General features: G+C 31.2%; 7 protein-coding genes across 16 annotated transcripts in view; 3 read left to right on the top strand and 4 right to left on the bottom strand.

The window, feature by feature from the left end:
- LOC111020845 (protein SUPPRESSOR OF MAX2 1) overlaps positions 1-1,100 on the top strand; it is a 4,981-nt gene extending 3,881 nt beyond the window's left edge. Inside the window, exon 3 of the mRNA XM_022297629.2 lies at positions 1-1,100. This exon is cut by the window's left edge and continues 985 nt beyond it. Coding sequence (XP_022153321.2) covers positions 1-674 — 674 coding nt within the window. The 3' untranslated portion in view covers positions 675-1,100.
- Positions 1,101-15,643: 14,543 nt separating this feature from the next.
- LOC111020859 (uncharacterized) lies at positions 15,644-25,969 on the bottom strand. Of its 4 annotated transcripts, XR_015792849.1 has the most exons (6): positions 24,922-25,938; positions 17,859-17,943; positions 17,287-17,400; positions 17,040-17,141; positions 16,836-16,943; positions 15,644-16,042 (listed from the first exon to the last, which is right to left on the bottom strand). XR_015792849.1 is itself a non-coding variant. In XM_088127615.1 (5 exons), the coding sequence occupies exons 1-5, from the start codon at positions 25,761-25,763 to the stop codon at positions 15,998-16,000; spliced, it is 1,188 nt and encodes a 395-aa protein (XP_087983741.1). In that variant the 5' UTR covers positions 25,764-25,925; the 3' UTR covers positions 15,644-15,997. The 4 variants fall into 4 exon arrangements, 2 of the variants coding, with proteins under 2 accessions (XP_087983741.1, XP_022153344.1); XM_088127615.1 differs by lacking the exon at positions 16,836-16,943 and having other exon boundaries at positions 24,922-25,925; XM_022297652.2 differs by lacking the exons at positions 16,836-16,943; positions 24,922-25,938 and adding an exon at positions 22,390-22,644.
- A 3,184-nt stretch (positions 25,970-29,153) lies between these two features.
- On the top strand, positions 29,154-37,052 carry LOC111020893 (SET domain-containing protein). 4 transcript variants are annotated; one of them, XM_022297695.2, is made up of 13 exons: positions 29,154-29,326; positions 30,141-30,230; positions 30,944-31,072; positions 31,359-31,656; positions 31,823-31,941; positions 32,608-32,740; positions 34,286-34,362; positions 34,712-34,909; positions 35,284-35,473; positions 35,579-35,745; positions 35,884-35,981; positions 36,407-36,572; positions 36,666-37,052. In XM_022297695.2, exons 1-12 carry the CDS (start codon positions 29,309-29,311, stop codon positions 36,555-36,557), a joined length of 1,668 nt encoding a protein of 555 aa, XP_022153387.1. In that variant the 5' UTR covers positions 29,154-29,308; the 3' UTR covers positions 36,558-36,572; positions 36,666-37,052. The 4 variants fall into 4 exon arrangements, with proteins under 4 accessions (XP_022153387.1, XP_022153388.1, XP_022153386.1 ...); XM_088127568.1 differs by adding an exon at positions 29,828-30,042 and having other exon boundaries at positions 29,160-29,326; positions 36,407-37,052; XM_022297696.2 differs by having other exon boundaries at positions 35,890-35,981; positions 36,407-37,052.
- A 2,225-nt stretch (positions 37,053-39,277) lies between these two features.
- On the top strand, positions 39,278-45,383 carry LOC111020877 (uncharacterized). Of its 4 annotated transcripts, none has more exons than XR_002602755.2 (7): positions 39,278-39,581; positions 40,081-40,195; positions 40,370-41,008; positions 41,364-41,472; positions 43,564-43,637; positions 44,608-44,692; positions 45,122-45,383. XR_002602755.2 is itself a non-coding variant. In XM_022297670.2 (6 exons), exons 1-5 carry the CDS (start codon positions 39,499-39,501, stop codon positions 43,587-43,589), a joined length of 972 nt encoding a protein of 323 aa, XP_022153362.2. In that variant the 5' UTR covers positions 39,278-39,498; the 3' UTR covers positions 43,590-43,637; positions 44,608-44,856. The 4 variants fall into 4 exon arrangements, 2 of the variants coding, with proteins under 2 accessions (XP_022153362.2, XP_022153363.2); XR_015792831.1 differs by having other exon boundaries at positions 44,596-44,692; XM_022297670.2 differs by lacking the exon at positions 45,122-45,383 and having other exon boundaries at positions 44,608-44,856.
- A 609-nt stretch (positions 45,384-45,992) lies between these two features.
- XRCC3 (homolog of X-ray repair cross complementing 3 (XRCC3)) lies at positions 45,993-47,182 on the bottom strand. The gene has a single exon (XM_022297661.2). The coding sequence runs from the start codon at positions 47,081-47,083 to the stop codon at positions 46,196-46,198; it is 888 nt and encodes a 295-aa protein (XP_022153353.2). The 5' UTR covers positions 47,084-47,182; the 3' UTR covers positions 45,993-46,195.
- A 7,378-nt stretch (positions 47,183-54,560) lies between these two features.
- Positions 54,561-56,689, bottom strand: IAA33 (indole-3-acetic acid inducible 33). The gene is made up of 2 exons (XM_022297664.2): positions 56,134-56,689; positions 54,561-54,820 (listed from the first exon to the last, which is right to left on the bottom strand). Exons 1-2 carry the CDS (start codon positions 56,493-56,495, stop codon positions 54,736-54,738), a joined length of 447 nt encoding a protein of 148 aa, XP_022153356.1. The 5' UTR covers positions 56,496-56,689; the 3' UTR covers positions 54,561-54,735.
- A 7,872-nt stretch (positions 56,690-64,561) lies between these two features.
- On the bottom strand, positions 64,562-70,853 carry LOC111020839 (NADPH--cytochrome P450 reductase 1). The gene is made up of 18 exons (XM_022297624.2): positions 70,241-70,853; positions 70,065-70,124; positions 69,883-69,959; positions 69,714-69,771; positions 69,514-69,597; positions 69,388-69,424; positions 68,320-68,389; positions 68,013-68,207; positions 67,840-67,932; positions 67,432-67,657; positions 67,266-67,349; positions 67,031-67,182; positions 66,297-66,393; positions 66,030-66,179; positions 65,852-65,929; positions 65,617-65,739; positions 65,399-65,512; positions 64,562-65,037 (listed from the first exon to the last, which is right to left on the bottom strand). Exons 1-18 carry the CDS (start codon positions 70,586-70,588, stop codon positions 64,957-64,959), a joined length of 2,127 nt encoding a protein of 708 aa, XP_022153316.1. The 5' UTR covers positions 70,589-70,853; the 3' UTR covers positions 64,562-64,956.
- Positions 70,854-71,298: the final 445 nt, after the last annotated feature.

Here is a 71,298-nt window from a genome sequence, read left to right as displayed (position 1 = left end):
TCGAGGAAGAGAAGCTTGCTAGTTTAGCAAGAACTACTTGGCAGTTGAAACTATCCCTCAGCGAGAAGACAGTTAAACGTCAAGCTGAATGGGTGCACGGTGAAGAGCGGTGTTCGAAGCCCAGAGTGGAGACTACTGGTTCAGCCATAGCATTTGATCTCAATGAAGCTGCAGATGCAGAGGACGAGAAGACAGACGGGTCACTGAATTCAAGTGACGTAACAACCGATCACGAAACCGAGCACGGCCATGGCCACAGCCTCAACCCTCGACAGTTATCGTTCACAACTCCATCGGCATCACGAGAGATGTTCAATTCAGTCGATGATGCAGTCGTCTTCAAACCGGTGGACTTCGCCCCAATCAAGTATAACATCACGAGCTCCATCAACAAGAAATTTTCATCCATTGTTGGAGAAAAGATCTCACTTGAACTACAGGAGAATGCTCTTGAGAAGATCACAAGCGGGGTATGGCTCGGGAACACGAATGTCGAAGAATGGACCGATAAAATTCTCATACCGAGCTTGAAAGAGCTCAAGGCTTGTCTTCCGAGTGCGGCCACCTTCGAGTCCATGGCAGTCAGACTCGAGTCCGATGACGACTCGGGTTGCTGGGGCTCGGAGAATCAGCTGCCTTGTAGCATCAAGGTGGTTGTGGGGGAAAAACTGTGAAATTGCAGAGGGTGATTGCAGTTGGAATTTTGTAACTTCGGTTGGATAGAGATGTAAATACGCTTGAATGGAAGGGTAAAACAGTAAAAAGAGAGAGAAACATATTAAAAAAAAAAAAGGTTAAAAGGGATATGGGAGGGAGGCTGAGACGGCTCAGGCTATGTTTACTTTTTTTTTCTCCACTATTTTTTTTTAATTATTTGATTTCTTTATGTTTTACCTCTAAATTTATAGCAATGAAGAATTATAGATATTATTTTAGTGAAATTAGGGTGATGGTTATTAGTTTTCGATATAGCTTAATTTTTATTTTTTTGGCTTGGTTACAAAGGAAGGGTAAAGTTGTCATTTTGCTTCCAAATCCGATCGAGGAAACCATTGATTTGATGGTTAATAATAAAATGCCCAATTTTACTTGTGCATCAATTATTAAATCATTATATTTATTTTCCAATTCAAAATATTAGAAATTTTTTTTAAGTATAAAATGTTGGTGGGGTCGAATTCACAACTTTTTTATTAAAGATATATGTCAATGTCAATTACCACTTAACTAGTCAAAATATTAGATTTAGCATGTAATATTAAAAAGTTTTAGTCGAATCTTTGGATATGTTTTTAGTTAGATGTTGTTTTTATATGACAATATATTCATTAAATTAATTTTAGTTAAATCGGTGTGATGCAACATGTTTATTAAATTAAATAAATCGTGCGTAATATGTCTATTAAATTAAATAAATAGTGTGATGTTACATGTTATAAAAATTAAATAAATTAAATTTTTTAAACCTAACTTTTAAATTGATTAAAGTATTTAAAAGTTGTGTTGGTTGAGAAGGATGCTAATTATTGAAAGATAAGATTGATTTCTAAAGTGGTTAGTGGTGCTAAGTCAACTAAATTGAAAAGGGATGATATCTCTAATTAAATTGTATTTTTGCTTTTAGTTATCATATGAAGACCAAATATTTAAGATAAAAAAAAAGTACTTTAGAAGCAAACATAGGAAGTGTATTTGTCAAACCAAATGATATTGATTGTAAGTTAAAAAGGCATATAAACAATAAAAGATAGTTAGAAAATTTGTTTCACACGTGTAAATCTTTTACGTGCAAAGAAAAAAAAATCGTCACACCTGTTAATTCCTTTTTAATCCTTATTTATGTATGATTAAAGAGCGGGCGATTTGTTGGTAGGAAATTTAGATACCTAGTATCTTTATGTTGAGATAGTGAAAACTTAATCATCAAATAGGTTCGGTTCAAGCTCTAACTTAAACTCCATCAGAAGGCTGATGGAGCCTATAAGTGACGGAAGAATTTGAAACAATTAAATTCTACGTTAAGTTACGTCATTATAATTTTAAGATTATATATATAATTTTTCTTCGAAAATTGTGTAAAAAAAAATTCTTTGAAGAATGTAGTTGAGTTTACCTTATTAAAACAAAAAAAAAAGAAAAAAAAATCTAAATTAGGGTAAAGTTATGTTGGACTATAAAAGTCTACTCTTAAGATTAATTAGGTCACAATGAAATGACGTGTTTTTGGACAATTTTAAAAGTCTCCTGATGAATATTGGGATTCTTTGGCGATGTTTTCATTGCCGTTTAATTTGACTTGCGAATTTTGAACTAATTTAATAACTTAAATTTAAGTTATAGTAAATGATTTTAATATGAATAGTTAATTTAAAAGACATAAAGACCCCATATATATATACATAGAATAAAGAAATATATGAAAATAACGATATTATCTCTATTTTCATGTTGTTTTTATTTTTAACATCCTTCTCTTGCCACGTCAAATAAATTTATTGTGTTTTATATATACAATTAGATTTGAATCTCATTTGCTAATCTAAACATAATTCAATTGGTTAAGATAATCATGTGTAACTAAAAAGTTGAATATCATCTAAATCTTATTATTTAGTTATTTTATTTTGACAGTTGAAATTTCCTTATTTCGTTTTGATTTTTAAACTTTTTAAGTGTCTTACTTTTATTAAACAGTCCTTCAACCTTTAAATATATTGTCTGGATTTTGAAATATAGATGAAATGCAAAGAACATACCAAAAAAATTGCATTCTCCTAGAACCTCCTACGAATCATAGTCCCGCCTAGTTAGACTCTCAATATAATAATAGCTTGATGAAACTTAAGGTGTCACTGTCCGAACGACAGTTTCAAATCATAAAAAGAAAGACTCTCAGGCTTTAAATATAAAACAAACTTAATTTTTAAAAAATAGAAAACTAAAAATGAAATTGTTATAATTATCGTGATCCGGCTAAACCCTATTGAATGGATTAACTTTTTCATTTAAAAAGGAAGAAAAAAAAACAAACAAACATATGCAATCTAATCCCCATGCATGGTATGTGGAAGGCCAACAAGATCTTCAGCCATAATTTTGAACACAAAACAAACCCATAAATGAAAATGCATGTTCACCACCCACTTTATTAGACCATTGAAAAAGAAGAAGAAAAAAAAGGGTTATTTCTCATGTTTTTCAAGTGAATATTGACAAAATGCAGTTTTTGCATTATCAATTACATACATTTCTAGATTTTTGATTTGACCCTCATTGATTGACATGCATGTGTTTTCATTTAATAGGTACACTTTGCCTTATTTTCTTTTTTCATTTTTGTTTTTGGGAAGATTGGTCATTTTTTCCATCTTTATCCCTTCATTTCAGCTTCTCACCAACCATAATTGAGGAGCTTAATCAATTTCATATTTTAAATGTTTTTCTTGTTAGGGAAATTATTCAAAACCCTATTTGATTTGATGGCTTTTTTTTTCCTTTTAGTATGTTGAATCATTTCTTTTCCATCTTGTGAGAAACAAAAGATTATATTTTAAGTTAAAATTACAAGTTGATCTGTGAATTTGAAAAAAAAAAAAAAAAAAAGTCTAGTTAATTTGAAATTTTCATTTTTTTTTTTTGTCTAATGCATCTTTGACTTTTCAATTTGATATATGATAAATTTCTGAAGTTAAAGTGTTCAATAAATTTCTGAATTAAATAAAAACATATAGAAAGTCCCTAAAATTCAAACAATGTATTAAATATATGATTGAACTTCTAATATAACTTAGAATTTTACAAATCACCAAACAAAACACATGAAACCAAATAAAGTGCTTTTTTCCCTTTTTTGAGTTCGGACAGATAAATTTTCAATAAAAAAAATTATATTTATATATATATATATGCATACATGTGTGTGTTTTTAATACAATATATGATAAAAAGAATTGAAACCCACGATCTTTTGATTAAAATAAATGTCTTAACTAATTGAGTTATACTTAGATCGGTAATTATATTAATTTTTTAAAATATATAATTATTTTAAAACATCACTTCGAACCGCCCATAGTTTTTCAATATGGTAATAATTATTAACTACAAATTTATCTTTAAATCCACAATAAAATCAAAAGAGTGCAGGGATCTATGAAAATAAAAAATTTAAGCAAAGCTAAGGATTATCTAAAACAAATTAAAAATTGTAATATGATATTATATTTTAAATTAAAAAAAATATTGGAAAAGGAAAAGGTGAAAACTAAAGGAGGCTGATCAGTTTGACTTAGAAACTCAACTTTTCCTTTAAAAAAATAATAATAAATAAAAAGTTACCTTTTTTATCATTTAAAGATGGTTTACCTTTGCGTGTTTTTGAATGTTTACTAACCTCTAATTAAAGCCAAAGCAAGTTTAAAAGCTAATTGCATTTTTCTACTTTCTTTTTGGGAAGAAAAGGCAATCCTAAAAGGTGCTTTAGTGTTTTAATTATTTAATTAATCTTTCCAATTTTGTATCATTTTCTTAAACTATGGGTTAAGGTTTTTTTTCTTTTTATTTTTCGAAATCAAAGTCGTGTGGCTTATGTTAATGGATCCTTATAATCGGGGTTCGTTGTCTGGGTTGAGCAATATAGTAACTAGCATAGGACTCGAACACACCTTATGGTAGGTGCTATCAACAAGATTCCCATATCTTTGTCACTATATCATTATTCAGGAGACAACTATAGATTTAGATCTTTACAACAGATAATTTTTGTGAGTTGAGTTAGGTCTATAGAATAAAATTAAAATTCTAACCTAATAATAAATGTTCTATAAAAAAAAAAGTATTTTCAAATTCAGAATAATTATTAAAATATCTATCCGACCGCTCAATATTTTCATAAATCAAATGGTTGGATATTGATATAGAGGTATATTGATATATGTTTAAAATAGAGAAAATATTAATGGGATATATATATATATATATATATATATATATATATATATATATATAATTGCCAACAAAAGTATCAGTAATTATATGAATTTAAGTACTAATTAAAAAAAAAGCTTATAATACTTATTTAAGAGGTGTAAAATAATTATTTATTAATCAAAATTACTTATATAATATTTTTTAAATTTTCATAATTTTAATTAAAAAGAGATGGTTTAATTTTTACCCAAGCAAATAACTTGTTGACATATTTATAGACAATGGGATCACCTCTTTCATCATCCTTACACAAAGAAAAAATAGGTGATAAAAATGAGTAAATAAACAAAATAAATTTAAAATATAATTAATAAAGCTCTATTGTGGTGTTAACAATATGAGACTCTATTTAACAATATAATATTTAATAAAGCTAAACATTGTCATATTCCTTAAAATATTCACAACATTTTTAAAGAATTAGAAAAAAAAATGTATGATTTAACTTTATTCCAAAGTTTTGATGATGGAAATGAAAGAGCAATGTATATCTCCAAACACCCATTATCATATTGTAGCCAAAAAGTTTCAATCATTTCATTAAAGAAATAAATGTGCACAAGTCCCCATTCAACCCAACCATGCATGTGTTCTTCTTCCTTATTAGATTTCTCTCTAATAAGTGATGGACCCACTTCATTATGATCCATTAATCATTTAATTCTTTTTATACAAAAAGCAACTTTAGACATACCAATTCAAATTCTTTAGAAAACATTTGGTTGATTCAATTGAAATGGATAAATCAAGCTGAACTAATGTCTAAACTAACGAAAATTTGTCAATAAAGTTATTCTTAGAGAATAATTTACACATTACTTTAGTTTTTCTTATGACATGAAATGGGTCTTATTTATTTAAAATCATGGAAATATTCTATCAACATATGTGTTAAAAATCGAGAAAAGAATTTTTAAAAATTGGTCATAAAATTAAAAAAAAACAATATTCTTTGTTATTTTATAAAGACCAACTACAATAAAATACCATTGAAAAAACTACAATAAAAGAAAAGCAAAAAATACCATTAAAAAAGGGTAAGATTAAAAGCCATTTACTTGTAATAGTTTTATTTTTTTTCAAAAACAAATAACTAATTAGTAGTTCAACTGAATTACAAAGATGCCAATTTTTTTCAATAAATACAATGCTATATATAAAGGACACAACATTTAATTATTACACTAAGTTGCCAAAGTTTATGCAAAATATAATATTACATATATGAAATCAAAAAAAAAAATTTAATGACATTCTAACCACAAAGCAATAGTTTTTATTTTGAAAACTTATATATACAAAATAAACAAAAAAATTTAGAGAGAGAGAGAGGGGGGGAGATTATTATTATTTTATGTTTGATTTAGTTGTATGGATGTGATGTGACCAGAAGTTCTTTGTTGTTATCCATTTATTATTAGAAAAAGAAAAAAAAAAGCAATAATAATAGAGATGTGACTTAAAAGTTAAAAAACCTTTTTTGTGATTGATAGATATTGTCTTATTTTAAAAATTTTGGTATCTCTAATTTCAAATGAGTTATCAAGTAATAATATATCGTTTTAATTCTTATTTTATCACAGATATTTTTTATCTTAGTTTATGATCTTTTAGAATATCTATCCAAACTTTTAAAAATAACTATTTTAAACTTTGTTATTATTATCTACTAATTATGTAACAGATGAATAAAGAGACTTTCAACGTGTGTATTAATATGTTAAAGTAGGGTATTAGGTAAGCATATGTTCCAATGACGAAATAACAGCAAAGGTTTTTTTTTTTTTAATTCAGAGATTAAAATATACATTTAGAAAGCTTATTGATAAAAAAGAATGTATTCTTTATCGTTAAAAGAGATTAAAATTGACATTTTGAAACTTTCAAAATCAAAATAAAACAAACTTTAACATGCGATGATAGAAAAATTCAAACCTCCGTTAGTCACTTATTCATTCAAATAATTTTTATGAATTTCTTAATTTCCATGATTTTGTTTAAAGATATCTATCTATCGTTGAAAATTTTTCGACATTCCTATAAAATTAAAGCCTCAACTGGTTAAGCACATATCTCAACCAAAACGTCGTGCGTTCGAATTCTCACATCCACATGTTGTATTAAAAAAATTTTGAATTATCAATTAACACACTAATTACCTAGTACCTATTGTCTGCATAAATAGAAAACATATCAAGTATTTAATATGACAACGTCGTGTACCCGCAAGATAAATTGTAAGATTTAACCAAATCATAAAGATCCAACTGAAACTTGTAGAATTATAAAGACAAGACAGGAAACTAAACCAAGATCATAGGGATTATCAAATTGAAACTTTTGAAGTCAATTCAAGCATTACTAAATAGATAAGACACTTAGAGTCCTTTTGGTAACGTTTCTATTTCCTCATTTTTTAATAAAGAAGAATAGAATTGCATGATTCCAACACCCATAAGTTCAATAATATAATGATAAAACTGTAATTGGATTTATACTTCCTCTCTCGCACTCCATAGTGTTCTTTTTTTCTATTGAGTTCCTTTTATCACCTTTCAAAGACAAGATGCCAACTATACTATTACGAAACTTATTTTTTGCTATTTCCAAAATTTCTCTATAATTTTTAAAATATTAAAAAAACGAGAAACAAAAAATATAAATAGTTATCCAATATTTAGGTAATTTCTTAATAAGATTGAGAACGAAAAATAAGAAACAATAATGCTACCAAACTAGTTCTTATTACTTTCCACACGACTAAATTCAAAAAAAGATTAAATTAGATTCATACCCGTAAGAATCAAATTTATAATTTTTAAAATTATAAAGACAAAACTAGGCAGGCCTACTATGAGTCAGATAGAGGGAGGAGAATAATGGTTGGAAGAGAGAAAAAAAGGTTGAGTTAGATTTGTCAAGATGCAGAAAAAATGTGTGGAGTGTGAGAAATGGAAATAAAAAAAAAAAGGGCAAAATGGCATTTTCCCATTTCCAACCCAAACAAATTCACACTCTCAACTTTACACCCTTTTACATTACATAATATAACATATTCTTATGCTTTTCCCACACCACATTCATCCAATCTCCCTAATAAATGGATCTATGCTCTCTCTCCCCCTCTCTATTGAGTTCCTTTTATCACCTTCCAAACACAAGCTGCCAACCACATGTGTCCAATTTGGTCTTTTTGCTCAATCATTGTGTTAACGTTTGGCTTTCTGTTTTTTCATCTAACCCAGATGTTAAGTGCTCGTTTCTTATTTTTTGGTTTTTGTTTCTTATTTTTTGTTCCTTTTTTTAATAAATAGAAACAAATTTACAATTACTAAGGAATTTATTAGAAGTTCGTTTAGGAATGATTTATGAGGCTTAATCAAGACCTAAATAGTTAGTTGTTATTGTACTTAAATAAAGAATAAGAAAAGTAAAAAGCTAATTTTAAGTAAAAAAGTTGCCTAAAAAAAGGTAAAAAAGTTGAGTTTGGCCCACTTCTTTTTAAAATTTACATTTTGTTTTCTTCAAAAAAAAAAAAAGTATACATGAATTTATTCCAAATATTTATTTTGTTCCATAAATCTAGATGCCAATTTGAAAACAATTCAACTAGTTAAGCAATAAATTATTAACCACCAAAAAGTCAAAGATTCGAATCTCCATCTCACATATTTTTTTGTCTTTTTTAGAACAATAAATACATTGCTCTTCTAGTATTACTCCATCACGTGAGGTTTTACCTATTCTTATTTTTATTGTACTAAAAAAGAGAAATTTAAAAATTTAAAACGCACATTTCTAAGTTCATTTTGATGTAAATTCTTCTCTTATAAATTTCTTGAATTTGTCACTATTATTCATTTTAAATATTCCATAATATGTGCCACTAGTTGTGGTTAATGAAAATTTGGGCCTAGCTAGTTGAAAATTATTTTTGTGATGTTAATTCTTTTATTGCTCGAATTAAACTTTGACCCTTTTAAATTAGAATTTGAGTTTTTTATTGCTTTGTCATTGTTGTGGTTGAATTTATCAAACATGCATCAGTCCTAATAAGTAAGACTCACTTCGAGTGTGGATCGGAGAAGACCCTAACTAAAACAAGTCCAATTGAGATAAAATTTCAAATTGAGAAGCTTATAGGTGTGCAGACACCTCTATCCCATATTGGACGGCTTATAGGTGTGCAACCATCTCCACCCCATATTGGGTGGTTTATAGGTGTACAGCCACCTTCGCGCCATATTGGACGTCTTATAAGTCGACCTCACTTCAACTGCCATTATGGGTTAGTTATAGTTCGGTCTATGTTGGCGTCACACCATAGTGCAGGTTATAGCGCGAACCATAGGTATGCTGCCACCATGCGTTCACACTACCACATCTCCTATAAATAGAAAGGACCTCTAACCTTTCAAGATATGTCATTTTATTTTAAGCCACTATTTACTACTCTCGTCTGAATATACTGATTTAAGCATCGGAGTGTGGTTGGCAGATACCATGCTGGCATCCACTCACCTTCTTTTTTTGCTCGCTTCAACTTCTAAAGTTAAGATCTCGTGAAGACTATCAACTCTCTCAATCTTCCAAACAACAAGATATTGTAATTCCCTTGTTCACATCGGCACTCGGCTTCTCCTAGCTAGACCCAACCTCTCCTTGATCCCTTGGCAGTCGACCCGATCACCGACTCCCAGTTCAACCAGCATCCCAAAAATTGCTTCAACAGTTATATATATATATATATATATATATATATATATATATATATATATTTTCATTTTTACAAATTTAATTCTATGTCTAGGGTTATAAATATTTATACTTAGACTGGCACATTTCTAGAACTGAATTTTGTGTCACTTATTCGTTGGTTAATGAACTAATTTTATTTTTAAGAAATATGGATTTAATCACTTGTACACCTTTGAGATTCCATGAGACAAAATTAACAGTTTAAGGTTCTGATTAAGAAGGATGATAAAAAAAATTAAAAACTTTCATTAAACATAAAGTTTGATAGCGTAGTTTAATAACTTTTTGTTTTAGTTTAACATGTGATGAAAGTGGGGAGTCAAGCCTACGACCTTAAATTATATACTCAAGTGATTAGATTCTCGGGAACATAAAACAAAAACTTTATTTTTATTGTTTTCAAAATTTTTATACAATTTTTAGAGTATTTTTAAACAATGAGAAATAAGAAATATAAATAGTTGTCAAATACTTAAATTTATTAATAAAATTGAAAACGAGAAATAAGAAATGAGAACGTTATCAAATAGGTTCCTAAATTACCCTTTTTTTTAAATAGAAAATATTTATTCATTGTTCGACACACCAAAAGATTCTTGTACATCTCCCACATTTTGTAAAGATACTAACTTTTTAACTTTTTATTGATATAATCAACCTATGACAACTCTTCAAAATTATATTAAATATTGATTTGTGAAACAACATCCTAATATATATGTCCTATTATATCTTACCATTAAAATAATAATAATAATATCTTCAAAATTTCACCCACCACACTCCCCAATCTTGCATCATCCCCTTTTTATAAAGCCTGACAAAAGCTTTACCACCCAATAAAATTATTTTATTATATAGTTTGTTTGAAATATACCATCTTTTGCAAAGGCCTATAATTAAAATTAAAATCTTCAAATCCCTCATCCAATCATCTTTTTAGATAATCTAACAATATCTCCTTATGCTAGTTAATAAATTTTTTTTCCTTCCAGACATATCATGATCATGAATTACTTCCCAAAAAAGCATCACATCTTAATTTATGATTAATCTAAAAAAAAAAACTTTATATGATTCATTTTCAATAGTTTATTGACCATATTATCCCGTGGGAGTCTTAGCTAATTAATATTTTTTGAGTCTAACTTTTATTTTGATCCCTACTTTAGGTTGTTTTTTTTTTATACATCCAAATATTTTGATTTGATTCTTATACTTCATAACATTTTTTTAAAAAATATTAGAGTATTTATCGTTTTTTTTTTAATTTTTTTTAGTACAATAAGTTGGGGTAGGAGATTCGAACTCATATCTCTTGGTCATAGATAAGTGTCAATTACTGCAAGCTAATTTTATATTGACATTGATTTTTTTAATTATTAAATCAACATGTATTTTATCCATTTATTTAATGATTATATCTCCATTGGGAAAATTGCTTAAAGCCACATCCAATAAGGCATATCAAAATAATTAAATTTTTTTATTCAATAATTAATGAAAACATCAATGAACTTGTTAATGACCTCTTTAGGTAAAATTTAGAAACTAAAGCAAAGCATTCTAAAGTTAAAAAGGGAATAAAATAAAATATTTGAACGTTTTTAGAAATCAAGATAGAATAATTTAAACTTAATTATTATTATTTTAATTAAGGACATGATAAATCACAATTCCATCCGTCTCAATTAACAATATATATGATTTTGTTAAATTTATAGAATAATAATCCGATTCCAATTGATTTTTATTCTGATTCTTAATCATTATGATTGAGTAAACGAACCTAAATGATATAAAATAATTTTCAATTATATTTTCTTCATGATCTTTTTGCATTGACCAAAATTGATTTATCACACAAATGCAAAAGATGATAATAAATAAGGTGCCATGTGGATGACTTAAAAAGTAGTACCATAGATACATTAATTTAAAAGTAAAATTGATATATTACTTAAACAAAATGGGGAGAAGATGGGAAAAAATTAAAAAAAAAATTAAAAAAAAAATTCCCATAAAGTCAATGTGAGACAAAGGGGGATTGCACACTTTTAGTTAAGAATGCTTTTAACCTACTCCTAATTGGTTTCCCTTTTGTATTCTTTTGAAAAAAAAAAAAACAAACAAACAAATCTCTCTCTCTCTCATGAATGCCAAACTCTTAGTTCACCTAAAACCCTAAAAAGAAAAAGATTGTCTTGTAAGCAAAAAGCTTTGCCTTTCTTTTTCATCTATTGAAAAGTAGATGTGGACCTCCAAAAAGGTTCTTACTCACTCCTATTCTTTTTTCAATAAGTAAAAATATTTTAAAAAAAATTAATTCTACTTTTTATTTTTTTATTATTTATTTTTGTACTTTATTATATGTTCTTTTCTGGCGGTTTAGTTCCCATTTCTTGGGCTTGCAATGAGAATACAAACAAAATATTACATGAACTAGGGAAGAGCATGATTCATGGTATATAAAATAGGAAAATTATCTCGATTGGTATGAGACATTTTGAGTGAAACCAAAAGTAAAGCCTTGAGGACTATGTCTAAAGCAGACAATATCATACCATTGTGGATATATTTTGGTATCGTTGTCCTTAACGTCATTTTTAATCGAGGTTTTATTTCATTTTGGCCCTAAATTTTTAGGTTTATTATTACATGTTGATTCGAAATATTCAAAATGTCTATTTTAGTTCATTGACTTTAGAATAAACAAAAATGGTTTTGATTCTTTTCCTACCATAGCCAACTTATGTAGCTCTAATATGTGTAAGTTAATATGTATGCTTGAAATCACACTTTTCATTTATCGAATAATTAATGAAATATTAAAACAATAAGTCGAAACCAAAATGGTTGTTTTTTGGACTAAAAATTAACATTTTAAAAATTTACCGACCAAAATAGAATAAACCTAAAAATTTATAGATCACAAGATTAAACATTTTTAAACTTCAGGTACAAAAATGAAACAACCTGAAAAGTTCCAATTTTATTTTTCCTTTTTGCTGAAATAAGACCAAAAAAAAATCTAAACCATCAATAAAGATAAACTTTACTCTTTTTCTCTCTTTAGAATAGAAATGTGAGCATTAACCTAAGATAGGGGAACATAACATGCATATGATAAACTATAACATATCTCCTTTATTTTCTCTCTCTCTTTATTTATTTCTCTCACTATTTTTTTTTTTTTTTTTTGGTCATCTTTTTGCAGATTTGCAGGCTTTTAATGGAACCATGCTTACCTGTCCCCTCTCCCATCACTACATGATTCAATTAATAATTCCCACAACTTTATTCCCATTTAATAATTCCAACTAACTTAATAATTTTTCTCTCACCTTTTTCTCAACACTTACATTAATTGCATTAAATAATGTCATCACACTTTTCCCAATTAAGACCCCTATCATTTCATAAATGTTCTTCACTATCTTCCAAATAAATAGAATTACAACCAAGCAATATGATCATCAATTAACTACTTTTTTTTCAAACACAGAAACACAGTATTTTTGTTATTCAATTATTGTTTTCATGTGTGATAGTAATAATATAAATTAGGTTTAAATACTATTTTGGTCTTATGTATTTTTTGTTTCGGTTCATTTTCATCTTTATATTAATTTTACAGGTCCATCTACTTTTAAAAAGAGACCAGTTTGGTCCCAATTTTCAAACTTTTACACAAAAAATTTCTACACGTAACGGAAATCATTTAATATAAAGTCATGGTTACATTTCAATAAATATATTGAGTGTATTATCGTGTTGAAATTGTAATAGAGAAAATGAGATTTAAAATAAAATTAAGGGACCAAAATGGTCACTTTTAAAAGTATATGGAAAAAACGAATTTTGAAAGTACAACTAAAATGGACCAAAGTTGAAAGTACGGCAATCAAAACCAATATTTTAAAAGTTAATAATAAAATAGTATTTTAACCTATAAATTATTTTACCAACCTAGCTTAACTGGTTAAGGCATATATCTCCAACCAAAAAGTCTGTGTTTGAACTCCTACCCACACGTTATTATACTAAAAATAAATAATAATATAAACTATTTTAATAAAAAATAAAAGAACATATTTTCTGTGTCACTTTATTTTGTTTATCCATCCCATAAACATGTCACATTGTGATTTAGCAAACAATATAAATGATAAAAGATAACCTAGGATTACAATTCAAAACTTTGAGAGGTAATTGGAATTTTTTAAAAGTTAAGAACTCAGTTTATGGATTAATAATATTGTTTCTATCAAACGATCTCGAGAAGAAAAGAAAAGTTAAAATCCAAAGGCGTGAGCATGATAACAAGATGTCAGCCATGGCCCATTTTAAAGTTGGATCCAGAAGTCAAAGCCCAATTAGTAGCCCATATATAACTTGGATAGGATTAGTACTGGTCATGTAACCTCGGCCCAGCCCAACACATGATTGAACTCTAACTTAGTGGGCTTGGGCCGCTCACCATTGAGGGCATGTACCTCCAATATATTAAATTGGATAATTTAGGTGAGGAGCCAGAATTGAACCCGTTTTAATAAATTGCCAAATAACATCATAATAAGAGAATTTAAACTATGGTGATTTCCATCTTTATCCTTATTCTATTTTTAAACCTCACCTACAAAATTTAATTCGAGATTAAACTTATCTCTCCCAGGTTTTACGATAGATTTCATTTTAAATGTAAATTATTTAATCAATTTTAGGAATCAGTTAATTTTGGATTCATTTACAAAATGATTGATTTCACTGTTAAATTGATTTTAAAACCAGATTTAGTGTTAAATTAATTTTGGATTCTTCTAGATTTTTTTTTTTACCAATATGTATATATGACTAGCTACGATATTTTCATCTACAATGTGCAAACTCTAAACTTCTATGCTTAGGTTAGGATCTTAAATTTCTCACTTTACCTAGGAATAATCATATTTCAGAGTATACAGAATTTTTAAATTATATTTAAGTTATTTATATTTGATTAGATACAGTTCGATTATCGATTAAATCAAATATATTTGTCTAAAAAATTATTCAGAAAAATATATCTAATATGTTTGACGATTTTTTAAAATGCATAATTTATTTTGGTCAGCATTTACCCCTATTAAATTTTAAATTTTATATAATAACAGTTGCTTTTTTTTTTTTACTTTCGCAAATACAACACTGATTATTATAATGTATTGTCAAATACGTAGTGAGATTAACGGTAGCATTTTCTCTATATTATTATAATATATTTTCTTAATTGATTTTTAATATGTTATTAAGACGTGGAAAAAATTCAAAGCGAGAATAGCTAACTAACATATATGTACCACCAACAGGTGCATTAGACCAAAGAAAATTTAGTTTTAAATTTTTTATTTAAATATCATTAAGATTCTAGTACTCTTTTATTTTGACTCAGTATATCCATAGATTTTCAAAACGTCTAATTATCCTTATATTTTCAATTTTTGTTCATTTTAATCACTGGATCTATTTTAATTCTTATACTTTTAAAAACTAACCAATTTCAGCCTCCATTTTTTTATCTCATTTATCTCTATGCTATTTTTAGCATAACACTTCATTAACTTAATTTCTTAAAATGTAACTATAGATTTATATTAAAATATTTTGTATTTTATATAAAATTTGTGTTAAAATTTTACAATTATATACCAAATTGATCACTTTTAAAAATTACACAGACCAAAATAGAAATTTTGAGAATACAAAATTAAACGAATAAAGGTTGAAAGTACAAGAACCAACATGCACTAAAATCAAAAATAGATTGACCAAAATAATATTTAAAATATATATATCATACTTTTAAGAGGGATAATCAAATGAGAAAAAATAGAACCAGCCTCTAGAAAAAGAAAAGTGTAGAGAATGAGATATTGACTGTATTATCAATAAAATCTTCCAAAACAGAACCATATATATCCACTGCTTCATAGTTCATATCCCAATGGCTTCACAATTAAATGTCAATTTTGTATATGAAATGTGCAGAAAAATCAAACTTGAGAAAAGGAATCAATACAGAGTCCTCAACACCAGTTTGATTCTTGAGGTTCTTAGGATGGAAAGATCTCCTCTTTTTTTTTTTCCATACAAATGTATAAAACGATGTGCGATAAGACCTGCTCAGAAATATTTAATGTACTAAACTTTCAATGGTTGATACGAGAATAGTTCCTCATTCGAAGACTTCAATCTTTGCCTTCGAAGTTGTCTATCGTACAAAGACATGGACAACGGTGTTGAAGTAATCGGTCAACTAGAAAATAATGAAGAAAAAACATGTTAGAGATTGAAATTTGAAACAAGAAAAGTTTCAATTTAGTGTTGGGAGAAAATATTGTTACTGAGAAGCTGTTTTGTTTAATGTCTATTTTGCAATTAAGGCCTGTGCTAATGTTGGCTGATTCTAAGACATTAAGTTGTCAAGAAATTATAAGTATTTTAATATCTTAGGCACGTAGGGCTTAGGAGTTTGAACTCATTCCTCCAAAGTCCATTCAACCTAGATTAAAGCTTGTACAATTTGTTTATGAAAAATCACACATTCATTGAGAAAAATGAAATAAAATGAGTTATTGACCATTCGATTGTTCCTCCACAAGAAAGCTTACATCGAACTCGAACCCAAAGAATTTCTTTTTCCGAGTTTGAAGGGATGACCTTCCAGCATGATTTTGAAAAAAGGATATTCTTTTCATGTCCAGATGAACCCAAAGGATCTCTTGGCGAAATTTGAAAATTCTTTTAAGTTCTTAAATTTTCTCTAGGATTTCAGAACATTTTCAATAAAGAAGATCAGAGACAAAGAAGTTGTAAGCAAAATGGCTTAGTTTTTAGATATAAAAATCTTTGAAAAAAAATATTTATCAAACAGGAGGGGAAGAAAAAGAAGTTTGATAATATTTGGTTCTAAATAGTCTTAGAGAGATTGAACACAAAGACATACAGGTTAGAATTCCAAGCTTTAGAAATTAGGCACCTGTTGTCCAACCCAACACTTTCACCTCCATGTTTACTCAAATGAAGAAAAATGATGACTATCATCGAACCTTGTAACGTTCGAGTGAAAATAACGTATCTAAATGAAGCAGTCGATGCCATAAATTCTTGTCGTATTTAAGGACCTTTTTAACCGCTCCGCACAACCATTGGGGTTACTGTAGAAAAGGTTTTAAGCTACCATTTCTGAGTATGTCCTAAACCAATATTAATTTCTAATAATGTTAGAACGTAAGAAAACTATAACTTTTCACCTGCGCTAGAATGCCTTTTCCAGTTTGACCTTCGATGACGAGCCCTGCAGTGAGACCAATCATTGCCCATGCTCCATTAATCGCTTCTATTTGACGTCTTCGCTGCGTTCACATTTCACAACATACATTATTTCCAGCACATCTTAAATTTGTATAGCCATTATTCTCTCCTTCAAGAAAGAACTTAGGAAAACTATCCATACTGTTTATAAACAAGTTTTGCACCATAGACAATAACTTTCTTTACCTTCAATTTCTCTTTTGCTTTTATCTTTTCCATTTGTTTCGCAGCCATTCGTTTGGCTTCCAAAGGATCTACCATGATCACCTCTTTAACAAAGCCATCTTTCCCAGGAGAGACCTAAACAATTGACATAATATATGTTTGTTGCAGAACAGAAGCCCATAATCAACTTACAAAATGACTTTATTGCGAGATTGCAGCTTGATGAAAACAAATCCAAAAGGAAGAAAATGCATTGAATCACAGATTCTCCAAGGTTGATAGAAATCCTAAGATCTAATAACAAGCATAGGATAAACAAGTAACCGAACAACGGTATATCAACTGTCACAGCACTTCAAATCCAAGGAATCAGACAGCCAACTATGTCAAATTTCAAGCATAAGAGATGCTGAAAGATTGATTCTATTCAAATTCAAGGCCAGGTGGGGGAGAATTCTCCAAATATATCTAGGCAGTTTGTTATCATAAGCATTCACTAATCAATTACTAATGACATACCTACAAAATCTTTGACCATATTCAAACCAAATATATTGCCATTAAACATGTAGAAGCCTTGAGTCAAAGCGTACATTAGGGTTGGCCAAGATTCGAAACGCTTGACCCCTTGTTCTATGGGTAATTTTGCCTCCACCTTGATCCCTGTTCCAACCCCACCTGGAAAGGAAAGGAACATCAAGAATGATGCAGCAATTAGCAAGGATGAAATACTGTTTCATGATCAGAAAATAATGCCCATGGATCAACAGATAATATCAGTTAAACAAATTCATTCAATATTGTTTTAGTTCCTTTCTTATAACACTTCAAATTAGAGTTGTAACATTTCCCATGACCGAAATAATGGCTACAATATCAGCACCATTTAATGTGTGGAAACTTGTATCCAACTATTTAAGTGCTTTTGCTGGTCATCAACTAACAGGGAAGAGCGAAAATCTACGAATTCAGTTTCAACACCATAATTTGGAACATCTAGTTAAGAATGATTGGGCACATTTTTTGAGACATAGCTCAAAAGTAAATGAGACGACATTTTAGCGCTCATTTCAATGCCTATATACGTCTTAGGAAATTGGAGCATTTTAAGGGAAGTTCCTCATTCTGAATTTTTCCAATTCTAGGGAACGAATGGAATCCCTTCACTGAGGGAATATACAGAGCACAAAGAGAGGAGTAAATAATGAGTGAATAATGATGAACTACCATGGATTGACCTAGTGATCATTGGATTCAATAAAAACGTAAAGTGCTAAGAGGAAATGAGTTGAAACCGTGATGGCCACCTACTTGGGATAATATCATATGAATTTTCTTAGTAACTATAGTTATGGTCATAAAACTTGATATTGAAAAAGCATTTGACAAAGTGGACTGGGATTTTCTAAATGATATTCTGGAAGCAAAAGGTTTTGGACTTATATGGAGGAGATGGATTAGGGGATTCAAATCATCTACAAATTTCTCTATTTTCATAAACGGGAGACCTAGAGTAACGTTCTTGGCAACAAGAGGCCTTGGACAAGGTGACCCACTCACACCCATCCTCTTCATTCTAATAGTGGACTGCCTCAGTAGATTGATAACTCAAGCTGCTGATTCCATCTGATTAAGAGCTGTTCGGTGGGGAAAATCTCTTTTCAAGTCCATCGCCTATAATTTGCAGACGACGCTATTCTTTTCTCTTCAACAGACAACGATCACCTCTCCAAAATTTTCAACACCATCAGAATCTTTGAAGAAACATCTAGTCTAAACATCAACCTTCAAAAATCTGAAATGATGGGTATTAATATGGAGGATACTGAAATTGAGCTGTTGGCAGCTTGGTTTGTGTGTAAAAATGGTATCTGGCATACTTACTTAGGTCTTCCCCTAAATGGTAAGTACAATACCTCCTCTTTTTGGGATCCTATGCTGGAAAAGGTTAGAAAAAAGCTCAGCACTTGGGAGCCCTCTTCATATCTATTAGAGTATAGATATTAGTATATTTTATATTCTTATATTAATATTAATTTGTCTTTTACCTTCTCCTTATAGGATTAGGTCAACCTTGTATATTTGTCTATATATATAGACTTTAATAATGAGAATATAGAATGTTGAATTCTCTCCAACTTTAGTCTCTACATGGTATCAGAGCTCTAAGTTTCTTGCGCCCATTAGGGTTTTGATGCCCATTAGGGTTTTGCGCCCATTAGGGTTTTGTGCCCATTAGGGTTTTGTGCCTTAGGGTTTTGTTCATTGCTATCCAACACAACTCACCACCGCCCGCCGCCGACCACCACCGCTGCCGCCGGTCGCCGGTCGCCGCCGTTTGCTGATTCGCCAACGCTGCTGTTTTCCAATTGCTATTCGTGGGTTTCGTCTCGCCGTTCTTCGCACCTTCGTCGCCGCTAGTTGCCGTGCGCTTCCATCACCGCCAATCGCCTTTGCCCCTCTGGTTGTCGTGGGGTAGCACTTAGGGTTTCTGGTTCTAGAAAATACCTAATCCGGTTCAAGTGGTCCAGTTCAACCGGTTTGGTTTCAAGTGGTTTGGTTCATCAAGTTCAAGTTCGGTTCGATCTGATTTGGTTTTGTTTGGTTCTGTCGTTTTATTCAAATAAGTTAGTTTGTTTGTTATGGCTGAGAAGAAATCAATCGTGACTTCTGAGGTGATCCCAATGATATCAAAAATCACAGAACACAAGTTGAATGGAGCACGAATAGATTATTTGTCTAACAAGTTGGGCATGATTAACATATATGCACCAACTTGAGGGGGAGTGTTAGAGTATAGATATTAGTATATTTTATATTCTTATATTAATATTAATTTGTCCTTTACCTTCTCCTTATAGGATTAGGTCAACCTTGTATATTTGTCTATATATATATAGACTTTAATAATGAGAATATAGAACGTTGAATTCTCTCCAACTTTAGTCTCTACAATATCTAAAGGTGGAAGACTTACACTTATACAAGCCACTCTCTCAAACCTCCCTCTTTATTATTTTTCCTTCTTTTCTAGCCAAACAAAGAGCGCTAAAGATTTAGAGAGAAATAGAATCATCTGAAAGTCCCTTTGGAAGGGCTACAAAGACAAAGAAGGGCAGGGCATGGTCTATTGGGACAAAGTCAGTGGGCCTTTGGAAGAAGGTGGACTCGGCATTTGCAATATCAAATCAAAGAACAAGGCTCTTCTTTCCAAATGGATTTGGTGTTATTTGTTGGAAGAAAATGCCCTTTGGCGAAACTCTAAAGGTGATAGATGAGAAATATGGGCCCACTGTTCGCCACCACCATCAGAGAGCTTCCACAAACAGCAATGGTGCATGGACCATGGAAAGAGACTCTAAAGGTATAGGCCCTGATCTTCAGCGGAATTTCCATCAAGGTGGTTGGTGGTAAATTCCCAGCTTTTTGGAAGGACTCATGGTTGACTAAGGACCACCTTTACAGCACGTACTCCCTTCTTTTTGCATTGACATCTGACAAGCTGATTACAATACAATAGATGAAATGTGGTATAACCGTCTAAGGAAGTGGCTCCTTGGGACTTTAGATTTCGAAGAAATTTAAAAGAAGCAGAAATTACAGAAATGACATCCCTCCTACAGATTTTGGCCAAAAAACATCATTCTATGGACAAGGATATATACTTATGGAGTTTGGAACCAAATGGCCTCTTCTCTATCAACTCTCTTAATCGGGATTTATCAAATATTAAGAACCCCCATCTTTTACAAGTCCATATGGAGTGATTATTACCATAAAAAGATAAAGTTTGTTCTATTCTATGGGAGGTTAGTTCTGAAAGCTATTAACACTCGCGACAAATTGCAGTGGAGAATGCCTTATATGCAACTATCCCCTCATTGGTCGTCCTCTGTGAAGAAAAGTCTGAATTACAGGTCCCTTATTTGTCACTTGCATCTTCTCAACAAAATATTGGAACAAAATCCTCACTACTTTTTAGATGGCACACTCCCTTACCATCTGAAGCTATATTGGTTTACCTACTCACAGGTCACCCCTTCACTAAGGAGAAAAAGCTTCTATGGATGCATTTTGTCCGAGCTGGGTTTTGGGCTATATGGATGGAAAGAAATCATCCAATTTTTCAAGAAAATAGCTCCCCTTTGAACACTTCTTTGATTCCATTGTCTTTTTTGTTGTTTCTTGGCGTAAATGTTCTCCTCGTTTCCATCATTATAATTTATAGTTTATAGCCTTGATATCCAATTGGAGATGTTTTTTGTAACTCCCATAGACAGGGGAAAAAAAAAAGACTAAATAACTGTCACGTGAGATTAGTCGAAATGTGTGCAAGTTAGCTCAGACAAGTAGAATTTGTAAGGTAACTGGTGAAGAAGGCCCAGAATATTAGAGGATCAAGGTAGCTGCAATGGCTCTTCACACTCGTTTAGTTCCTTTATTTCGGCTTCTTGGTGACTAAAAGTAAAATACTAATGAGACCACATTCTTTCCTGTAAAAGTAAAATAACGTAGGTCTTAGTTTCTTAGTGCCCAACTCATGAAAGCAAGCACCACACTTCTAAAAGCATGACGAACTAAATCAAATTGGGGGAAATCTAAACGGCCTACACCAATAATCATACCCTGGAATACAAAATTCTTGGACATCTCAGAGCAGTTCAAACTCTAATCGATCAAAAGGATGGGAACAAAAAGCTTCTTCTTAGTTCAGCAATTTATCTTGTAATAGGTCCCTTATCCACTAAGCTATGCACGAATTCAATACATAAAGCTTCTACTATTCGGCATTCTCTTTAGCTTGCGATGTTTTTCAGAACCCATAAACGCTACTTTCAACATGAACTATGATCACAGACAAAGTTAAATGAAGAAAAAAAACAAGGAGAGAAATGGGTAAGAGGCACAGAACAAATCACTCAGCTGCCAGAAAAGAAAACAGTTAATTTCATCGTTCCCTCTACCGACCTATGAACATCCGATGCTACAAAAAACAGAGAAATCGATGCCAGATAATTTTCTCGATCCGATAGAATCACACGAGATGAAAAAGGGGAAACTAAATAAAACCCACCAATTTGATGGAGAGGAGAAATGGGTATTTGAGGAAGAAGCCGAGATTACCTGGAGAAAGTTGCAGGAGGATGGGCATGGCGGAAAGAGAGGTATTGGGAAGACAAGGCAGTGGAAGCCATCTCCAAACTATACCGCTTCCTTTACATGAATTCTTATCCATTTGTGTAGTAAACCATTTTATAAGAATTAGATGGGTTTTATTTTATAGAATTCAGATGCCCACATCCACGTTATCTTCCTGAGGCTGAGGATGACATTTTGGGTAAAGCGACGAAGAGAAATTGTATATCTGATTTGACTGTCTCAAGAATATTGGTAAGAAATAAATTTGAAAAAAGAGGAAAGTTTATAATTAGGTTTTGCTTTAAGGGGTGACAAATAGTTTCGTATATTTGTGTATATATCAAAGTAATAAGATTTTATGGATATGACGATTTTGTAGGCCAGCGTTTATCATTAATAGGTAAATATCTATCACTTATAAATACACTGTTAAGTGATAGATGTGCGAAAGATTGTGTCGTGATTACAAATCTAATTAGTCTATATTATGTTTGTTATTATTTTGGGTATATGCCAACTTTTTCTAAATTTTTAATTTGTGTTCTTTTTCTTAATTTTAAAAATTATGTTTATTTATAATTTTTTCCCTTTGTTTTTCAATCTATTTTTTTACGAAAAAAGTTTTTGAAATTATAGTCGAAATAAAAATATATAAATAATTTCATTAAATTGATTGAACTAATTAGATGTTCGTTGATCTATTCCAACTTATAGAAAAATTAGATGTTAGTTTTAAATGGTGTAAAACCGATTTTGTGGTAGTTAATCTAAGCATAATTCAAGTAGATAAATTACTTTTTACTATTTTAAAATTGAATTATTCGATATTCAATTGGGGTTAGAACTCTACAAAAATCGACTTGGTGGTTTTGCATACTCTCCTTCAAATTGAATCTCGACCAACAAGAGGAGATATTGACAAATATTAACGAGTGTGGATTTAAATTTTATTTCATAGTTTGAATTGATAAAAGATGAAGTCTCTTTATCAATTTCATTTCAATTGGAATTTTTAGAAATGCGATTAAAATCTCATATTTATTAGATAAGAAGAACTTTTATTTATATATATAAAAGTGAAAGTACGAAACTTTTTGAATGAAACCAGATGCACAACTTGAGAAGAGGAGTTAGTCTAAGGTGGATAAATTGTTATCCTTAATAGGTTTTTTATAAGCTTCTAGTTAATGATTTAATAGTTGTATATACAAATAAAAGAGGAAAAATACTGTTTAAATTTAGATAACTAAAATTACTCTTATTAATTTTAGCTGTTGATTCATCTCATTCAACTTTGATCTAAATGAATGAATTATTAGGCTCAACAATCTTACAATTCCAATAACCATATTTATAAAGGAGTGTTCAAGTAAATTAGATTAAACTTAGCTTCATTCTAATCAAAGAAAGGAAAGTTCTCCACTATAAATTATCTATAATGGTACCAAGCTTTGAAAGATAGCATATTCATGCTCATTATCTAACTTAAGTTTGCGTATCGACCCAATGTCGAACAATATAAAGATATTATAAAGTACATGTACCAAAATTGGACAAGAAGCATATTAAGAAAACATTTTGTTTACTTCAAACATTTTTTTTTTAAATCACAAAACTGGGCGTGGAATACAAATATGACAATTTTTTAATTTTTTTCCGTGCCTATTTAAAATTTTCTAGATAAATTTACGACATCTAGATTTTTATTTTTTTGACTACGACATCTAGAATTACAGATATGACAACTATAAGTTAATTTACTTTTTACCATTATATATCACTTCCTTATATCTATCATTAATGACATTTCAGTTATTTTAATCTTTTCCATAAATACGAGTTTTGTTATTTTCTTCTTACCATGTTTACCCACATCTAGAATTATTCGAAGGCAGAGATATTTATTTAGAACCCATAGATAAAAATGTACAAACATATGTCAAAATCAAGTCCAACTTCTTGACAAAAATCGACCAAACAACCAAAACTAACAACAAAAAGAAAATCCAAACAAAACCCATCAACAAATTTTAAATTTTATAGTTTATGAAACCGAAGGAATCAATATTTCTTGTTTAAACCAACAGAATTGACTGAATCAAAATTAATGCAAAGTATTCAATGAGTCCGAAAATTATAACTTTATACATTGAATACTTTACCTTCTAATTTAACCAATCAAATCCGTAATCACTTAAACAAAAACTAAAGATAACAAAATTTTCATCTTCACAGACAAATCCCAACGTAATAAACATTTGAAGAAAATTATGGACATGGAAAAAAAATTGATAATAATAAGCTAAATTTTCCAGGCAAATTCCAATTTAATCATCAGTGGAAACTCAAACAATATTGAAGAAGTAGTTGAAAACGTTTAACCGGAAAAAAATAAATAAATAAAATTATATGTAAAAGATTTAGACCATGACGATATGATCATGATCTTCCTCATCTTCCAGTCTAGCAAATTCCCTTTTCCTACACTCGCAGTAAAAAACCGTAGTTACCACGTACCCGGAGATAATTACCATTCCGTACAACGAAATTAACCCGATCTTATCGCCGACGCCGATCGCCACCTTGGACGTGACCGTCGCCGTGGTCCTCAGCCAGTGGTCAACGCCGTCCATGAGCCCCTCCATTTCCCACGCGATGGAGCTCGACGCGAGAAGGAACAGAGCCGTGAGAACGGAGCCGCTGAACCTCCGATCCGCCATGAGGCCGGCCGCGGCTCGGATCGCATCCCAACCGAATCGCTCCTCCGCGATGGACACGACGAGGCCTAAACTCAGAATCGCGATGAGGTAAACCTCGAGAACGCCGCCGAGGAGGAGAATCGCGAATCGGAGGGCGGGAGATCGGGCGATGGAGGCCAGGGTATTGGGGACGATGGAGTAGGCGAGGAGAACGGCGTAGATGCAGATGGTGGTGACGAGAGGCCGGGTCCAGGAGTGGCGGAGGGCGGCGAGGGCGGATTTGAGGGAGGGGCGCTTGGAGTTGAAGGAGAGGACGGTGGAGGAGACGGTGGCTACGGCGGCGAGGAGGGAGAAGGCGTAGATGGGGAGGAAGAAGGCGGCGCGGAGGCGGAGGAGGGAGAAGGCGTCGTCGCGGGACTCGGAGAAGACATGGCGGTACTCGAAGCGAGTGGGGGCACGGCGGACGACGGATTCGAGGTGGAGAATGTGGGATTTGAGAGGGTGGGAGGAGAGAGAGAGGGTGAAGAGGAGGAGAGAGAGAGGGAGAGCGAAGAGGAGGAAAATCGACAGGAAAATCCGTTTGTTTCTCGAGAAAATTTGAAGGGAATGGAGAAGGATTTTGAAAGGGAAGAAGAAGAGAGATTCATCTCTTTCGGACATTTTCTCTCGATCCCTTTGCGTTTTCTTTTTCTCCCCTTTTTCCCTTCCCTTCTTCTGCGTTTCAAGTTTTTTAGGTCATCCGTTGATTTTTTCTTTCTCCCTTCCTTCTTTCTACCCAAATTTCCTTCCCATAAAAACCTAAACCTAAACCTAAACCTACCAAATCTTCTATTTTAGTCCAACAACTTTCAAATTTTCCTTTTTAGCGCTGGATTATGGTTGATTTAAGGTTTTGTTGATTGCATGTTTATAATTTTGGTCGAGGTGATACGTCAACAACTGTTCTCCATGTGCACTTACGTGGACATGGTACTCAGTCAGTTGCATTCTGAAGCTTGAATTTGTATTAAGTTTGAGTTGGTTTTGAGACCAGCTTTATATAAAATACAAGAGATTCCATAGTTTTTTAAAAAGTGGGATTATGCTTCTTACGAGATTGGAGAGTATTGGAAATCGATGCTCTGCTACCAGGCGTGTCGTGCCTATCACTTCATTGGGTTTTTATTGGCAATTGGAAGATCTTCTTATATCACAACCGTCCTTATGCGAATTTTCAACGAATGTCCTAAGCAAGCCCTTAAATGGTCGTGTGTCCTTCCTTCCTTGTCTTCTAAGCCTCCTAGTTAACTTGGTGGGGGAATGCCACATGTTGCACTGGATGTTACCCTATAATAAGTTTTTTAAAATTTTATTAGGTAATATTTTAAAATAGTTTTAGTAGATTTTTGAGCTTTCAATTTATTTTTGTTAAATTAGTCCATGTCATCAATTCACTAACACTTACATGATACACTAACAATGGATGTCTAATGATTAAGAAGAAAGTTCTTTTTTACCTAATTCTTAAATAATTCAGTTAATCTATGTCACGTATGCATTAAATTAATGGAATTAATGACAATTATTTATTGTCAACTTAACATAACTCGAGTAAGACATTTATTAAATATTTATTGATACTTTAAAGTTTTATTTTTATTTTTTATTAAAAATAGAGAATAAAAATAAAAGTAACCGAGTGGTTAACGAAGAAGAAAAAGAAAGCATTGGGATATTCAAAGGATTAGATTAAAAGACCAAGTTAAAGTTGTTCATATTTGACAAATTTCATGACCTATCTCATTTCCATTCGCCTTGGTCCAATATTTCCGAAGTTTTAATTAATTTTTATTTGTTTACAACAACATAGAAAATTTAGAATCCAATTGAGATTATAAAATATAGGTCGAAATTCTAATTTTTACTTACCGTAGTTTGAGTTTTAGTTCGTTTTAGTATTTGTAATTTGAAAATGTCTATTTTAGTTATTCTAAAATTTTTTCATTTAATTAATTTTTATATTTTAAGACGTTTGTTTTTATCTCTTCCTTTCTTAATCTTATTTCTTTCTGCCATCATTTTAGCATAATACATATACATGGAATCCCTGTGTAACTATAAAGTTGTATTAAAAGTTTTTCATTGTGTAAAAAAATTGTTAATAGTTTACGAATAGGGATTAAGATGGTTACTTTTTCACAGTGCGAGGACAAAATGAAAGTTTAATAAGTACTAAAATGAATAAAAATTGGTCAAAACGAGCATAAGTTAGTAATTTAAATCTCCAACCTCATAGTTGAGGTTGTGATTTCGATCCTCATCACCACATGTTGAACTAAAAAAAATAAATAAAATAGGAGATAAATTAAAATTTTAATTTATAAATTCAAGTTAAAATCTTATCCGGTTTTTAAAACTTAAAATTGAGTTTTTTTTTTCTTTTTTGAAAAGGAATTTGAGAGTTTAATTCCCTCATCTTTAAAAAAATAAAAATGTTTTCGATAATCGTTGAGCAAAATTTCGTAAGTGAATTTAAAAAATTAAATAATGAAGCTGTGATAGTCCTTTCTAAATTAGTTAACGGCATATATTTTCATTTTTTACTTATCCAATCTTTCCCCCTACAGTAAATAATAATAGTAAAAAAAAATAGTATTCAGCTTCCATTTAAAAATTTTCCATCAAAAGCTAACTGGGCGGTAATTGACATATACTCCAATTAAGATGTCGTGAATTTGATCCCCATCTTCACACGTTAGTACTAAAAAAAGTTTAAAAATTTTCAAATTTATCCTAATCTTTTAATTTACATTGAGCAATTTAATAGGAAGTGCTGATATAGGATTCATTTGATACAAATTAAAAGATTTGGGTGACTACAACATTTTAGAAGTTTTTTTAGTTGAACAACTATGCGCGAATTCAAAAGATATTTTGGTTAATTATATATGTCCTAATTAGATTTTTTTTTCTTTTAATATATCAATATGTGAGGATGGTGGAGATTTTAATTCATTATCGGTTGGTCGAAAATATGTTACTAACCAGTTGAGATAAACTAGAGCGAAATTGAAACCAGTTACGTAGTGTTTTTTTTCCCTTTTAATAATTGAATCATTCATTTATAACATTTATTAAATTCAATTTGGATTAATTTCTATCTTAACCATTCAAGTTTATTATATCTTGATCTCTAAAATTGTATAGGTAAACAATAAATGACCTAACTCTTGTTTGTTTGACTTGTGGCTCATTCAAGCTTAATTGGTTAAATTACAAGTTTAGTCTTTAAAATTTTAGGTTAGTGTCCAATAAGTCTATGAAATAAAAAAAATAAAATAAAAACTGTCTGTAGGTCCTAAATTTTAAAATTTGTATCTAATATATTCATAAACTTTAAAAAGTGTCTAGTAAATATTTGAAAATTTAAATTTTGTGTCTAAATAGTCCTTAATGTATTCGATACTTTTTAAAATTCATATAATTATCAAACACAAAATTGAAAAGTTTAACGTTATATCATATGTTGGGTTACAAGGTGTGCATTGGTTAGGGAGGAAAGTGACAATTATCTAAATCAGTACGAAACGTTTTGGTTGAAATTAAAAGCAAAGTCGTGATGGTTATACCTAAAGTGGACAATATTGAGTACGAAAATACCGTTGTCAGCAAGAAACTTGAAGCCTATCTGATAATGTTTCTATTTATTAGTGGAAAATAAACAAAAAAAGTTATAGTTGATTTTTGTTTTTTCTAAAATATTTGTACAATTTTGGGGAGGTTTCTTAAAAAAATATAATGATTTTAAATATCCGTTGACATGTTGACATTTCCATCGACATATTCATATTTTCATGCATTTGACATCGACATTTCCATGATAGTATAAAAAAATCGATAAAATAAAAAAATCAACAAAATATTACTATAATATGTATATATATATATAATATTAATATTAATTATTTTAACTAATTTAAAAATAGAAAAAAATTTTCACGATTTTTTTATATTTCGTTTTTACATAAATATTTATGGATATTTCCATGAAATTGAAACGGGTCGATTTCCGTCCGATCGAAATTTAAAACTTTCATCTAGAACCCCGTATCTGAAGGAAATGGTAGCTTTAAGTAAGCTCCTTCTACAAATTCTGCCGCCCAAATTCCCCTCTCCCTCTGTTTCGTCTGCCTTCAACTTCCGCGGCACAACTCTGCTGCTCTCCAATGGAGATTGACTATCAGGTGAAGTGAAAAGCCCTTTTGCCGCATATGAACTCTTTCTTTCCTTCTGTCTTTCATGTAGTCTACTTATACTTCCCCATTCCCATGGAGGAATATTTACCACCGATCTCGGTTTCCTATGTCCTCTTCATTTCTGAGACCAATCTACGCAGAGAAAGCGTTTTTAAACCTTCATTGAATCCTTATTCATTGTAGTCCTCATTAATTTGAAGTATTGGGCGATTTCTCGCTCTCCTGTTGTAGTTCTTCTTTCTTTGGTGGAGTTTGTTAGTCATACGGTTCTCCTGGAATGTTTTAGTGTCGCAATGTTGGTTTTTGAGATTTTGAATTTAGAAAATGTATACTAGTTTACTTGGTCTGATGGATTAGTTCTGTTTTCATAGTTTGATTCATATTTCAGTTCGTCATTTTACTTTTGAGTTTTGTCCCTTACTGTTTCTCAGAGGTGGCGGACAGTTAGCCGTGGCCTTCTTTTAATTGATCTTTAAATGTTTACCACAGAATCAGAGTGGGGGAAGACTTTGATTCCAAATGCTGTATCTATGCTTTTGTGGAAGGATCTGGCAATTGAGAGATTAGAAAAATGGAAATTAAAACAAGAAGAATGAGAAAATCTGTTTCATGTGATAAGCACTGCATTGAGAAACTTCTTATTTTTGTATAAAACAAATTAATAAAAAGTATTGAGATGTCCGAGCACTCCAGTCAGCTTATTGGTATAATCTTCAAAAGTCATGCAACTCTATTCTAATGTTTCTATGATTATATCAAATAAATAGTTTTTAAGCGCTTCTTGAATTTGCTTGTGTTGCAGCCTTCTTCATCTGATGAAGTCAGAGATGACAATGACTGCTTAATTTGTCTTGCATTGGACAAAAATGACCATCTTTTCGACAAAAAAAAGGTGAAATATGAATAGCCACATGTTAGTTTGTACACTGCTATTTTGGTTAGGAAAGTGTGGAAAGAAGTATGAGGTGTAAAAAAGGTTGTATCAGAAATCCAACCCTAACCTATGAATCTGTACGGTAAACCATATTATAATAAAAAGAAGCCAAATGAATATAAGTCCATGTTTATTACTAATTTACTATACTATCTCTCCCAGATTTATTTTTCAAAATTGGCATGCTCCCAAACTCAACTATAACTAAAACTCATGCAGGCATTTAAGTGAACTCTGTGATGGATCATTTCATTGTCTTTATCTTATAATTATTTGCATGTTATCCTTTTGATCTACATTTCCCAAGCAATAACATAACTTTGAAAGCCTAAAGAATCTTTTTCCCCACATGAACATCTAGCATCCTCTTTAAAAAGACGTCACAGTTTGGGTTACAAGGCTTGGAGATGCCAAAACCTGTAAGGAAATGTCCCGCATGGTTTTAGACTTGTTGATCAGGGGAGAGTTTCCATCGTCATTTATACCTTCTGACAAAATACAGTTAACAATCAATAATCATCATAGGGTACACTATTTATCATGTACATATATTTATTTGAGAAGTTAAGTATTTTGATCTGTTGAACATCTCTTAGTTTGGTGGACACAGTATAGTACTCTAGCATCCTGTTGATTTACCATTTCTTATCTTTTCTTACATTTTTCTGTAGAAATTATTAGAAAGGCAGGGTTTCAAGTCTGAGAATTGCATCTATTTGAAGTGCTCTCTGTGCCCCAAGGAAGTAGATACCGTTCTGAAAGAATTGGTACAAATTGCAAGAATTATTCACTTAAATGAGGTAACCTGAAGATTTTCTCTAGGTCAATGTTCTCCTGTCATGTCTGGAAATATTTAAATAGTGCTGTTTGAGAATGTCGTATATCTTGTAATACATTGGATGGAGTGCCAAGTAATTTTGGTACTTGGATTTGCTTAACTAAAATTCATTTGCCTTCTGTATTTTCCTTTATATTGGGAAAAAAGAGGGGAAACAAGTAGTATTTATTTATATTTTAGTCTGAAGTCCATCTAACCTTCATATGGATGAATAGTTATTGATAGCTACTGTAATGTTTGAGGTGCAGCCTGAAATTTATTTTGGAGAAGATGATGCATGTACACCAGCAGATTCCTACAGCCCGAGGAATGAAATGGAGGCTCTCAATACAATAATTTCTCTTGTTGACATCTCTCTCTCTAGTTGTAAGCCTGTCCAATCGAATGTCCTGCAAGAACTACGGAAGGCAGTTATTGATATGATCCATGAGTATGGAGATGTATACAGTATGGATGCTAAAACTTTGGGAGACTGCTGTGTGAAAGAAAATTGTTTATTACACTGGGGTGAGAGTAATGGTGTTAGAACGAGCTTGCAGATAGCTTGTAAGTATTCACAATCACAATTTCTTAGCAATATTCGTGCCCACATCCATTGATGTTTGATTTTAACCTGTTGCATAATTGGAAGTTTGAAACATTGGAGGTGCACCATAAGTTTCCCAATATCAAGCAATTGTAAAATTTTAATTTGTGTCTTTCATTCATATAGATGTTGAAGGTACTGGTAGAGGGACCATAGCCAAAGAAGATCTGGACGTTGGTGACACTGTATTGGAGATCCCTATGGCTATTATTATTTCTGAGGAACTGGTGAAGAAAAGCAACATGGTAAATTCACTTGGTAGTTGTTGTTTTCGATCTTAAAATTTGAATCTTCTAGAACTTTGCTGACAGAAAAATGGTACTAAAAATTAAAAATCATTTTAATCTTGGCCTTTTATGAAATGAATTCCATATTTGTTCTCACCATACAGATGCTGGATTTCGACTCCCCATCTCGTCTTAAACAATGCTATGTTGCACAGACAAATTAATGCTGAAATTTTAGAGTTAAAGTTGGTTGACAAGAATTTTTAGGGATCTTACATTTTAAATAATCTTTGATCATATAATGAGGCTCAGTGAGAGAATTATTCTCTCCACCAGTTGAGGTGCATTGACGTTACTTTGTTCCCTCATTGTTCAAGTGCCTGCTGCCTGGGGCCTAGATAATGTATATTTCCAGAGAGACCATTTCATATGAAGATATTATTACACATCCCATTTGTCTTCAGTTGGTCTTCTGGATATGTAGTCACATCGAGCAATCCAGACTATGGTAGTTAAAAGCTTAAAATTGCTTTTTGAAGTCAATGCCTATGGTCCAGATTTCAATAGGATGATGTATATATATATATTTTTTAATTTGTAGACTTAATATATAGAGAGAGAAGTTTGTAATGAATGATGACAAAGAGAAGATAGAACCATCATGACTTTGTACTTAAATTTCAGTATCCCATACTAACAAAGATTGAAGCCATCTCATCTGAGACAATGTTGTTGTTATGGAGCATGAAGGAGAAGCACATTGCTGATTCCAAATTCAAGGTCTACTTTGACACTCTACCAGAAGCGTTTAATACTGGTACTACACTATCTTTAGGTCTTTCTCAATGTGGATGCACATTTATTAAATGATTGGTCTTTCTTAGTTGCGCTCATGAAGTCTTCAGTTACAGTTAGCACCGACATCTCTTTCTTTCTTCTTCTTCTTCTTCTTCTTCTTCTTTTTATTTTATTTTATTTTTTTTAAATGTCTATTTCCCAGCTGCATACATGTGTATATTCTTTTTTCTCCTTAATGTTTGAATAAGGAAATGTTAATTTACCCGTGCCTTCTTTGAAGACGTTCTTTCCATCCCTTTCTAAATAGGAGATGTGATTTATCAGCTTATAATTGGATATGGAATTATAGAGTCTAGGGGAAGGGAAGAAAGGATACCTCTCTCCTACGCGCACAAAACATGGTCAGTTTTCAATGATGTGCAAATGGTATTTAAGGAAATTTGGACTTCATGAAGAAAAAAAGCTTTAAGGTTGACTAGGAACAAAATTTCTATGGAAGTCGTTAGGAAATAGTAGAGTAAATTTTCAGGACTCTAGCACTAGTGAATAAGTGGCGGGAGTATCATATGGAAAATATAAATATTGAAATCGATTCCCAAGAAAGACAATGCTGTGGGAAAGAACACGAACTCAGCTGTGAAGGAAGAGAGTCATGGGAGATTTAACATAACAAAAGAGTTCTGTAGGTGTCTAAAACCCCTCTCAAGTCGAGCTGATTACTCGCTGTAGAGAGACCAAGTAATTGCTGGAATTCTCTTCAACTCTTTAATCGTTTCTAGGATTTTGATGAGATATCTAAAAAGAACACGACTCAGATACATTGCAGCATAAATTTATAAGAAAAGGAAGATAGGACTCTGACCGCAGCATGGTTCTTACCTCCCTCTTGGGAAGGAAAAGATTGTGGAAAGAAGTCCTCGATTCAGTAAAGTTACATTATTTTTCTCAACGTTCACTGAACATCGATAATTTTACTCAAATTGTATTGACTTTTTATTATTGCCTAGAGGGAGGAATTTATATTCGTACCTTTGACTAAATCAATGAAATGCATTTCTTGCTTTTGAAAAAAAGTTGAATTTGTATAATTTTCTTCCTAGTAGCGACTAGTGACAGTTATTTTTAGTCCATTTCAATGTTTGTAAAGGATCTTTGCCTCTTTATTGTGTTGTTTTTTTTTCCCTTAAAATTTTAATGGTAATTTTGGGAACGCTAGAATTGTCCATGTCCAAGTTGAGTAACTTATTGAAAGGAGATAAATATTTGAAATTTTCTCACTTAGGAATGTTCTTCTAGTCTACTGTTGGTGTATTTCCTTCTTGAAAAATTTGATGGCAAGCTTTATCATAGTAATTGGGGTGCATACTTTTTATCTCACATGTTGTAACCCTTCCTTTTACTTTGTAATTAAAATATCATTGTTATAATCTGACTTCTGAGCATTAAACCGGGAAAGTAACAAAACTATAGTTATGTTCAAATTATCTAAATCCTAAACATGTTCTGAAATGTGTCTGGAGTAACTTCTACTTTCCTAGTCTAATATTTTACAAAAAGTTATCAGGGTTGAGTTTTGGAGTTGGTGCAATGGTGACTTTGGATGGAACCCTACTTTTCGATGAGCTAATGCAAGCAAAAGAGGTTATCAATTCTCACAAATATTCTCTTTCTGGTCAATATTTATTTGTTATAACAACCTCTTAGTGACAAACATAAATTATAGTTTCCTTTGATTATGTAAATAAAAGGTAATCTCACTATATTTTTCCCATTGTATTTTTTGAGGGTCAGGAAGTTCGGGTAGATGCTACATTAGACATTAATAGAAATGAATTGAAAATTTAAAATGATTTCCTTGTCTGGTTCACTTAATAAATGGGTATTTAGCCCATTTGTCCAGTGTTTTCTATTACATTTTAATGGTCTGATTTTTGGATATCATAATTCATCTTTCTACTTGTATTGACATGTAATGTTAATTTCTTTGCAGCTCTTGAGGGAACAATACGATGAGTTGGTTCCTGCATTATGTAACAATCATCCTGATGTTTTCCCAGAAGAGTTCTACTCATGGGAGCAATTCTTATGGGCTTGTGAACTTTGGTACACAAATAGCTTGAAAATTAAGTTTACCGATGGAAATCTTAGGACCTGCTTGGTTCCAATTGCAGGCTTTCTCAACCACTCGGTATGTTTCTGTAGTTCCCTCCCAGAGTCCTGGTTCCCATCCTCCCATACCACAAATTTTCCTCTGGAGTTTGGGTGGGGGGTTGAGTTTTTGTGGGTTATTTTAAAAATTTTGCCTCCTTGTTTGGTATATGGATACCTCTTACCCCAAATTGATTTCTTCATGTCTTTGTAATTATTTGCCGTGGCTGTTAGTAGTTTGCAAATTTGCAACTGTCCTTGCTGATCATAGATTCATGTTTCTAAAAAATACTTTTCATCATTAAACTCGGTGTTCTGATTTCTTATTTCTTACATTGTAACTATTTAATTTACCATCTTAAAATTTTGGTCACATTTTTCTTTGCTTCATTAATATTGGGTTATATGGTACAGTTGCATCCGCACATACTACACTATGGCAAAGTTGATTCTGAAACAAATTCCTTGAAATTCCGACTATCAAGACCATGTCGTAAAGAAGAACAATGTTATCTTAGTTATGGGAATTACACTGGTTCTCATCTGGTTACCTTCTATGGCTTTTTACCTGAAGGGGACAACCTAAATGATGTCATTCCATTAGGTATTTTATAGTTCTGCTCAGTAGACATTTGAATGATGCTTCCTTTTACTTTAATATGTTATTTATGTGTGACTTTTATATTACTATTGTTTATTGCAAGTGCAGATATTGACTTTGGTGATGATGATAGCATCACATCAGACTGGACTACTCATATGGTGAGGGGAACTTGGTTGTCAAAGAACCAAAGCATATTCCATTACGGTATGCCCTCACCGTTATTAGAGTGTTTACGAAAAGCTCGGTGCTCTGGATTACACACCAAGCGTAAGGTAACTCTCATCTTGTTTTTCTCATTTATTGACCATAACTTTGTGGGAAAATTTTGATCACAAAACCTGAAATTTTACAAATATTTTTATGCTTTTCATGGGATTCCGAATTCTATTTGTTGGTTATTAATTCTGTAGCTTCAGGAAAGCCTGGAAATTGAAATGGAAGTCCTCAATGATCTCATTTCAATCTTTGATGGAATGATGGAAAATCTCCAGGATGAGAACGAAGACAGGTAATGAATTCTTTAGGAAACAGTAATAAAAATATAAAGGGTTAAAAATATTTTAGTCTATGAACTTTCAAGAAATAATAATTTTGGTCCCTCTTATTTTATTTTTAACAAATTATACCAATATGTTAACATGAGCATGTATTCAAGCTACGTAGGTTGAAGTTGGAGGTGGATATTAGATAAGATATTGGGCGACAAAATAAGATAGTAAAGACCAATTTTTTTTTTTTTTTCAAGTTTAAGGACTAAAATAGATATTTTGAAAGTCGAAGAATTAAAACAGAACAAACCTAAAACTTGACTAAATGAAACAAATTTAGAACTTGAGGGAAGAAAGTGGGATTTAACCAAAGAGTATAAACAATGCATTGCAATTTCTTTGAAGCAACACTTTGGGATAAACTTGGAAGTTTTGGTGTTTGCAGGAGCAGTATAGAATGGGATATAAAGTTAGCACTGAAATACAAAGATCTACAAAGGAGGATAATTTCCTCAGGTTCGACTTCATGTTATGCCGGCCGCAAAATGGTGGAACTTGCATTATGCGAATGCATGCTAGAGGACACTCGAGGCTAAAAACACAAACTTCAGGTATGTTCATTCTTCGGTAAGCCATTTTTGAGAGTTCATCATAAAGCAAATTGCTAGTCCTGAAAATTATAGGGCGTTTGTATAAACAATTAGGCCAAAAAAAACGTGGAAGATTTGCTAGTGACTGACTGATCTGATCATGCTGTGAACTTTGACTTGGATATGTATGATGGAAGCCCCATGAACTCTAGATGTTAGAATATTATACCATTAGGTGCTTATTGGAATGTAACTGTGACTGAGGCTGATCTCAAAAAAGAATAGGAGAAGCTTGTTGGGACCTTAGTGCTCTACTTTTGTTTTGTAGTCCATGTCATTTTCACCAAATCACCCCTCATAAAAAGCTTGTTGGGATTGGATTTGATGTGGTTGCTATGATTCTGTTGGTTCTAAACTTTGGGGCTGTTTTATTCTCCATCCAACTATTTGAGGCTATGAGTAGAAAAGCACTTAACAAAATTTCAAAAAATATTCAATTTCTGAGGATGCTTCTCCAGAGATTGCTCTGTTGAATATGATTTTTTTCCCCTTTTCTTTTCTGATTTTGTGTTTTAGTTGAATTGTTGAATGATTGTGATTAGATAAGCCTAATTGTTGGTTTAATCATTCTCAAGGTAATTTTTGGCTCGTAGCTTAGGCTGATGGAGTGTAATAAGAACCTAAGAAGTCAAACTTATACATGACTTGTATTTATTGATCTTAGATTATGAGTTTGTTAATCTTACGACTTACATAATTCATGTTACTTCAAAGGAGTGAAAAAAAACCAGCAATATAAAAATATACTCACTTTAAAAAATGATACAAGATAGAATAATAGCTATGTTTTTTTAGACGGACTCGTATCTCAAAGTGCGAATAGAACAACTAGATATGAACTTTTAAATTTATTGGAAATCTATGATCATTAAAAGATTGTCTAGTAGATAGCAATTAGGAGGTTTTCTTCAAAATTATATATTAGTTCTCAACTTTTTAATGTAATAAAGAAAGTTGAAATTGTTTTGCTCATCGACATTGTAGTATAAATGGAATCACAATCTTAAAGATAATCTGCCTAACATCATTCAACTACACTTTGAAATATCAGTGGGTATGAAAGTAAACAAGTTTATGTTGAATTGAAATTAAGAAAATTGTTTTATTTCTTTTGCATTGTTTTATTTCTATATGTTAGGTGATGTCAAATATTTTTAAAAAAGATTATGTGATTATGTAGTAACCATCAAACCAGCGCATACCATTAAGATTGAAAGATTTATCAAAGTAACATCAATAATAGTGACCAAAATATTAAATAACACTTAAAAAAATCATTAAGTTTTAAATCAAGGACAAATACATTTTTACCAATCCAAAAATAGCTATCTCAAAGGTTAATTGTTCGATCTCCTGCCAACAGGTTTTGAACCATCTTTTAATAAACTACAAATTTTAATAAAAAAATTTGCAATAATCACCAACATGAGGGCTTTGTCCAGACTTTTTGCTGACATAAATAATTAGAGAATAATGCTCTCTAAAAGCAAAGTGAGCATGATGACAATATTTTATTGATTAATGAATCACAATGTTAAAAAACTATATAAATCATATAAAAACAAATATTCCTTCCGAAAGATGTTTTTTCCTGCTCACAAAGTTATGGTTTATATTGAGGAAAAATGTAATTCCCAACTCCACCAACTAACTTTTCTTTGTCAACCAATTTGATAGATAATGAATTGCTTATTGAACAACAAACACCAACCATTTTTTTTTAATTTTTTTATTATATTTTGTCCTTTGTTTTTAAAATAATTTTATTATTTAAGGATATTAGTGGTTCCACAGTTTACTTGAATTGGTGGCCAATAAAAAATGGCCGCACTTGGAAATTGCCAGCTCACCACACCAACCTGTCCATTTTGTCCCTCTCCCATGGCCAACCTTGTCTTACTAATAGAATTTTTTGTACCACCAGAATTCTACCTATTTTTTTCATTCACATTTTTAACGTTATTAAGTAATATATTATTTCATTTAATAGAATCCACATTATTCTTAAATATTGCGTTAATTACCAACAATAAATGAAGGTAGTACGAAAAAATTATCGTAGTATTTTTTCCCTCTTACATCACACATTGGAACGGAAAAATTTCCTCTACTACGAGCTCCATACTACTCCCATTTACGTCACTAAATGATGTGTTAAATGTAAATATTTAAAACATTATTACTTCAGCCTCTAGAATTTTCTATATCTTCTAATCCCGACTAAAATTTACCTAAGAATATATTTTAGTATTTCTTACTTCACATGTTTGTTTATATAGACATTTGTCATACTCATAAAATAAGTTATCAACATACATATTATATTGTACTTTTATTCTCAAATATTTTTGAATGTTTAAAAACAAGGTGCAGGGACAATTTAAACATTTGACTTATAATTACAGAAGTTTGAATCTTAAAATTATTAACATCTTGAAATTGACACTTAAACTAATTTATTTATAATTAAATTTTTCCTATTAATATTAAGGTTTAAAGAATAAAATAAAGGCCAATTTGAACACCAGCGGTTAAATGAAATATATAATTTGTTTTTTCTCTCTTATAATTTCAATCTCCAATTTAATAAAGATCGGGTTAAAAAGTAAAATATAAATAATAAGGGATAATAAAAAATATTAAAATTTAGAAGTCGTAAATAAAATCCAACAGAAAAGAATAAAGAGAGAGACAGCTACGTCTCTGTTCTTGCTTCTCTCGAGCACACCAACACAGGAAGAAGGAAGAAGGAAGAAGGAAGAATCAAAGGATTTTTCAGCTGCCATTTGATTTTCCGGATTTTGATCTTTGATTCTGAAGCTTGGTGTTTCTTCTTTCATCATCTTTCTTCTGTTTCTCCCTATTCGTTTTGTCTTCTTATCGCACAATGTTAGTTGCAAATAGTTTCGATTTGTGGAAGAAGGATGGGTTCTTTTCTGCAGCCGAGCAGGTTCAAGAATCTGCTGATACGTACGTTGATTTGACTATTGCTTTGATTTGGGTTTTTCATTTTCTTTTTCCCGATGTCTGATTGAGTTCAATTTTGATTTGTTGTGGAATTTTTTGGTCGGTTCATGATGATTTCTGTTTCTTGATTCCGCTTGTTAGGAGTTGTTCGTGTTAGTTCCTTATTCTGGTCTCTCCGTATGTTTTCAAGATGCTTAACTTGTGTTCTGTGTTACACTTGGTCGCGTTCTTACTCAAGTAATGGTTTAATAGCATAAAATTTATCCAGCAACGAAGTTTTCTTTTCTGTTTGCTGCACTCGGAAAGATTCCCTGAATTCTGCTCTCTAACTTCATTTACTTACCGCGCTTTCTGGGTATTCTACTACTTTCTTTATTTGTTGACCCATTTTTTAGGCCAATAAACTTTAGGTAGTGAAAGATTACTATATTTCCCTTTCTCTTGACTCCTGTATTTATCCTCCTATTGTTGTTGTTGTTGTTTTTTTTTTTTTAAATTTCAGAATGGAATTTGCATTTAGGACATGGGTAAGAGAGAGAAGAGAAGGGCTAAATCCTGATGATCTGGATGAACTCCGTTGGGAGCTGCAAACGACTCTAGGGACAGCCAAATGGCAGGTAGGATACTGAATTGAATTGAATAATGCATCTGTTCTATTTTCTGCTGCCATCATAGTATGCAGTTCAGTGAATTGGGACGCTTAGATGATAAGCCAGATGCACTGTACAGCAACGATAGTCAACCATGAGTCATTTCATAATCATATGTATTGATTTCTTGTTTTTAATTAGTTGGAAGAGTTTGAGAAGGCTGTTAGAGTTAGCTATGGTTCCAGAAGTGAAGAACCTGTGTTGGAAAGACATAGACATTTTGTTGCGGCCATTGCGTATCGAATTTCCCTGGTTGAAGCTGCTTTAAGAGAATCTTATGACAAAGAGGGCAAACAGCCTCTTCGGTGGGTAAATCTAAATGAGGAAGAATGCAATGATTTGGCTACATTTCTCTCTGGAACATCCCAAGTACCACGAAATGCGAAAACTAAATCCTCTGTGTCCAAGTCTTCAGCAAAAAGTTATGCATACGAGAATTGTGAAAGAGCAGTGGCAGAAGTTAATCTTACTCCTACCTGCAGCCTGAGTAATTCCTCTAAAATGAAAGGCAACGAATATGTTTACTCTATAGATACAGACTCACAGAAACTCAAAGATCTGGAAGTGAGAGAAAGTTTTGTAAGAGTAGACGACGCATTATGCAAAATGGATAGAACGACGAAGGCAAGGAGAGCAAGCCCACCAACTGCTCCTGAGCTGAAAATTGTAATCGAGGATGAAAAGCAAGAGATAAAACAACCTATTTCGAGCGTAGAAGTTACCCGGAAAGGAAAATCAGGATCAGTCTTCTGGAAGCGAGGATGTGGAAATTTTTCTAAGGTGAGCATTGCCAGAATTGTTCCAAATTCCAATCACGTAGACTTGGTTTTGTTTGTTTGTTTTTTTAAATTTCTTTTCTGATAGGAAACGGAAAGCTTTTTAAATACTTTTTGGCTATTATCTTTATGATGAAACTAATCTAGTTCTGTTTTCTTATTGCAAGGGAGAAAGATAACCTATACTATTGTAAAAAATAATGGGGCATGAACTCATATTCTACAATTTTTCTGCATTATGTATAAATCATAGTATATCTTATCCCAAACATTCATTTGAATCGAAACAGACTATATTTTGTTCTGTAATTGTGCCCTTGTGGATTCTAAGTGAAATATCACTGTATATTTTCTCTCAGCTCTTTGGTAGGGTTCAGTCTCAACAACAAATATACAGACCCTGGCATCTGCAGCTTACATGTTCTGTTCAATTTACTCTTGCTTTGATGTTGACCATATTCTTGATCGGTAAGTTTCTAATTTTCTTGATGATGCACGGCATTCAAGTTTTAGAAAGTTTACAGCATCTTGATTCAATTTGAAGTACGTTGTTTATGTGTAGAGAATTTTTACATCCAAGAAATTACATGGTTTTAGATTTACTTTCTTTTAGAGTGCTAGGAAGCTGCAATTCCTAACGAACTTCTAAGGATTCAATGAGAGATTACTAATTAAAATTTTTTGGGGAAATCTTAATTTTCTGGTGGTTAATCTTGGCTAGCTCTCTCATATTGGTAATGCTATGAGACTTTCCGAATGTAGATTCATAGACAAACTTTAGACTATCTTGAATTGCTTTAGTTAAGGTTCCATTTGATAACCAGTTAAGGTCCCATTTGAATTGCTTTAGTTTAGTTTAGGTAAAAGTCTTCATCTGGCGGGTAGTTTATTGGAAGATACCAAGAAGCGGTTTCAAAATAATATATCCTTCCTAGGGCTTAGAGGGAATGAGTTCAAACCATGGTAGCCACCTACCTAGAATTTAATATCCTACGAGTTACCTTGTCAACCAAATGTAGTAGGGTTAGGCGGTTGGCACGTGATTAGTCGAGGTGTGGGCAAGCTAGCCTGGACACACGGATATCAAAAAAAAAAAAATATATCCTTACTTGTACCTTAACATACAGAGATGTAGGTATTTATTCAGATTTGGAGGAAGATATTGATCATCTTCTTATGCTTTGTGGTTTTTCCTCACGAAATGTGGGAATTGGCTGGAAGCACTTATGCTAGCTGGGGTAGGTATTCTCAAGCATGGCGATGACCTATTGGTTCATTTCAAGCCCATGACCATTTTTAAAACTAGGTTGCAACTTCGTGGGATGCTTAATGAAAGCCGGTAATCTTATCATTAAAATAATAATAATGATAAAGTTAAAAACTTTGATGGGGGAGATTTGGAGGGGAACATGAGGATCTTCAAAGCCAAGTATATGAGTGGTATGGCCTCCAAAGGGTCACTTGGTGAGGACTTGAACTAATCTCACAAAACAAGCATTTGACTATGTATGTTTTAAGACCTAGATTAGTAGCCACGATGATTTGAATCCACTCTCTCTAAGCCTTTTACCTTTTTTATTTGTTTTTTTGGCCCAAATGACCGCTCAACCCATGATGGTTTACGCTCAATCTTCTAGGTGAAAAGTCTTCAAAAAATTTCCAAAACCGACTTTATGGTAGGTGACCTCCCTGGGAATTAGTATGAGAGGGCCATGGACATAATACAAGAGAAGTGTGGTCCACTAATATGTGGGTTATAAAGAAGTAAAACTGTAGGAGAGATATTGGCTTTCCATTTTATAGCTGCCTTGTGGCATTTATTGGAAGATATTTGTTATGTTCTTTAATTTTTTTTTCTCACTGTGAATGGGATAGCCACTTGTAATCTTCTTTATGTCCTGGTTTAAAGCGGAACATTTAGGACCCCTTCATACGTATCTTTTCTCTATTAATGATATTGTTTGATATAATTTTGTTTTAAAAGAACCTCATTGACTGGTTTCTTATATCCATGTCTATGTGTGTTGAATTATAATGGTCGAGGAAGTTAATGAGAATCTCAGCTGACGATATGTGTTTTTAAAACTTATTTATTTATTTTTTGTTATTCATTTATTTTTCTGTTGGCATTTGGACCTGACTTCTTCCCTCTTTATTCTCTCTTATCCCAATGTAGTTCTATGGTTTTGTAAACCATGACTGCAATACGTTCATATCACTTTCAATTAGCCATTTTTTCTTGCATTGAGAAAGCACCTATTGGCCTTCCAGATCTAGTATCAGTTAATTCATATTTTAATTAAGCATTTTTATACTTGTTCTTGATGGTTGGATTGCTGGTTACTGGCTTTACCCCACAAGATTGGAACTTAATGAATCATATGTTTCTCGTCTTACTGGTGGTCTGGTATGTCATGAGATCTGAATGGATGTAAATGGTTTTAAAATTCAGACGAGATTGATTGTATGCACTGTAGTAAGTAAATTCCTTTGTTCTCTTTGTGAAAATGTTGCTAATGATGCTTCCCCCTTGTCGTTCCTCCCATTCTTCCCTTGCAGTGCCCATTGTCTTTTATTCAGCTTGAGACTTCGATCGAGTCCATTGTGCATGCAACATTTTCTTATTATAACAGGTACGGTTATAAGGTTTTCATGTCTCTTCTTTTTTTCTTTTTATGACCACCAATTTTGTGGACATTGACCCAACTTGCGCTTCAATACTTTGAAACGCCCCCTCCCCAGCACACACGCATGGGAAATTAGTGGAGGAGACTACCACAATATTGATGGTAGTTTTACAGCGTTGGAGATGCATGAGATAAATTGTAAAAAGAAAACATATTCCGAATCTATTGGAGATAGTTATTAGGAGAACAAGGAAACAAAAAACTCCTATGATCAAATCAATGAGGAAATTATGCATCTATTTCTTGTTGTGTCAAATCAGCCTTGGTTGTAGTTAAAATGATAGAAAATATGGACGTCTATCATTATCAATAAACTTGTTTAAAATAAAACTTGAAGCACGCAGACATTTTAACTGCAAGATGATTAAGAGCTTTCAAATAATATATCAATCAAGAACTTTTGGATCAATCAATGTTACAGTTTGATCGTTGACCCCAAATATAGTAACCACTTGGGGAAAACCATTAAACATGAGTTAAAATTTGACACTAATAGTGCCTAGCGCACTATTGACTTAATCTTTTGCAGCAAATGAAAGCTGGTCCTTCTTTTCCCTTTTTTTATAAAATCCAATAGATATTTTTTAAAATAAGTTGTCTTCTTTTGATTCTTTTTATAATAGATTATACCTCTTGGTGGTGTTCTAACCATAGAAAATTCTTCTGTAACTATAGTCTTGTCGATGGTTATCAACTATTAGAAGACTCTTTTTGTAGATATCATTAGAGACGGCTCCTAAGTAGTTGATTTAGCTGCCTTTCTTTATGAAATATAATACTCCGTGGCTTATCCAAAAAATAATCACAATTAATAAATTCTTTTAAATTCATGATTAATGCATTACTTTTCATCTATTTTCTACTTTGGAATTTAACTCATTTTGTATATTTACATGAACTGGAGCTGGCTCTACAGTTGTTGAACAGGCGTTTGAAGAATCATAGCATTCATGTTCTTCTGAGTTTCCATGCCATATCCAACCTCAGAACAGGAATAAAAGGTAAGTTTTTCATTACTGTTGTAGCTGCAAAGTGCAAAGTGTAAATGCCCTGTTGAATTGTTAGCTTTACAGAGAACATTCTACCAGTGTAAATAAATATTCTGGCTTTATGCAATTATTTTTATTCTTTCCAAAAAAAATAAAAAGTCAACCTTTTATGTGTTTTTGTTTTTTAGTAGAAACGAGAAAGAGCCTTTGTTTATTTATTTATTACCACTTCACACAGAAGAGGATTCCCAAGTAACTTCTTATATTTTATGTAAACAGTAGAGATCCTGAAGCAAAAATATGTGAAGCAATTTAATCTTCTTTGAACAATTTTCACATAGATTTTTATCATTCATTAGTGCTACTTTCATTCTGCTGATTCATGAAGTTGTACTTGGTACCTCTAAAAAATTTGATTACCCACTGTTTTGGATTACTTAGTGTTGCACGCCTAAGAGGACATCATGCTTCGCTTCGGGGTGAAGAGGAGCTATTATCGTTCAATTCCTAACCTAATGCAGCATCGGGATCGGATTGCAAGATGCTGTAGCATGTTTACCATTTTTGTCAGGTCAGGGATGGAATTGATATTGAATGGAAGGAGCACTGTACCAATTTAATTTCAAATATTGGTTAGTCTTAAAACTCATGGATTATAGCAAGAAATAGAAGAAAATGAAGAAATCGTTAGAGTGCTCATAAACTTAGAGTAAAGAGAATAAAAACTGGGCTTTTATTGACGTGAAGTCACAAAAAGAAAAGGATTTTGGAGAAGTAACTTTGTCTTGGAAAAATTTTCCTATTCTTTTTCTATATTAGACCAAACTACAAGTAAACGTGTCTATCCTAAACATCTTCCTCTTCTCCCAAAAGGGTAAAAAGAAAAAATCTTGACATGGATGAAAGATAGATTTGATCGTTATGTAGTACTTTTCTTTGGTACAATAAAGGGATGTTATTTACTATTGAGTGAGAGTTATTGTCATATATATTATATATATATCACCTACTTGAATATATCAATTAAAGTATATATTCTCGACTAAAAAATTGAAGGTTCCTTCACTCTCTCCTTGGTTGAACTCAACAAATGAAAAAAAAATCATATATCTAGCTAAAACTTTTAATCACATGAATCAGGATGGGAAAACGTGATTTTACCCTTTTCTGCTCTCTTCTTTTTTCCTTTTTCTTTGGATTCTAACAAAATACCTTATTAGGAGGTCGATTCTCGAACAATGAACGAACCATTTTCTTGAAAAGAGATTAACAGAAAAAGGGAGAGATGAGCTATATCCACTGTGCCACAGAGTTGCTAATTCTTGGGCTTCTCTTTTTATACCATATACCAATTTTTACAAATTCTCTAACTCTTCAATCAAACACAAGTTGCACAAATCCAAGTTTCTATAACTCATTCCTTCACACAATCAAAATATAGATTATACATACTAACTTAGGCTTTCAAACCTCAGACTTCATAACTTCAATCCTTGTTAAAATCTTAAGAAGGGGTCACTGGCTTTCAACTCCTACAACTCCTTCTCTACTGATTATGTACTCACAAGATGATTTAGGCAAATGGGGTGAGAAAACAACATGAAGCCACCTTCTAGTTTTTCTTTGAGCTACTTCACTGCCATTTATCATGCTATTGCCCTCTTGAATAACTTCCTCATTTCTTGACAAAAACAATCTTGAATTAACACAATTAGCCCACGCAAGCCCGAGCGCGGGGCAAACCTGTCTTCCCGACGAACAAAGATACCTCAAATTCCCAATTCTCATAGCATTTATCCCATCAGAAGAACCCATCAAATCGACCACCTGGTTCGTCAACACCACGGCCAAAGAATACCTCTTTGCCAGCAACTTCAATTTCCCAGAAATCTTGAAAAACAGAGCCGATCTTCGCTTGAGATCGGACGGGGTGTTCTCGAAATCAGACCGAAACAACGCCGCGATCGAATCGATCACAATAAGCCTGGTGGGAAACTGCGAATCGCGATTGGCAAGAAACGATTCTATCTTGGGCATTATGTCGAACAGTTGGTCGGCGGAGTGAACGGCCTCCACAAAAATATGATCGGAGGGGTTTGTGTTGGAGAATTGGGGGTAAGAGGAACAAAATGCGCGGGAAAGCTGCTGGAGACGGCGGAGAGGGAAAGGGAACTCGGTGTGGATGTAGAGAGAGGAGGCATTAAGGCCGCCATTGGAGAGGGGGAGCTGGGCGCAGAGGGAGAGTTGGAGGCAGAGTTGGGTCTTGCCGGAGCCGCTCTCAGCGACGATTTCGGTGAGGGAATTGCAGGGGACGCCGCCGCCGGCGCAGCGGTCGAGGATCGGACATCCGAAAGTGCACTTCTGGGAGGATTGAAGAAGATGGAGGAGATTTTCCGGTGTCATCTGAGAAGAGAAGAGCGCCAAATTTTTAGGTTTAAATTTTGAGATCCTCTTCAATTAATAAAGGAATGGTTTTTTTCCCCTTAAAAGAAGCAATAATTACAAAACGTCAATGTTTAAAAATTATTTTAAACCATTTATAAATTATATATATAGTTTACTTGAAGGGTTAAATTGGTCTTTTACAGTTGACACTAAAAAAAAAGTTAAAAACCTATTTGACATAAAATAAAAAATGACCGTTGTTTAAAAAAAAAATAAAGTGGGGAGATTTAAATTTATCATCTTTTGATTAGAGATTAATGTCAATTACTATCAGCTAACTTCATGTTGACTAACTCGACGTAGTTTTTGTTCTTAATAACATTAACTAAATAATAATATAATATATCTATTATTTTTTAGGGAATGTGTATTTTTAGTTTTATTTTAGTATATAGAAGATGTGTTTCAAATTTGCATTCTCTTAGACTTGAGATAATGTGTGTTAGAAAATAGTCGATTAAGTTCTAGGTGCATCCTCTCCAGCAATACTAATTTGTGTTGTTGACTATAAATGACATTGAAAAATATGAACATTTTTTTTTTCTTTTAAGTCAATATTTTGAAGGAAAAAAAGAAGAAATAAATACAAAAGTAAACTTGGATTTCGATGGATGGTGATCCAAAAAGATGTACGTAGAAAGACACAAAAAGAAAACAATTATAGCATGCTGACCATTTGTATAGAAAAAACTCAAAAAATAATTATATGGATGTATGGATGCAAGGTGAAGTGATGTGAATAAATTAAAAAAAATGAAATATCTATTTTTTCTCCTAGAATAAATTTGGAACATCTTACATTTTAATTTCAAATTCTTCCAAATCTTACCTATTTGAAAGGAAAAAATTTTAGGCAAAAAATTTGATTTCAAATTCATCCATTCTTTTCAAACCAAACAACAAAAATATTTAAAAATCATTATTGTAAATGAAAGGTAAATCTTTTGAAATTCCAAAACTCTTGACATTAAAAAAAAATAATATATATATATATATATATATATATATATATATATATATATAATGGAGGGTTATAATTATTGAATTAATTAATTAACTTATGCAAAGACAACTATTCATGTTAAATGTTATGATTTAAATTAAGTTAATATATTTTAATAGTTATTAATAATTAATTATGAGTGCCATTCTTTTTAAATTTTAAATTTTGTGGAGAAATAAAATTTTACAAAAAGTATTTTCCAAAATATGGTGTTTTTTAATCTATTTTATATACTTATAAATTTTTAAATTAATTTTAGAAAATAAATTCACAAAAGTTTCTTATATCCAAACGTTTTAGATTTCTGTCATTTCTATTTTGTGAATGAACCTATGATTAAATTTTAAATTTTATAAAGAAATAAAATTGTACAAAAGTATTTTTCGATAGTTTTTTAATCTATTTTATAGTTATAAAATTTTAAATTATTTTTAAAATATAAATTCACAAAAGTCTTTTATATTCAAAAGTTTTGGATTTTTGTCGTTTCAATTTCATCAATGTACATATTTTTAATTTCAATATATTTTTATACTTTTTCCTTAAAACATTATTTAACCTTTTTTTAGTACAATAAACATCATTTAACCATTAAAACACTCTAACTTCTCTTTTTTTTTAGAATATAAAATACTCTAAGTTTTCTAAGTTTCATTATTTGATGATACTTGAATATAAAATCATTAATTAATAAAGAAACTTAAATGAAGGTATTAGAAAGATTAAAAAACGAAACCCTTAAAAAGGAGAGGGAAGAAGCAACGTTAGTGTTAGAGTGGAAGGGCAGTGGAGGTTTTAAATAAAAAATAATAATTTAGTAAGGATAATTTATGTCTTAATTTTAAAATTAAGGAAAAATTGTCCCAAAAAAAAAAAGAAATTCTTCTACCTCCATACTTTTATATATACTAGTATTCTAAAACGTGCTGGCCCATTGCATCTCAATTTTACTTTAAAAAGGGTTGAGCATCTATCAAATGATATTACAGTATAAACAAAATACTATAATATTTGATAGATATTTTAAAATATAAGTATAATTTAAAATTCAATAATATGATTCAAAAATCTTAAACATTCAATGACTAAATATTAAAATAAGATTACTAAAAAATTTATTTTAAGAAAAATATATAAACCGTTGCAAACTTGAAATAATTCTCGATGGCAGTTTCTTTTGAGAAGATGTTGTCAAGAGGAACACGATAGGTTAGGAAAGCCCTCGTCCAATTAATAGCTAATTTGGTTTTCTAGGAGATTGACTATTGCTCTACCCTCTAGAAATAAACATAAAATTAAAAAGAAAAAGTAAAATATTTCCAATAACTTGAATTATACCCAAATATACTGAACCCCAATTTCATATCCAAATGCTTCATTTTCTCGCAAACAATACAATTCTCCATTTATCTTTGTTGTATTTTTCTATGTCAAAAGAAAGAAAAAAGTTGGTCACAATAAATAAGAGAGATAAATGATAAACTATTTAATTAAAAGAGAAATATCAGAATAAATAAAGAGAGATAATTTGAAAGGTTTGAACCAAAATGGAATATGGAAAGATTAGCTATGAAGAGAGAGCATTGAGAGAGACAAAAAAAAGGAGGAATTTAGATGGGTAAAAGAGAGGTGAGAGATCAAGTTAATGAAAAATAATATTAACGAGGAGAGATGAACATGAGAGGGGAGAGAGGTTTCGAGTGAGAACATGAGAGAAAACTTGGAGTGGTGGGAGGACATAAATGAAATTAAGGGTAAATTAGGTATTATATAAATAATCAAGGTTAAAATCATCCAATAAAAACTTCTTCTGCATCTGTACTTTAATATATTATAGATATAGATAGATTATATATTATAGATTTACCGTATGGTCACAAATTCAAATTATCTCAATCTGATAATACGATGTTTAGAATCACATGATATACTTTTTAAATTTGTGATTAACTAAAATTTTTGTAGCATGTCAATGACTTCAATTGTGTCTAAAAAATCGTCATAAATTTATCTAAAACTCTAATTAGATATGATGGACCAACCGAGACTAGTTCGAGCCATTTATTTCAAAGTTGTATAAGAAAGAGTGAAAATGATAGTAAATGTCAACTTCTAATGATTTATACCATGTAATTATATTACAAGTAATATGTATATTGTTAGGTTTTTCAAATCAAATTCAACTAGTTAAGACATCTATTTCCGACTCAAATATCGTGAGTTCGAATCTTCACTCCTACATGTTATACTGAAAAAAAAAATCAACTCAAACTAAATTTAATTAAATAATAACTTATTTGAATCCAAAATTGGACACCCAAGAAGGGACCTCCACCACAAAGTGTGTGAATAACATTTTCTTACTTTCTCTCTGTTATTTATTTATTTTTTATTTTCTGGGTAACGTATTAAAAATGAAAATAGGTATTTTAATAATTTGAGAAGGACCACAGCTTTTATATGTTGTGCATAAAAAATTTAAGAAACCTAAGAGAGGATGAAAATGTGTACGTTCTCTTCCTTCATCTTGTAACCCTAAACTAGCATATTATATTAGAGGGAACATATTTTCTAGGAAAAATTGAACCACTTATTAAAATATACGCTTAATCCTCGTATTTTTTTTTTCAAAAGTAATTTAGCCCTTGTGCTTTCAAGATTGGTTAAAACATTTTTATCATCAAACTTGATTGGTAAACCACTCATGCAAAAATATATGAAGTGAATGAAGTCGACGGACCTCCTATGACCCAAAATCAGATAGGGTTAAATTATCTACTCATTGATATTTCTCGATTACAACAAAAATCTTGGAGATTCTATTTTTAAGTATAGAAATTAAATCATCACAAAATAAAATGCAAATACTGACTGCCAACCTGAACTTAGCTTATTAGTGGTAATTGACACTTGTCTCTAATTAAGAAGTTATGAGTTTAAATCTCTCCTTCACCTTTTGTACAAATAATTTCAAAATATAAATTCGAATATCCTTTATTAATAAACGAGCTTAAAATACACTACAAATTGCTTCTTAAATATACGATTTTAAAGGTGTTAGTGATGCAATGTGCAAATACTATGCAACATATCAATGGTGATAATTCCAAAGAACATATTACTCACGAAAAAGAGAAGAAATCTCAACATGATCTATGACTCAAAAACCCATTTTGTTATTTTATATCCACTTTTTAAATTATTTTAAATTTTAAAAATAAAATTAGACTCTCACAAAATATATATATATATATATATATATATATATATATATATATATATATATTTAGTTTTCAAAAACTTATTTTCATTTGTGAAATTTAGCTAAGAATTCAAACGTATTTCTAATAGATGATAATTAATTAAACATTCCATGAAAATTGTAAGTAAATAAACATCATTTTCAAAAACATAAAACTAAAACGAAATGGTTATTCAATGAATCATCCGTCGAAAATTTTCACCTTCGTACTCTTGTAGGTTGATAAATTATTGTCTATTATTTTGTAATAATAGCATTTGGGACCAAAAGAAAAAGGGAGTTATAATGATCCACAGACAAACAATTAATGAAATAATTAATTAGATGGGAATGGGAAACCAACATTTATAAGTTGACAATTAAAAAAAATAAATAATCAATAAAATTAAAGAGGTCTGTTTTATAACGTACAATTCCACAGTATAAATATTTAAAGCACATGCTCTGCTAATGCTTATGCCCTCTTTGGGACTCCCAAACTTTGTTTTCTTATACCATCTTTTCACTTTTTCCTGTTCCACAGGTTCTCAATTTTAGTTTTATAGAATTATTGTAATGAAGTACTCTTTCCGCGTCGATTTTTTCCATCTATATCTTTATATGTCTATAGATTCGATGTCGTATGAAGTGTGAATCAACGTTTCTATAGTATTGCAAAGAAATCGACAAAATATAAAAAAAATATATATCAACACAATATCACTAATATATATAAACATAATATTGATATTAATAATTTATAATTTATTTTAATAAAAAATGTAAAAGCTTATATACCAATTTAAGATTGATATATAAAGTACATTACTAAGATAGAAAAAATAAGATTGTGTCATTTTTCAAAAATATTTTATATATCTTGTGACAAATCTACTGTATTTTTTTTCCTTGAACAAAAAAATCTACTATATTATTATTATTATTATTTTCTGTAATTGCGTATTATTGAAGTTTTTATTTCCTCATTTTGTTATTACCCGAGGCTTGTCGGATAAATTGTCTTTTTTTTTATTTTCTTTTTTACTTTTATGTTTTCATTTAAAAAAAAATTGTCTATGAACAATTTCTTTGTTTTATTTTTTACGTTTTTTTTTTCAATAGTTCAAAAATTTAGCCAAATTTTTAAACCAAAAGAAAAAGTTTTGAAATAAAGCCGTTTTAGTTTTAAAAAATTTGACATTTCTAGAATAGACTATGCAACAAGTTTTGTTCACAATTTTTTTTTTTACATTTTATTATTTAAAATATATAATTATCATGCTTTAAAAGTTTGTTTTCTACTTTCAAAAAACTATTTTAAATTGTCACTTGAATTTTAAAAATGAAAGGGAGTAATTTTCATAACCATGTCTTTAGTTTTTCAAATAGCTTAAATTAATTTTCAATCTGAAGAGTTTAATTGAATAAAATTCAAATTTTAAATTGAGTCAATTAGCTATAAGTATAGAAGCAAAAATAATTTTTTTTTCCAAAACAATTATAACATAGTGTATTCTAAGGAAAAGTTCCAAAAACTATTTGAAATAGTTTTATGTTTTTCAGTACTTTTTTCGAAAATGGTGATTAAACGACGAAATTATAACTATTAATATGCATATTACAATTTACTATAACTATTTAAAAGTTTGAGATTTTGGAAGAAATTACTTCATTTTTCTTGAAATATATATATATATATATATGTATGTATGAAAACAAAACGAAAAAAACAATTAAAAAGAGTTATACCAACTTAAATCTTTTTAAGAAAAAACTATATAAGAAATAACCATAAGAAGGCAATGAATTCACTAGACTTTAAAAGGCTTAGATATACTTCCAAAATTCAATTTAAATTAGGAAAGAAAGCATACAATTATTTATTTATTTATTTAAAAGATAAATTGTACAAAATTACCCTTGACGATAAAAGTTTTTACAATTTAATCCTCAAACTTTTACATGTATTTTATATGCACAAACAATGAATCTAACTTGGTAATAATATAAGGTGTAAGACACCGAATTTCATGGATAGTACAAGTTTGAAGAATTAATTTTTATCATAAAACAATTTGAGGGTGAAAAAAAATGTTGTTATTTAATGAAACAAGTTTTAAAAAACAATTTAAACTTTGTAGAATTACTTAATTAGGGTGGCCCTTCTTTATGTTCTACTCATTAATTAAGCCTAATGAACTTCATTAATGTTATGGACCAACCCTAATTAAAGTTTCTCCTATCATATTAGCTTCTTCCTACAAAGAAAAATGCATGCTAACATGGAATCAAATTATTTAAAACCAAATTCATTTATTTTACATCATTTAACTATACCTAATAGTCCATAATCTTTTAAAATTTTCATTGAAAATTCTCAATTTATGCATTTCAAAATAATGCTAAAATTTGTTAACAAAAAATTGATATGACATTAGATTATTATTTTATTAACATATTTGAATGATAAACATGTCGCCTAGAATAAATGAATTGTATCGAAGAATGAATCAAATTTTCGACAATAGTTGAATTTCATGTGACAAGTAAACTTGAGTGGCATGTCTACACGTTAATAAAACAATTATTTAATGATCCACCAGTTTTTTGTTAAATATTTTTATCAAATTTTTTAAGTAATGACGTCTCATAATTGAAGATTTAAATTTTTTTTAACAGATTAAGTACCAAATTGAGAATCACGTACCCAAAAAGATTAATAATTTCCTTTTATTTTATTAATGTACTACTATGTAGAAAAAGTCATCTCAATTCTCTTTTAAATATTAAACTCGCCTCTAAACTTTAACTTTTATTAAAATAAATTTGTTACTTTTCTCTACATATTATTTAACCTAAACACAATTGTTTGAAATTATATAATGGACTATGCTTTGATATCTAAAATGAATCAAACTAATTTTAACCTAAAATTTAAAGATACTAAAATAGAAAATGATGATTTAAAAATGAAATTACTAAATCCAATTCCAAAAAGAGTTGTATTTTAGTAAGTAAATATTAATTAAATAATTAAAGACCTAGCTAGACTTAGAGAAACTATGAAGTGTTAACAAAATTATCAATTTTATGTAAAAATTAGGGACTAAAATAGAATATTCACCCTAATAAAATAAAATTGGGGGGAGAGGGAGGGCACAAGAAGATAATTATATTAAAATATATTATGCTCAGAAGTTTGTTTTAATATTTTGATCAAAGAGAACATGAAGCATCCAATAACATTAAAAAAGAGAAAAAAAAATCTTATTACTTCTTTCATAAAATATGAAAGAAATCATAATTAGAAGATAATATTAATTAATACAAATGGCTATCATAAATATATTTAACACTTATATTAATTTAATTTTCCTCTACTCCTCTTCCCCTCCTTGAATTTGCTTTTACTGGCAGTATTCGAATTCTCTTCGCCACTCGAACAAAATCACTGCCACAAACAAAAATTCAAATTATTAATTATTTTCTTTATTTACATAATCTTTTCAGAGAACATATATAATAGTAGTAATAATAATCGTCATCATAATCATAATTATAATAATCCTCGCGATTTCTAAACATATTTTATTAACCACAGCTAGATTTCAAGATAATCTAAAAGGTGACTTAAAAATTGTATAATAAACAAATACATATGATCTTTAAAAATAAAAGACTAAACTCACAATCTTTATCAAATGAATCGTTAATTAGAGTACCCAAAATTTAATTATCTAACCCAATATATTTTCTTCAAAACACAACTATACTTTATACATCAATTACAAGGGGTAATATCATTTTATTTTTTAAGTAATGCCATAATTTTTTATTTTTAAACATTGCCCTAAACTTACAAATCAGAAATTACTTAATTTTGTAAGTGGGGGAGAGATAAAATTGCAGCCATTAAAAGAATTGAAACATAGGAGTGACTTTTTTGTAATTTTAAAAGGAATATTTTTAAAATTTTAAAAAGTGAGTTTTTCTGTAGAGATTTGAACTCTTTCGACCACTCTAAAATTCCGAGAACAATTACCCTTCTTAATAGTTTTCATATAATTTTTCTCCCTAACTTTTAGAATTATAAAATTATAAATATAAAAATTATATTGGATAGCTTAATTAGAGCTAGGTCAACCATTGAAGCTTCCTCGATGGATAATAGCTATTTGATGTCTTATGAACTCACACGAATTAGATTAAAAAGAGTAATTTTGTATATTTTTCTTCCAAAATTTAACTCATAATTTTTCAAAAAAAAATAAAAAAAGAAAAGATTTGGATTTAAACCTAACTAGAGGGAGAAAGAGGCAGATAATTAGATGGTATCCAATCGTTGCTATTTCTTTTTTTTTTTTTTTGAGAAAAAGATTGCAAAACTTTACTATTCTCAAAATGTTTTCAAAATTGTCTAAAAATTTTAAACAATTTTAAAAATAACGAATTTAAGTTTTTAGTTTTTATTTTCTTAAAAATATAAATAAAGCATTATTTTATGATCTTTTAACTTATCAAATTGAGCCCGTCTCGTTTCCTTTTTTTCAGCAGAGAAAAATATAATTGTATTGCCGTAATAAAATAATATTTTTATTTATATTTTTAGAAAAAAAATTATAAACTTGCAAATTTATTTTCTTTTGTTTCCAACAAATTCTATATAATTTTTAAAACATTTCTATAAAATGAAAAACAAAATAAATATATAAATAATTATCAAATCTTCGTAAAATTTAAAAAAATATATATGTTTATACTCACTTCCAATTGAGGTCACCAGCAAGAAGAAGATCGTTTTCAATGTCTTCATAAGCAACAAGATGACCCGGAACCGCGTTCGAAAGGTCAAGCCGCCGCTCGCCGGAGCCGGAGTCTCCTCCGCCGCCGTCGTCCTCCGGCACGAACATCCCTCTGAGGGCTTTGGCCAGGCTCTCGTAGCTTGCATGTTTGTGGAGGCTGATCCGCTGGCAGATCGCCCGCCCCTCCAGCACCACCGTCACCGCCGGAATCACCGCCGACACATCCTCCTCCGCCGCCACCGCTCTCCTCTCCGGCCACCTCCTCTTCTTCAAGTACTCCGCCGCAGCTTGTCTCTCGGAATCCAAGCTCTTCATCATCATCATATATATATATATATATAAATTAAAAAGAAAAAGTTTTTGTTTTGATTTTTAGGGGTTTGGTGAAGAGATCAGCATATAAGATGGATTCGAGAGAGGAGAGAGAAAAAAATTTGTAGAGAGAGAGAGCACAAATGTCGGAAAGGAGTGAGGCAGGTGTCGGAAACCGACCCAATTTTGTGCTTCCCTTTACGTTTCTCAAACCACCCCCATTTAATAATACCATGTAACATTATCTTTCCCGCCTTCGAATAACGTGACCGATAATTCTATGATAAATCTTTTATCAAGTGTTTTTAATTCAAACGTCTCCATTGATCATTGTTGAGTTATGTTCAAATTATACTCAATTATAAGTGGAAGAAGACGAATGAGAGTACATAAAATTACTCTCTAAAGTTTAAGAATGTGGTGAGTTCGAATCATCTCATTCCACCTATTGTACTAAAAATAAAATCAATAATTAAGATATTAGTAATCTTTTCTATAAGTTGAATAGTCACATTTATATCATAAACTAAAAAATAAAATTAATTTAAGTATAGTGAGAAAATTTTTAAATTTTAGAGACTTGATTAAATTGTGTAGGATCCAAGTTCATTAGCTAAAGTTTCAATTTAATTCTCTATCCATCTTATTTTTTATATATATTCCAATTTAATAATCTTAATAGTATACACAATCATTTGACGTAAAATATAACGAAAAGTTGACGTATGATATTGATATGAACTCATCTCATGATGTGTTTATATAGCCAACAGTTTTTCAACGTTCATCAATAAATATGGTAAGGACCATTATAAGAGAAGATTTGTTAAGACGAAGTATATGCATGAATCAGTTAATTTAAGCATAGTTTAACAATTAAGACGTTAATAATGTTGGAATCTCCTCCCCTCTCCAACTGAAAAAATACTATATTATTCTAAAATTAAAATATTTAAGAAAATACAGAAAGAAAGTTGGACCAAATTAGAATTTCGAGAAAACAATGGGTAAAAATGAAAATTGTGAGAATATAATAACGAAGTTTAACCAGAACATAAGGAGGCAGCATGAACACAGCTCACTTGGTAACGCATCAATTTACTATTAACAGTGGGTTTGGATTTTTAGATATGTAGGTGAGAAATGTAATTTAATTCTTATTTTTTACGACATTTTTCTCTGATTCGTAGATCTCACCTTTTTTTTCCCCTTCAAGGATATTATTTATGGACTTAAAAAATTAAATCTATTATTTCTTCTCTTATTTAAGTTGGAAGTGGGAGCATATATTTTTTAATTATCATAACTTGTTGGTGACAAATTTGACACAATAATATTTTTATTTATTTAAATTAATCTTTTTGATTGAAATGACAACTTTCTTGACAATTATTAGATTTCTTATTTGTAATAAGAAAACATTAAAATTTAAAAAGAGAATTACAAAAATAATACAAATAAAATATGTATTTATATTTATATAGCATTTGGTTTAAATTTTTACATCTTTAAAAAAGAAAAAAAAAGTTAAACTTTTAAAAAAGGACATAAATTGTAAATTTATGCAATCACATGAGACCAACCAAAGTCAATTTTATGACATTCTTTAAAGAAATAAAAAATAAAAAATAATTAATATTTTTATAAATACATATTTATTTTAGGTCATTTATTATAATTTTCCATTCTTTATATTTTATTTTTAAATTGGGAAGAAAATAGCACTTCTCCTCCAATTTTCTTGCTAAATAAAAAATGGAATTAATGTTAGAATTAAATGGTGTGTAGAAAGAGAGAAATAAGCTCAAGTTCATCCTTTTAAATAAAAGAATACAATTTTATATGTTCGACTAAAATACAATTATATACATATTCAGAATTGTTGGAAAAAATAAGTAGAAGAAAAACGATTATAGTATAGAATAAACTAAAATTAATATATTTAAATTAAGTCTAAATATTTTTTCTAAAACGAATTTAACAATAAAACTCTTGTTTTTTTCCTTCTAAATTACCAAATAAGATCATTTATGAAAGAACATTATTTATGTTCTGTTATTTTCTCTATTTGAAGAGTGTAAAATAATTATAAATAATAATATATATTTTGTTATGGAACAGATATAAAAAAAATTAATAAAAAAAAAACCAAATATAATATTTAGAATCTTAGCTAAACTGTGTGATTCTACATAATCAAATCAATAATTGCCTCTATGGATGAAAGCATATATTTTCTATTATTGTACTAAAAAACACACATATATATATATTTTATTTATTTATTTATTTTAGTATACTAGATTATCGTCTAACTTTTGAAAAGAACGAAAAAGTGTATAAAAATAGTATAAAATAAAAATGCATTTTTAAAGATAACCTAAAGTTTAAAATATCACAAAATAGTTCGATAGAATTCAAACTCAAACGTAATAATGTAAAATTAAAACACACTAAGAAATTACATTCATCGTATATTTGAAAAAGTTGAAAATTTGTGACATTTTTTAAAACAATATTAAATTCATGAAAGGGAAGCGAATCATATCAAAATAAAATATTAATATTTATTAGATGCGTAAAAGTGGTGGTCCAGCCTTTAAAGAAGGTAAATAATACTTACCAGTTTGAGTTATATTCATGTTGGTACTCATCGCAAGGAGTATTACATATTTAAAAATCAATCAATAAATTAATATAAAATTCATTTATTAAAAAAATAGTTAATTAATTGGACTCCAACATAACTCATCCTTACAATTATTATATTAAAAAAAAATAAAAACCCTTAACATGTGACAGCTAAATAGTCATATTATATTGTATAATATATATAAATAGGGAGGGTGAAAGAGCATGTTTGCTTGTGAATGCAAAAGAGGCTGTCTCTAGCTAAATTAATTTAATACTAAAATTAATTAAGAACCAAGTTTTAAAAATTGTCTTAAAAATACAATTAATCACCTAAATTTTGCTGGCCAGCTAAAGATTAAAATCTAATCACAAAAACGCTCAAACCTAGCTATAAAAAAACACACTTAGATCCAACCAAATTAAGCAAACAAAAAAAAAGTACATCAAACACAAAAATGTTTAAATTCAATCAAAACCAACATATGAGTAAAAAATTAATATTCACAAAAAAATATATCATATAATTAAGAATATTCAAACTTAGTCGTAACTCAAATTAATTATGTGTAACATTCCTCCAAAAATTTGAAGAAGAATTGAAACACAAGTCCCTTCCAATGTTTTTTTTTTTTTTCCACTAACAAACTTCTTTAAAAAAATAATAATAATAAAATAAATTAAAATAAATAGGAAAAAAAAACTAGAATTAGCTTACCCATATGACTGTATATATCCATGAAGATTCATGTGAATAGACCCTTGAAAGAAAAGGTTTACTAGCATATTTGACATAGGGCCACACCGATTAATTTCGTTTGAAGTTTTGTTAATATAATATTTCTCATTCCGATGTGATAGTAGTTCATTCACTATATGAACTAACCGAACCTCTATCCTCAACCAAAAGATCGAACAAAATTCTCCCATGTTCGTTGAACTAATAAGAAATTAAAAAAAAAAAGAAAAAATTAATTTTGTTCATGTACTGGCACAAGAATAGCTTAACTGAATAAGCATTATTTATCTCCCTGGAGTTGGAAGTTAAAATGTCCTTTCATTGAACCAAAAAAAAAAGGTTAATTAATTAATTAAAGTGCAGCTAAATTTAATTAAATTAATAAGAAAATGAGAGGTTGTGTAGGGCGTAGCTGTTACTAATTTGAATAATAATATTATTAGTAGTAAAAAAGGTTGTTGGGATTTGTGGCAAAGTGCGTGAAGTAAAAGCAAAATTAATTAATGAAAAGATTAATTAATTAATTAAATTGAAATGCATGAGAGGAGATGATGCGATAGCCCCGTTGCGGTCGCCGAACGGCTCGTTCTTTGACCTTTACGAATTACATGCTCCCTCCCCAATCCTATTCCTAAATCCTACCTCATTTTTTCTTTTCTTTTCCTTTTTTTTTTTTTTCTTTTTGAAAGTTTCAATGTTTTTTTTTAATCTCAAATTTCGTTCTTTCCTCGTTATTCTAATTTAGTTCTCATGGTTTTAAAGTTTCTAAATCTATTTCATTGATATTGAATTTTGTACAACTCCGTCGTTTCTTGGATAAATTAGGGGAGAACGTATCAAACATAATTGCGTACTAGAATCATATGAGTGGTGCTTTTATAGGCAGAGTGGGGGATAAGTCAATTATAACCGTTCCGACAGGAGGTTAGACGGTTACAAATTGTCAAACTTGTAGGTCGGGATCCTTTAGCTCGGGTATGCACAACTTAGAAAAATCGTTAGGTCTTCTAGACTTCTTCAAATCGGTCCTTGTTGTAGATCGGACCTTACCTTCATGAAAAAATATAAGAGTAGTTGTTACTTAAGCAAGGATTTGAAAGAAAAAAGAAACATGTATAAGAACAATGAAGAATATATATATATTAAGAAAATTAGATTGAACTAGTTTTTTTTTTTTAATTACAAGTTTAGCTCTTAAATTTGGTGAGTTGTGTTGAATAAGATCTTGAACTTTAAAAAGGGAGTAGAAATTCATGAGACATAAAATTCAAATTTTGACGTCTATTATTAGATACAAATTAGTTAAAAATCTGTTAGACATTTTATTATATTAGGGGATTTATTAGCCACAATTTTGAAGTTTGAAAAACAAATTTTTAATTTAACTATAATTATTTTTTAATGAAAACCAACATTATTGATAGGCAAATAAATACAAAAGTAGATACACATGTGGTGTTAATAAGTATTGGCAAAGTGCATAGTAATGTGAAGCCTCTTTTGTTTGCAGCACATTTGGTGGAAATTGAAACAGTTCTTTAGTTTTGTCTCACTTTGGTACTTGTTTTTTTTTTCTTTTTCTTTTTTCATATTTAATCCTATTAAGTACTATGAATTTTAAATTTTTATTTGTTCTTATTTTCTTTATGCTATACTAAAATAAATTGTCCATGTGTTTTTGGTGTGTTTTTAAATTCAACTTTTTTAGAAAAATAGTGATTTCATCTCCTTGCTCCCCCTTTGTGTTTTGCATTTTATTCAACCTTGCCAAATTTTGAAAATATATTTTAAGGGTTTTTTTATTTCACTCTTAAAACTACTTGTCCATTTCAAGTTTGAAATATGTAGTTCTATTAGGTATTAGCTCTATAACGTTACCCCACAAGTTGAATTTATGGGTCGACTTGTCATGTTGTTTTCATTATTAATATGGGTTCCCTACGTTATTTTGTTCTAGCTTTTTAGTTAACCACTCGACCTAAACAATTTCATATATGGACCACTTTTTAATTTCCACCACACAACATCTCTAGAATCCAGTTTCCCTCGTCCTTTACCAAAAAAAGCAAAGTCTCCTCAGTTAATAACGTTGAGTCAAAAGATAAATATATGAAATTTGAAAACTTAATATGCATGATGATTTCTTAATATAGTTTATGTTGCGCAGGGCAGCGTGGCTTGTGAGGCTCAATGCTCGGTCTGCGTCTTCACAGCCCAGTGCTTGCGCGACCTACACGTCTGTGCAACCAAAGCCCATACGTGACCCAGTCCCAGAGGCCCATACTACAAACTGCGTGGTCATCCCTGAAGAAACCAATCCTATAACTAGAGTCTAGAGAGAAGAAGGACAATTTTTCAAGGTAAGTCAAACTGAAACAACACATCTTACTTTTTCTCCACTTAAATTCACCAACTAACTTAAGCATTAAGCATTGAAGTATGGTAAGCGTACACCACACCAATGTTATTTTTCTCAATCATTCATTCCTTGCAAGCCTAGTCTTCTCTCAGCTAGGACACGACATCTTTTTAGTCACTTGACAGTTGATTTGCTTGATTGCTTGATTCGCTTAAACCAAACCTTCGATCCAATCGGGTTCTCCAAAAATTGCATCAACGGTTTACATAGAATCATCCCTAAATTTGTTAGTGTAGATTACGAGGCGATAGCCTGTCACAAGCCTATAAACCTACTTTGCCAAATATCCTATCCATGTTCATCCATTACATGTCAAAAAGCCTATAAAGCCCTCATACAAACCGAAACTAGGTCCTTGATTTTGGTTTCTCAAATTAAGTTTTTGTTTAGGGTTTGATAATAGCAAATTTTCAAATTTTATAAACCGTTTTATTTATGGATTTAGACTTTTTTTTTTTTTTCTTCGAAAGACTTTTGGATTTAGTTTTAAATTTTCTTTAAAGAAATTTTCGACCTGTTAAAATGGAAAGGATATGAGCATCATGTGCATTTAATGTCCTTATCCAATGACCATCTACCCAACTTACCCTCCTATTTAATATCAAATATGGCTCTCTTCAATATTCTACTCTAAATCAAAATTACCACATATTAGTTTTAGTGTCAATCAAATTTGTCAACTTTTCCATGCTCTAACTTCAATCATTATTCAACTCACTATTTGTATATGATCCAACATTTTTTTTTCTGGTCAATTGACAAAACAAGGGTGTGAAGAAATAATTCTCTATTGATCAAATACTCCCTAGAAAGCAATAATTAACGATGGAGTTAATATCTCGCACACTCCGATCCTCATGAGATCAAGCATGTGATTCATATACTAAAAGATTTAAGATAACATCTCACAATAAGACATGAGAGAGACGATAATTTGTGCCACCTCGAGATTATCTAACTAGCTCCTATATGATACAATATTCTAGGTTTAATCTATTTGGCTAGGATTTTGTATTTAACTTGATCATGCTTTCCCAACAAATATATTCCAACAAATATAAACAACTTCATAGACATGTTTCTTTTGTTTGTTAACAAAATGTCAATAATTATAGCCAAAACTACCACTTTTTTTTTTCCAAAAAGGGTCATAATTGGCAAGAGAAAAACCCTAAAAAGTCCTACAATAATCCTACTCATAAATACCCTCTCCTTCTACTTCAAAATCATGTGGCAGTGCGCTTGTCAATGTCAAGTTTGGAGGATTTTCTTCTTTATTTATTTTTTTCCTTTTTTATTGGGAGCTTTGTGGAATGCTTTTGTGATGCTAATAAAGCCATCACGTGTTCCCTTTTGTATTGTCGTCTCTTACACGAAGATCCAAAAACTAAATCATTTCACAAAAAGATTAAAATAATAATAATAATTAAAGTCAAAGTATGGGGTTGAGATTTGACAATAAATTCTATATATCCACGTCACACTCACAATAGAAGAAAATATGCTTTTTCTTTCTACAAGAATTGTGATTAAATGATTTGTTTTTAGAGTACAACGAGTTGCAATTATGGGGGGCTTTTTGAAAGTTTCACATAAACGTATAATTGAGCTTTTATCTTTTCTTTGCCCCTTTTTTTTTTGTTTTTGAAAGGCGACTTTTTTAATTGTATTCATCTACAAGTACTCCTAGTTTAAAATTTTGAACATAGAGAGAGAGATCAAGAAATAAAATATGATAATTTAAAATATAATTACTTAACTAAAATAAGTCTAAATCTAATTTAATTCTTTGTTAAATATCATAAAATTCTAATAAATTGTTATAACAGTTCAAATGTGTAAATATTTGATATAGTATAAAAAAATATTAACAGTAAAGATTCAAACCAACATTTTAGTTGAAAATATGTCTTAATCGATTTAGTTCAACATACTCACCATTTTCATTATGCGTATCACAAATAATTTATTCTAAAAACTGACTGATCATAATTCAGCAAGTACTAAAACCACCGCACGATCATTGCTCTACAAACTATGTTAAAGAATCAACAAGAAAAATAAAATGCACCGACCAAACTCATAAAGACAATGTAATCGTAACATTTGAAAGATCCCATTGATATCAAATTCCTACAAATTAAACATCAAACATTATAGGATCAAGTAACTATCCCATAAACTTAGTAAACATATTAAGCTGACCCGAGACGCTCCAAAAAAATAAGAACAGATATTTCGAAAGGAGGGAAATGGTTTTTTTTAGGAACATTATTATGCAGGACCAAATTAAACCTTAATATATAAAACTATATATAATAAGGTGACAATTACAGGAGTCTGTGTCAATATTTTGAACCATCTTTGTTGGCTCTTACAGGGGAAATCAGGAGTCCATGAACTATTTTCCTACTCATCATCATCATACTTATTATGTCTATAAATTACAAGAACCAAAGAATCCTTTTGTATAAAGGCGAGAGTTGATAAAGAATCACAGACCTATCTGCCATAAAAATGAGCAGCAGCTTATCCAAACTTACCCTTCAAATAAGCACTGGAAGGCGCAGCCTTCTTTTATCTTTTTCTTTTTTTAATAAAGAAATTCATTTAGTTGACAAAGATAATTACTTTTTTCCCCATATTTCTCAACCCTTCCAAAGCTTGCACGAATGTAAATTTTTTTACCACACATCACGGAGATACCTGCCACTCATTTGAAGATTTTTAACCATGCTCTCAGCCTTTGAGCTGTCAAGAGATCCCTGAAAAATAGACGACGCAAGTATAGTTGATTAGAAAGTTGGAAGTGCACATCTAAAAATGGAACCACGACGATTTCGATGCCAATGCCAGAAAAAGAGCAATTTCAGTAACCGTTAAGTTCTTCTATATGCTTAATTAAACAAGTGTCCACAAGGGGAACAAATAAGTTGGAGAAGGGAAGAAAAATATCATGTACTACAGTAGCACATTTTATTAATTATGTCGCTGAATATTAATGGAGTATGTACTGGTAGTACTAGATTTTTTGTTACTGCATTTTTACCCGATACAAGACAGTTTCTAGGTTATGTTCGATCAAATCACTAAACAGAGAATAAAGATGAGTTGTAATGAAGAAACCTGTTCTTGCACAATGTTATGAAGAGTCCGGTGGACATCTCTAGCCATGCCCTTAGCATCACCACAAACATAAATGTAAGCTCCCTGAGATAATAGATTCCAGATATCCGCAGCCTGCAAAAGAAACGAGAAGTTTGTTTTATCATTTGGCTCCAACAGCAGAATTGACAGAAAACTCGTTCTGTTGAAGAAGATGGGAGAGGGTTTCAAAGTTTCACCTTTTCAACCATTTTATGCTGCACATATTCCTTAGTCGGCCCCTCGCGTGAGAAAGCAAGAATCAGCTCAGAAAGTGCACCAGTTTCAACAAAGTTGTTCAGCTCATCCTCATAGATGTAATCCTGAAGACAATACTCAGTTTATATAAACTCATGCCAAAGTATAGATAGCATTCACTATGAACCCAATACAATGGTGGAGCAGTCTTACAACCAATTAGAGCGCACCACTCACCATTTTCCTGTTCCTGCATCCAAAAAACAGTATGGAATGTCCTAATTCTTCACCAGCTTCTTTCAGAGCTAACCTTTCCTACAAATATAAACCAAAATGTAATAGTTGGCTCATACAAATTAACAGTTGTAGCATGAAGATCAATTCAGTATATAAGAACAAGTGCAATCATAGAAACCTGCAAGAACCCCCTGAATGGAGCCAATCCCGTTCCAGGACCAATCATGATAATGGGCACTTTAGAATCCGTGGGAAGTTTGAAGTTAGATTGCCTCACGTAGATGGGCGCCCAACTGCATGCTTGGCTCTCCTCTAGTGGAACAGCATTCTGCGCAGAATAATTATCAGAACTATATCCCTTACCCCATATATGCGCTACACATACGTAGTGATCTTTCATCACTTAAATTCATATTAAAATTAATAAGAAACCTGACCATAGTACCTTCATCCAAGTGGAACATACACCTTTGTGAATTCTTCCTGTTGGTGTTTTGTCATAGACCAATGCACAAGTTACATGAATTCTAGACGGAGCCATCCTGTGATAATATTTCCAGAATGTTCGATAGAAATTAAATGCACACGAAAGGAAAGGGAATATATATATCAAAATGGAAAATAGTCCCAAACTTGATAACAATTTATCTCATGCTCAAGTATTGCAGCATCTTTAAGTAAAAATAATCAAATCTAATTTCTACAAAATTTTCCAGCTCCCAAATGCCTATATATTTCCAATATCTACGGAACTATTTTATGCAAACAATAAATACCACTTATTTCAGTTTTCATCGCATAAATAGATGACTTATCATGAGTTTCACCATGAGTGATCTTTAATCATGGCCTTTCATTCATATCAATCTATATAAAAAACACAACTAAAAACAATGCAATCTTAAAAGTTTTAAACAGACAACTTCAAACACCGATCATGTTTGCCTATTTTTTGTCCTGTTTTTCTTTTCAATTTTAAACAATGGTGATACAAGGAACCAAGCTAGCTTCATCTAAACAACAATTTTCAGAACCTAATGGCTACCAGAAACTTGCCTGGTAGACTGGTACCTCAAAAAACCTTATTTCACTTTATTTTCCAATCATTTGGAGTTACTTACAGCCGTCTATCATTTAACTTAAGCAGTGATAAAGATCTGAGAGCCTCAAAATTTGTACCTTGGAGAAGATGATATAGAGTAATATCTAGGCTGCAAGCGTGGGGCAACTGCTGCAAAAAAGACACCGATGGGTGGCCTTGCAGATGGAAATTCAGCCATAACTTCAAGGAGACTTCTCTGACTGGCAGTTATCCATTGAGCATACTCATCCTATTTGAGTTGAAAAATGTAACACATCTAAAAGAATAAGTACTATAGAAGATTGTTACACAGTCAATCTACTAGTACGGTACCTTTCCAGCAGGTGATGAAAGATGCCTCAATCGATCAGCTTCTGCTGGATCAGAAGCATGAGCAGCTAGAGCAACCAAGGCAGACTGCAAAATGGAAAAATTAAGAAGAAAAAAGGAAAGAACAATAATAATTAAAAATCATAAAGCAAGAGCTCCAAATCAAAACCTTCTTGGGTGAACTTAAAAGGTCAGCATATTGAGTCAATGCAGTCCTTAAAGTGCAAGGTGCAAAAGGTGGTGGCAATGAGCTTCCACTTAACGGTGAGCCATCTTCATTATCAGTATGAATAGAGAAATATGTTTCAGGTGACAGACCAATTAAACGAATAGCCTCCTCTACAGTTTCCTCCAAATTGTCACATAAAACACCCACATGATCTCCTGTTTCGTATCTGATGAGAAAAACAACATATTAAAGTCAACATTGAGTCATTGACTATGTATTATCTCATACTATTACTAGTATTCTTCTTTTATGTTAGCTACCAATAAATCATAATTATAGGCATTAGTTTTAGGGAAATAATATAAATATTTTAGAAAGAAAAAATAAATATCAAGCAAGATTACTTACGTCAGCCCAGTGCCAGAAATATCAAACTCCAGATGGATGCAGGACCTGTCTGATGCAGGAGTATGAAGTTCCTTTCTCACGGCCACATTAGCCCTTCAGACAGTAATACCATTACTGTGAGGGAGCAAGATACAGTAGCAAAGTCAAATCTGTAGTATTCAATTCTAAAGTACCTGCATGGATGTTGAGCATCATAAACAGCATGACCATTTGCAAAAGCCCATCTCTTGTCCTCTCCTGGTACATCTGCAGCATCGTAGAATACAACCCTATACTCCAATACAGCAGCAGTATATGGGGTAGAAACAGTTGTAGAGTCGTCCTCATCTCGAAGTAACTTGTCGAGCTCAGGCCATAATGCTTCACGCCTAAGATAACAGGAATCAATGAACAGACAAAGGTCATTCTCCATGAATAAAAACAGGATAAAGAGAATATCTACTACTATGATATAATAGTCCATATCAATGTTCCTAATACCAAGCAGTGAAATCATCCTCAATGCACTGATCGTCATCTCCTAGACCCACTGAGACAAGACGCTTTCCACCTGCAAATACACATAATATATCATGTTGCTCGTTCATAAAGAGTAGAGAGCTCCAAATATCACCATGTGCAATACTTCCAGTGTAATTAGGCATCCACCAACTTTCACATTATATGATGCTGCAGTTTTGTTCAGACTAGTTATAGTTAGACATTATTTTTATTAAAATTCAAAAAAAGAAATGTCCTGTTTGTCATATTCTCTTGTAACTTCTATTTATCATATATCTCTGAAGTACTCACTAAAAGTCCTTTGTTCCCTAATATGGTAACGTTGTTCTAATAGACTCGCATCTAAATTAATGTACTCGCTAAAAAGTTCTTTATCTCCTAATATGGTGTCATTCTTCTAAATGTCTAATAGGCCCACATCTAAATTGATCTATCTTCTCATAGACCTTCAAAACTCTAATAGCAATTATATCACCTAGTTCTACCACAATTTCCACCCTAGGAGATGAGTGTTCTTCAAGTCAAAAGTAACCATAGTATTCAAGAAAGAGCTTCAGTTCGAAGAGGATTTAATGAGAGACATTAATAACCAACTACTTGGATGCTTCTATTAATGTTTGTCTTTCACTACAAGGCCAACTCGTGCTCACTAATCTCACACGACAATGGTCTGACCCTACAACATTTGGTTGTCAAGAAATTTATAAGATTTTAATTTTCTAGGTATGTAGCTACCATGAGATTTGAACTCATTCTTCGTAAGTCTCTTTACCTTTTCATAGGCCCCAATGACCACTAGGTCAAACCATGGTGGTTATATTTCTACATTTTTTTCCTGAGATGTTTTCTTTACTTTAACAAGCCTTCTGCAGAAGTGCATGCTTAACTATGTAAAATTGGAGGTCAAACAGCCCTCATGTGCACGTTTTGTATTTAAGATTAGAGAATCATTGTCCATATGACAATCTTATTAGAAATAAAGAAGTAAAAATGAATTGCATAGCATTTCAACAAGAGGAAGTTAATGGAAATAAAATAATAATTTACCCTGCTCAGCAAGCTGTTCATCCACCACTTTTGCAATCTGTTTCAACCGCACAAAAACGAATCAAGTGTGAGCCTCCAAATTCATTAACATGGATACAAAAATTGAACATCTTCATGTTATTGAACCTTATTGAAATGCTCATATTGCCGGTTACCAAGGCCAAATACGGCATACTGAAGATTCGAAAGCCAATCTCCCTTCTCCTTCCCCTGATGCACAATGGCACATCACATAAAGTAAAATCAATTATATGTCTAGAAGACAAACACATGTAACTGAATCAAGCTTTGACAAGTAGAACAGTTGAGCGAGGGAAAGAAGATACCTCAGAAAACCATTTATAGAACCTTGCCGCATTATCCGTTGGCTCACCATCCCCATACCTGCATGCGCGAAAATTTATAAACAAAGAAAAACTCAAAAAGCCTAACGGAAGATTCCAAGAGAAGTAAAAAAAAAAACACAAACGACAGAAAAAGTGCGTTGAAACTCACGTAGCCAAGAAGAAAATAGCTAAAGTTTCTTTTTTCAACTTCTCCTCGTACTCATCATCATCGGCTGCATAGTCATCCTGCGGAAAAGTTCAGTTCCAGAATAGGCAACGTCTAAATATGAGCCAATCAGAATCTCGGAAATGCCAGTCGAACACTGACAGAAATATACGTGTCATGCATACCAAATCAACCACTCTAAAAGTCGCCTTCTCATATCGAGCTTTTGCCTCCTCAGATAGAGCCTAATTACCAAAATCAGATAAAAAAAAAATCAACAATCGTCTGTAGCTTAACAACTCAATCCAAAGCGTGAAAAGATTCAAAATCCGTGTACGAACACGTGTTTCTACAAGCACACCTTTGCAAAACCTTCAGCGGTGCCAGTCTGCGTGCCGAAAAAGACAGTGACCTTCTTCTTGCCATCGTCGACTTCAGGCTCCAGCTCTTTGACAATCAACTGCTTAGGTGGCTCGAACGGTTTAGTCTTCTGACCGCTGGATCTCTTCCAAACAAGAACCACAACGCAGCCGATCAGGACCGCGAGCGAGGTAGTCAAGATCATGACGAACTCTCTGTTCTCCAATATTAGAGCAGCAACTTCCTTAACCGACTCGGACGATTCCTGCGACGGATCCATCGCCTTCCTGACTATCTCCGACATAAGCTCCAACGGAGAGACCTTCATCGACCTGGATTCCGATTGCATACGGCCTAAGCAGCACCGGGAACGGACGAAAACAAACAAAAAATGGAAATAACCTGCGGAATCCGGGAGACGAGATGATGACAGCGAGGTGAAGAGCACCGGATTCCGGCAAGAAAATGAAAGAAGCTACACACTGACGGCGAAACTGTGGCCGGAGAAGCTGAGGAAGGACGATGAACTTTCCTTCCTTCTCTCCCTCGGTTGTTGGCTGTAGAGAGAGAGAGAGAGAGAGAGATTGGTGGGTTTATTGAGAGATCGCGTTCGTGAACCAACTGAGTCGCTTACCAAACCTGAAGAGTCAAACCCACCTAACACCATATATTGAACTATGGTTAAGTTAAGTGAAGTTAAGTTTTTTTTTCCTTTTTCCTTTTTTTTTCCTTTTTTTTACGGAAAGTTTAAGTTCAAGTCTTGTCTATGTTGGCATTAATAGTCAAGATTAAGAAACATAAATAAAATTAAAAAATTAAAAAAAAAAAGTAAGAAAGTAAATTCCCTTTTGAGGCAACAAAATGTCCGAAAGAAACTAACCAAGAAAGTGGGATTTTTTTTAGTTCGACCGTGTATTGGAGTTGAGATTTATGGAATCGTTTTTTTATTAAAAAAATATATTTTTCAATGTACTTTTTATTTTTTATTCCGATTGAATTGAATATAGCTCTCGTTGAATAATATGACATTTTTTCTCTTTATTTGTAGAGACATTATTT

This window comes from Momordica charantia (assembly GCF_013281855.1).
Source record: "Momordica charantia cultivar OHB3-1 chromosome 8 unlocalized genomic scaffold, Mcharantia_2.0 BLBB01000008.1, whole genome shotgun sequence".
In the NCBI taxonomy this organism is placed as follows: Eukaryota; Viridiplantae; Streptophyta; class Magnoliopsida; order Cucurbitales; family Cucurbitaceae; genus Momordica; species Momordica charantia.
The sequence above is the reverse complement of the archived record's forward strand: the minus strand, read 5'-3'. Positions and strand labels throughout refer to the sequence as shown.

Excerpts from the sequence above, each read along its gene's own strand:
- IAA33 (XM_022297664.2), bottom strand. The coding sequence starts at position 56,495 with ATGATGATGATGAAGAGCTTGGATTCCGAGAGACAAGCTGCGGCGGAG. Across the intron at positions 54,821-56,133 it reads GCTGGTGACCTCAATTGGAA|TGATTTTGTTCGAGTGGCGA; the intron begins GTGAGTATAAAC and ends TGTTTGTGGCAG.
- LOC111020893 (XM_022297695.2), top strand. Across the intron at positions 31,073-31,358 it reads GAATTATTCACTTAAATGAG|CCTGAAATTTATTTTGGAGA; the intron begins GTAACCTGAAGA and ends TTTGAGGTGCAG. Across the intron at positions 32,741-34,285 it reads ACCAGAAGCGTTTAATACTG|GGTTGAGTTTTGGAGTTGGT; the intron begins GTACTACACTAT and ends AAAAGTTATCAG.
- LOC111020859 (XM_088127615.1), bottom strand. The coding sequence starts at position 25,763 with ATGTCCGAAAGAGATGAATCTCTCTTCTTCTTCCCTTTCAAAATCCTT. Across the intron at positions 17,401-17,858 it reads GAATCTTGGCCAACCCTAAT|GTCTCTCCTGGGAAAGATGG; the intron begins GTACGCTTTGAC and ends TCAATTGTTTAG. Across the intron at positions 16,043-17,039 it reads GAAAAGGCATTCTAGCGCAG|TTGACCGATTACTTCAACAC; the intron begins GTGAAAAGTTAT and ends ATTATTTTCTAG.
- LOC111020839 (XM_022297624.2), bottom strand. The coding sequence starts at position 70,588 with ATGCAATCGGAATCCAGGTCGATGAAGGTCTCTCCGTTGGAGCTTATG. Across the intron at positions 67,933-68,012 it reads GATGCTCAACATCCATGCAG|GGCTAATGTGGCCGTGAGAA; the intron begins GTACTTTAGAAT and ends TACTGTCTGAAG. Across the intron at positions 67,658-67,839 it reads ATTTCTGGCACTGGGCTGAC|ATACGAAACAGGAGATCATG; the intron begins GTAAGTAATCTT and ends TTTTCTCATCAG.
- XRCC3 (XM_022297661.2), bottom strand. The coding sequence starts at position 47,083 with ATGACACCGGAAAATCTCCTCCATCTTCTTCAATCCTCCCAGAAGTGC.
- LOC111020877 (XM_022297670.2), top strand. The coding sequence starts at position 39,499 with ATGTTAGTTGCAAATAGTTTCGATTTGTGGAAGAAGGATGGGTTCTTT. Across the intron at positions 39,582-40,080 it reads GTTCAAGAATCTGCTGATAC|AATGGAATTTGCATTTAGGA; the intron begins GTACGTTGATTT and ends TTTAAATTTCAG. Across the intron at positions 41,009-41,363 it reads GATGTGGAAATTTTTCTAAG|CTCTTTGGTAGGGTTCAGTC; the intron begins GTGAGCATTGCC and ends ATTTTCTCTCAG.